The sequence below is a fragment of the Watersipora subatra genome, chromosome 10, assembly GCF_963576615.1.
Source record: "Watersipora subatra chromosome 10, tzWatSuba1.1, whole genome shotgun sequence".
NCBI lineage: Eukaryota > Metazoa > Bryozoa > Gymnolaemata > Cheilostomatida > Watersiporidae > Watersipora > Watersipora subatra.
In genome coordinates, this window is record NC_088717.1 from 24104779 (window position 1) to 24176867 (window position 72089).

A 72089-nucleotide genomic window follows, 5' to 3' on the forward strand; every position below is an offset into this window, starting at 1 on the left:
CATATACCGGTATATATATATATTTAGACATATACCAGTATATATATATATTTAGACATATACCGGTATATATATATATTTAGACATATACCGGTATATATATATATTTAGACATACACCGGTATATATATATATATATATGTAGACGTATACCGGTATATATATATATATATATGTAGACATATACCGGTGTATATATATATATATATTTAGAAATATACCGGCATATATATATATGTAGACATATACCGGTATATATATATATGTAGACATATACCGGTATATATATATATATGTGTCATATATATATATATATATATATATATATATATATATATATATATATATGTATATATATATGACATCTGTGCTGTGTTATATGCACAGCACAGATGTTCAAACCTAAACAGGTATGTCGGAGTATATGCATTTTTTGTTCATCAATACGTATAACTTGCTTACATAGCCAAGTTTAATGCCAAAATGCGTTATTGGTTACACAGATTATTTCGAATGAACTAAAGCCATTTGAATAACCAAAAATCAAAATATTGGCTTTGTTTCTAAAAATATCAACATTGGGAAATATTTAATCAATATTTATGCCATACTTCAAAATTGGCTCTTTAGAGGGAGAAGCCTGGAATAGCAAAAATTTTCTGAGCTACTTATATTTGAAACTCGTGTTTACAACCTACAAGTACGTCATGTGTCATGCAAATCTTTTAATAAAATAAAATAAATTTTACTAAAGAAACTAATAATTTGGAAAACAAAAAATGAGAATGCTATCAAATGGTATATGTTTGCGTCTGGGGAATAGCAATTGGTTAAAATTAGTTAAATGTTAAAATACTATTGGTTATTAGTTTTCTTGCAGTCTGGTGCGCCATGAGATATTGTGATGTGTGATTACTATGTGCACAATTATTCCAAATATGGCAAAGTAGCTGCATGGTTTAATAGCAGTGCACTTGGCTTCAAAGCCATGCACCTAAATGTCTGGATTTGACTACCGTGCAGTGCAATTTCTTTTTAACACTCTTGACTGGCTTTATACAGGTCTGGCTTTCATTACAGTAATGACTAGACTAGCTGAGCGCCCAAAATTTCCCAAGTGATAAACAAATCTGCTCCAAATATTAATCTTTTCTCAACATATACAACATTTATCATTTTAGTTTTAAACTTTATATCATTTGAAAAGTGTTCTGCGCAGCTCAAATGAGTTAAAAAAATAATAAAACAACTATAATAAAAGTGTTTAAATGTAAAATAATCAAGAAGCAATGGCTAGATAAAGTCTGTTTTGTTGAAACAATTGCTAGAAAAAATTATTTGATAGTGATACAATTAATATGAAGAGAGAAAAACAAATAGAAATCATGAATATGTTGAATTAATAATAATGATGAGCCCATAAAATGTGTGTATAAAAAAGGTTACTGTTGCAGCGGAAGCTCTATTGTATTCAAAGTTTTGATTAGCAATAATGATACCTGTCAGTACTAATACAAATATATAGCGGTAAATCACCTGAGGGTACTTTGTTTGACCAAACGGATAAAGAATGGAGAGACAATTCCTACTCAAGATGATACAATTTACAACTGTCTACGGGAAAAGTATTTAGATTTTACAGTTTCGCATTCTTTTTCCCGTATGATTTTCATTTGCACTATATCAACGAGCCTCAAAATCAATCACTAAAAACTGACAGCATTTACCTCGTAACACCTTGATCGTCACATAGACAGTTGTACGCTGCTTTATCTTGAATAGACATTATAAACTGCCTATACATTTCTTTTTCCTCAAACAGTTAAAGGAAGTTGTTTACCCTTGTGCACTTTAGTGATGTATTTAATTCCTATCACTCTTTTTCATGTTTGTACCTGTATCGTTGTAAACAAAATTTTGATGGATAGCTTTTTCTGCAATAGCAACTTTTTCCATACCTACACTTTTATGTACTCACTGTAGTTATTAATTTGACTTATTCTTGATTTTGATGTCATTTTTGCAGTTTTTATCAATTGTACCATTATCAAGGAACTTTTTGTATTTGTAATTTTTGCGGTGGAACAGACTATCTAGCTATTACTTGCTAATTATTCCCTATTTAAGCACCTTTACTGTGGTTTCATTTTCTCTCTTAGTTTATTTCAACTACAATAGACTACAAAAAACACTTTCTTCATGGTATAAAGTTTTAGAAAATTTTTATTTTCATATAATTAACTTTGTGTACAACAATAAAAAAATTTACATACTACATATTGCGTAACATTTCGGTAGTTGATATAACTATTGGAGAACCCACAACCCTAAAAAATGGGCAATGCGCCATTAGTCTACTTCTTAGATAGTGCAGATTGTCAATAGTGGGCTGACAGAGATAGGCAGAGTGTTAATAGTGGGCTGACAGAGAGTGGCAGAGTGTTAATAGTGTCTGTCAGCTAGCCCAAACAAGCCAAGTATAAAAAAATCAAATATGTAAAAAAATAAACACAAATGATAAACACTCTCTTACATTTATATATGTTTAGACTAGCTCTAGTTACTAGCTTAAGTTACTCAAATTCATTAGGTAAAGAAACTTAACCAATGGCAACTACATTACCTCCTGCTGTTTATAAGCTGTTTTAAATATTAAGAGAATGTCTAGCATAAGAAGTAAAAAAAGTTTTTTTACAATCTGTTTTCACTCTACCTCGAGCTTTCAAATATTTAAATTACGCCTTGATAAGTGGGGCACACACATAAACAGACAACATTGTATTTTAAAAGTTAGAATGGTAAATGTTGTATATGTTGATTAGAAAAATATTTTCTGTGTAAAAAATTTTTATTCCTCGCGCATTGCCAAGCATTTAGGTAGTTGGATTAAATTATAATGCATTGTCATAGTTGTTGTCAATTACATTTAGAGTGTAATTGACACCTACTATAGATTATTAGTATTTAACAACGATTAATACACATATATGGCAGTTTGATGTTTAGTAGATAAATCTGATCACGTTAACTACAAACTGCTGGCGTACCATAATGAGTTGTCTGATCATGTTAACTACAAACTGCTGGCGTACCATAATGAGTTGTCTGATCATGTTAACTACAAACTGCTGGCGTACCATAATGAGTTGTCTGATCATGTTAACTACAAACTGCTGGCGTACCATAATGAGTTGTCTGATCATGTTAACTACAAACTGCTGGCATACCTTAATGAGTTGTCTGATCATGTTAACTACAAACTGCTGGTGTACCATAATGAGTTGTCTGATCATGTTAACTACAAACTGCTGGCGTACCATATGAGTTGTCTGATCATGTTAACTACAAACTGCTGATGTACCATAATGAGTTGTCTGATCATGTTAACTACAAACTGCTGGCGTACCATAATGAGTTGTCTGATCATGTTAACTACAAACTGCTGGTATATAATGAGTTGTCTTAGTCAACTTGATCATCCGGTATGCAAATTCCAATTTCTATGAGTGAAAGAAAGTGAGAGAATTATGTTGATTCATTTTGTACAGTTTATTTTTAGCGTGCATGAAAGTTTCACTTGTTCAAACCAAAGCCTTTATGTCACTGAGAACAGACATAGTATTTCTCTTTAAAATGTACTCATATCAGCTCACGCTAAAAGGGTAGTTGTTGTATCAAAATTTATAATACCTTCTGGTCATACAAAATTTATGAAATTGAAACGTGTCTTCAGTTTTAAAAAAGATTGAAATGACATTTCAGAGTTGATAAACAAACAATTTGTTTTAAGTATTAGATTATAACTTCTAAATGATGTTAGTAGAGTTCAGATATTGGAAAGCTGTTGTGTAACATTGACGGCTCCATTGGAATTGGAGGGTTGTTGTCAGGTTCTGGGTCTCTTGCAGGCCTTTTATGAAATGCGTTTAAATCGAAATTGCGGTTATATTCTTCAATGGCTAAATCTGCTGACGTCAAAATTTGCAAGATCTGGCTAAAGTTACAAACATTGCTTATTATAATTCCATTTAAATCACTACGCTTACTGATTAAATATTCTATATTTAGAGTTTGCTATGCCAGTAAAACATTTTATAAAAAACTTTGAGGCTTACTATCAAGGTTTACTACATAAACACATTGAAAATATAATTTAACATGTGTATAACTAGTGTTGACACTATATATAAAATACATAATATACATGTATATTAATAATCCTAATACTATATACTCTGCATAGATTATAATATACATAATATATACATTACTAATATTAATACTATACACTCTGCATAGATTATAATATGCATAATATATATTACTAATCTTAATACTAATAATATACTCTGCATATATTATAATATAAATAATATACATTAAATAATAATGGCATGTTTTTGTCATGTAGTGACAATGCTTGGTAGTGTTCTCTAGTAAAGAAACACCACCAAGACTAGTTTTTTATAAGCTACCTTGGGTGGTCCTAACACTTATCAAGGGCTTCTTCTGGAACTGTCAGATTAACCTGAAGGGATACATTTTTGCAACACATCCAGTCTGACAGAGCCAGGTAGCCATTTCACTTGTCCAATGTGCAAAGGTGGATCTTTAAAATGGCCACATTGTCAGTGTGGTACACGGGGCCTCCAAGTTAAGGTCTAGATCCGAAAGACCCAGCAAATTAGGGTTCAAAGCTTGCTGAGAGCTTTTTGTCAGATTGGAATTAAGCAGGGCTCGAACCACCAACCCCATGGTTAACAATCAAAGATGATACTACTAAGCCACCCTGACACCCTATAATATTAATAATAATATATATTACTAATACTAATACTATATACTCTGCATATATTATACTAGAAATTCCACTGTCATACAGCCCACGACCAAAGAGATATTGGAAAAAAAGAAAGGGTACTGATGGTTGAGAAATGCAATATTAGCAGTCAAATGGCACTGCAGTGCAATAGGATAACTGCAATGGTAGCTGCAATGTACTGGGTATGGGTGTTATTATATACAACAAATAGCAATAATGAAAGGAAAAGATTATATGTTTATATCTCTCCCCCTGCAATAGAAGAAATGCAATATTGGCCAATATTAGAAGTAAAATGCACTGATATTAATAGGATAACCAATATTATTAATATAGTAATAATATAAAACCAATACACAGTTTTGTTTACATTTCAAAACGTCATAGCTAGCAATATCAAGAAGTTGTGATTTTTATATAGATTTTTAGAAAATCTGTACTACGTAGTCATTGTTCTGTAGTCATCCAAACTTATAATTAAATATTGTAATAATCTCATAAGAATCGTTAAAAAAAATATCATCATCATTTCTTTTACTTACACTGGGTTGGACATCAGTTAGAATACCAAAGTACTCAAAAGTTTCCAAAATGTCAGTTACTTTGAAATCGGCAAAAGGAAATGATTTCTGCAGTACTTCTACATTAATTACAGAAACCTTCGGCAATTCGACAATGCTATAGACTGGTGAAATGTGCACGTTATTTTCTCGTAAAATGCGCACAACTTAATGTTTCTATTTTCTGCCGCTCGGTGTTTCGTTTGCCGGTCTTAACTTTTATTAAACTAAGCTTTTCAAGCATTTTGTGACGATCTTTGGCCAAATTAATCTGTCTATTTGTGTATAATCCGATCAGATGGGTAAGTTTTAAAAGACTGTCGATAATTTACAAAGACTTGGTAACATATTTAAATAGGCTTGCATGTGTTTTTTATCGTTATTATACCCTAACGACTCTACAAAATGATGGTTAAATTTGTTAATAAGATTTTGAGACAAGGGTTTGATACGTTGTTGATGAATATTTTTTGTAAGTTGTGTGCACATGCATTTATCATAAAAACTCTCAAACTTCGCTCCGGCTCGTTTGGTCGTGGGAATATACATAATATGTATTACTAATCTTAATACTATATACTCTGCATAGATGATAATATACATAATATATATGATTAATATACTATATTAATATATTATTAATACTAGATGTAATGCAACACAGATGTCCCAAACCTAACGTGATATATAGGAGTGCATACATTTTCTGTTCATTGGTTACATAGCCAAGTTTAACATCATAATACCCTAGTGTTTACACAAATAGACTTAAATGAACAAAAGCCAATATAATACATTTGAAAAAAAATTTAATTTTATCTCTAAAAAAATATCAACATTGTGAAATATTTAATAATTTTGTATGCATTGTTCACTCTTTGTCTCTGAAATGATAAAAGCTTCATTCTGAATAGCTAGCGTTTGTGGAGTTACCTGCACTTGAAAATCATGTTCACTTTTGTACGTCATGTGTCATGCAGTTCTTTTAATAACATAAAATTAGTTTTACTGAAAAACTGTCATTCTTTAGCTCAAACAAAAATAGTGACACAAGTCAGGTTTTTATTAACAAAGTTCTAAAAACCCTGATGCATCGAAAACCTTGATAAATCTTGATACTGAACAGCTGCAGTGGCAATTAGGGTTTGAGATGCTTTTATTTATAACTAATTTAAAGTTGTTGGTCTTATGATATCACACTGTAATTCTTTTACCAGCATTTTGCTGATGACTTTGAATGTCTTTTCAGTTGCTCCAAAAATTGAAAAAAGTTCAACATGACTTAGTGTGATATTTTACCACCTTTGATGAACATGATATTAATATTAACAACATTATATTAATATTAAAACTACTGAATAAAAAGCTGTTTAAAATCAAATGTTCTTATAAAATAATGCGACTAGTTTGTTATAGTTTAGTGTTTCTATTAGGAAAATAACAAAAATGATATTTCAGCTAGCGATATAATGACGCTTACATGTTAATTTATATGTTAATTGTCTCAGAAATAACAGTGTTCATTAGTAGTAGGATTGACTAACTGCAGTACATCTAACCAGACAAATCCGCTACATCGTTTGAAAGTTTTTATTCTATGACAGCTTCCAGAGCGGCTGGTTCTATTTAATTCAAAATTTTAATTAAAATGAGTTAATCAAATGAAATTGACAACGACCATAAAAAAGTTAAAATCCCAATTGTATTTAGTAAAATTCATCAGTCAGAGAATTAATAGTTTACAGAATATTAGATATATAGATTAATTATTCAAACTAGATAAACTGCATTACCCTCACAGTACCACAAGTGACATATATGTGACAGCAGGTTTGTAGAGTTGTCTTACCATAAATATAAGTAAATAAGAGTAAGATCTTTGCTCCAGCGATACCAAATTTGGTTGATTTACATCAATTTATATTACTTGGAGGCTATTTTTATTTAATTTTGTCTAAATTTGCACTTTTTAAGCACACCTGAACTATCAAACTTGAAACATTAGCATAAATAGAGTAATAATGTTCTAGTGTAAACTTTCGTTGTTGTAAAAGTACAGTATTCTTTATATTATAAAATGTAATTACAAATTTATGTAAATATAAGCGAAACATTGATTATATTTTTTAATTTTCACAATCTGATAAAGGCAGAGTTAAAGCTAACCAGCTCTATATAAACTCCTAAAATATACAATATATATGTAATTTAATGTATAGAATATTTAATTAAATTAGGTGAATTTTATTAAAGCTTACCAGTAAGCAGCAGGGACAACATCGAAAGTATCGCCCAAGGTTCTTGTAGACATAACATTTCTATAACAGCTCCTCTCCACAAGGCAGTGACCATCATGATTGCGGGCGCTATTTGTCGCTCCTACAATGGCTCCTGCCCAGTAATCATCTTGCAGAACGTAAAATGAAACCTTTTTAAACTAGAAAAAAACGATAAGGACATACCCATTTATTATATATATGCCAAGTGAATATAATATACTGATATGCTGCATATGCATTACAGCATGAATGTGATATAATCATTTACTATATATGTATATATATATATTATATAATACCATGGCAATAAGCCATCCTTTTTGCTTGTATTTACGTATATTGTCTATGCTTATTGTGATTGCGGGTCACAAGCCAAATGTGTACTTTTATTATTAATTAATATTACATTTAAGGTTTGCTTTTTTTAAATAGTTTTTTTGTAATTTTTTTAATCATTTGATTTTTAATTCGTAATTTTCAAATTTTTTGCTTCAATTTCAAATGTGCAACTGCAATGCCACAATTTCAAACATCTTTTCCAGTTTTTCCAAAAGGCATTTGCTAGAACTTGCAAAACTAAAAAATGTTCACATAGACATTTTGAGTAGGAATTGCCTCTACATTCCCTCTCCATTTAATCAGACAGAGTACCCTCAGGCGCTTTCCTGATGTGTTTAATCTCGATATCCCATTGTTACATTTGTACCAGTGTAAAAAAACAGTAAAAATGTCTTCAAGGTTTTGATGGGTAGCTTCTGCTGCAATAGCAGCCTTTTCAAATACACTTTTATGTACTTATCCTTATTATCAGTTAAATATCTTCATGATTTTTATTTGTTTTTATGCACGTATGTATTGTCTCAGTATCTAATCATTTTTATTGCAAGCAAACAGACTATCTAGTCATTGCTTAATAATTATTTAACATTTAGAGATCTTCACAAATGTTTTATTCATAGATATATATACCTAGATTGGCCAATAGGGAGAAAGCCTGTCAGACCTAAATAGCACAACGTAACGTCACTGTATTGTACCTCACGCTTGACTGCACTGCTGTTTACAATGAATCTAATGGGAAGAAGGTAACAAAATTACATTTATTTTCACATAAAAACCTTCTTGTATACATAATCCAGTAAACTAAAGCAATTCTGTGATAATATCTGATAACCACCATAGATTAAAACTATAAAAGCTATGAATTGTTGCACACAAATCATGAGCCATCATGGCTTTATTTGCAACCCTCTCTTATCCCCATTCTCTCTTTTCCCCTTCTCCAAAGAATAAGTTAGAAGGGGAAAAGAGAGAAGGGGAATGGAGAGGGAAGGGGAAATAGCCCACCCACTCAAAGAGCCAGACCTTGGCTAGGTAAATAGACTAATATGCTGAACTAAACATGACTAAATATGATGAGTATGCAAGTATGTCTGAAGTCAAAAATGAGACAGAATGATTATCTTACAGCTGGCTAGGTCACCAAAGCTGAAGTGTAATGATTGTATCACTAGCATCGTGGATGTTACTAACGTTGATGTAAACCAAGCAACGAATTCCCTAATTACAGTTAAGAATCAGGGTGGCTTGACTTTGTCTTCACCTGTGGTGATTGAGGTTTGCAACCACAGCGAGAAAGCGACAAGAGTGTTGCTTAGTAGTGCTGGATTGGTGAAAAACTTTGCCAGGCTAACACTAATTGCCACCACTAAGAAGCCAGTCACGAAAGGACAATACCAAGTTATTTGTACAATATGCATAAGCAAGTTAAAGGTTGACTTGCAACAAAATTCACATTGCAGTTATTTGGTATCATAAGATTCACCATGCCTTACTCTGTTGTGTTGTAGGTGTGAAATATATGAGAAGGTGATTACAAGCTCTTAAAAGCTAAAAACTTATACAGTCACACTTCAACTTACGAGCTTAATGCGTTCCGAGACTGAGCTCGTATGTTAATATACTCGCATGTTGGTGCAATTTATTTATACATCAAACAATTAATTATATATTGCTTGGTTTCCATACTCTAAAAATGCAAATAAAACACTCAAAACAAGATATTGTAACAGAAAGAACATGTTGGTTATTGTCATAATTTACCACATGCTTTTAAAAAGCAACAATCAAAAAATAATACAAGGAAATGTGATTATTTAAAATGTAAAATTAAATACATACACTAGCAGCTAATGCTAGCATTTGCGAGAGAGGGAGATATAAGTTATCCTTCATTACAACAGTTGTCTTTGATAAATTTGAATTTTATCAATGTCTTAAAAGACAAACTCAGAAGCAAACCTTAAAGCAAACTTTCATTTTTAACTTGACGTAATTAAAATTTCTTCGGCGTTCGTAGTTTGAAGTTTCTCGCTGGTTAGCTAATTTTTCCTTTGTTTCGCTTTCACGACTAGCCGGCTGTCTTAAAATAAATCTATCTAAATACGTTCGCCTTTGTCGCCCTTTCAACATGTTGCGATTAGGACGAGCACAGGTGTCGTCACAAAGGATTAATGCACGACCACTAGCCAACTTGCCCGAATGTCTATTGTTATAGTTTTGATAGATAGCACAGGCCTTTTCACGTAGCATCGTTTCAGTTACGCTGTCACCGAACAATTGTTTATCTTTTATCCAATTAAATGCCTGAGCAGTCTCTCCATCAGCGGTCGTGAAGATCGCTGCGCCGTTTAGAAACTATGGTTAGTCCTTTTGCGAACTAAATGCCCTGAATATAATCCTTCTGTTTGATAATTGTGGATGTATTTCTGTCATATTGCTGAGCTAGCTCAATCACGCATACAAATTTCGCATATTTTTCAATAATTTTCTGTTTAATATCAACTGTTATCATTTGATTTTTTTGTACCATCTTTAATTTTACTGGCAAACTTTCAGTCAACGCAGAGTACTTTTAATTTACATACAGTGTAATTCTGCACTAAAAATCGCGCACAAAAACGCAGTACCAAAGTATAAACCTGAGTAGTTGAAAAATACAGAATGATGTTGTTCTCATAAAACACCTTCGGCATACTTGGCAACTGACTCACGTGCTCGTATCTCAAACATGGCTCGTATGTTAGCACTGAAACTTGCATAAAAGCTGGCTCCTATCTCAAGTTTCTCGTACGTTTGAGCACTCGTAAGTTGAAGTATTACTGTACTTAGTAATGTTTAGTTCAACATGATATTAGTCTTTTACCTAGCCAGGGTCTGGCTCTTTGGGTGGGTTGGCTATTTGCCCCCCCCCTCTCCAATCCCCTTCTCTCTTTTCCCCTTCTAAATTATTCTTTGGAGAAGGAGAAAAGAGAGAATGGGGATAAGAGAGGGTTGCAAATAAAGCCATAATGGCTAATGATTTGTGTGCAACAATTCATAGCTTTTATAGTTTTAATCTATGGTGGTTATCAGATATTATCACAGAATTGCTTTAGTTTACTAGATTATGTATCCATGAAGGTTTTTATGTGAAAGCAAATGTAATTTTGTTACCTTCTTCCCATTAGATTCATTGTAAACAGCAGTGCAGTCAAGCGTGAGGTACAATACAGTGACGTTACGTCGTGCCATTTAAGTCTGACAAGGCAACCGATGGGAATAGCAATTATTGGCCAATCTAGGTATATATATCTATGGTTTTATTGTTCTCTTAATTTATTTCGACTGCAAAAAAAGCCCTTTTCATGGTATAACATTCAAAAGTTACAGTTGTTGGCTAAAGTTTAAAAACCTCTACAGTTCTTTTATTTTTTCTCTTAATTTATTTGAACTGCACCAAACTGCACCAAACTCACCTAGTATATGCATATATATATATATATATATATATATATATATATATATATATATATATATATATATATATATATATATATATATATATATATATATATATATATATATATATATATATATATATATATATATATATATACTAATATATCTAGTGGAAATCTTCTGACTAAAAAGTGCTCAATGCCATAAAGGCAGTGCATATAGAATAATTTAAAATAATTTAAAAGAAGATAAAAATTTTGACTATTATATTTACACTACTAATAGTTTCGTGTTAAAGACCTGATGAGTGTTTTTAACACGAAACTATTAGTAGTGTAAATATAATAGTCAAAATTTTTATCTTCTTTTAAATTATTTTAAATTATTCTATATATATATATATATATATAAACATACGAGGTGTATATATGTAACATATGTATATATATATATATATATACATACTAGGTGAATGAACCAGCTTCGTATATATATATTATATATATACGAAGTTGGTTACAGATTTATAAATATTTTTTGGAACACTGCTCACAGCTTTAGTGCAGCCGTAAATGTAATATGTTTATATATAGTATATACATGTATGTATATAATATATCTATTTAGAGTTTACCAATACAGAGTTCAGGAGCAAAATTTTGGCATTATCATAGACTACTATCTTTGATTACTAAACTTAAAGCATATCTCGTTGTTCATTAAATCAGTTTTAGATAGAATAAAAGTCTATTTAGCAGTCTATTATCAATATTAGCATTTTAGCACACTATGGAAGACAGGCTATGCTTATCTGAATCAACATGTTAGAGTTTTGGAGTATAGAGAGGTCTCACATCATGACGTTCTCCAATGTTTGTTAGGATCCTCATCAACCAAATAGGAAGTTCTGTAGCAGGCTCTTCAATCTTTCTACAGACAATTTTTCGACTAGCGTGAATCACAAAGTTATATTTTAGAGGCTCTGAAAAAGAGAAAACTAGCGGTTTGCATGGATGAATCAGAACAATGATAATAACTCGCAATAAATACTGTTGGTAAAGTTTTTTTCTGACCTAAATGTCTGACCTAACTAAACATTTTAGTTTGACAGCTTAATTGTCAATTCATGAGAATATATAAAAAGATATAAGTTGAGCTATATTTAGTTGAATAATAGAGAAATATGTCTATTAAAAACAAAAAGTTGTAATTTTAGAGCAATATGCCTAGTAACGAGAATATGGCTTGTTTTCATTCGCTGGAGACAATGTCTTGCATCTTAGTGATGCATGCATGGGTCGAGCAGTATGGTAGGGAATAAATGATCCTGCTCTCAGTATCTACTACTTCCGGAACTTTCGACAGTCCGACATAGCCAGGTAGTCATTTCACTTGCACAGTGTGTGAAAGACAGAGGCGGATCCTTAATATGTCAGCGTGGTACACGAGGCCTCAAGTTATGGTCTAGATCCAAAAGACCCAGCAATTTAGAGTGGAAAGCTTGCTGAGAGCTTTTTGTCACATTGGCATTAAGCAGGACTCGAACCACCAAGCTCATTTGTACCACCAACCCTACACCCTGACTACCCTGGCTACCCTGACACCCTATTTACGCCTGATACCCTGACAGACCAATATATTGATAACATAAGTTGTATTTTTAAAGTAATAGGTTTATAAAAAATAAATTAATAATAAAATCAGGTGTAATTTTAATATCAATAATAATAACAATAGCAATAATAATATTAATAATAATATTAGTAGTAATATTAATAATGGCTTTTATAAAGTGAAAGGCATTTGATTGGTGGCAAGGAACAGTTTTCTAGCTTTAACAAATCCTAAATTACTTCTTATTACAATATTTTCAAATAAATAATAAAATTAGATTTTTATATGTGTGAAGTTTTTAAGTTTTGTTGTAATTGCAATCAGTTATAACTGCCCAAAAATATGCTTTTACCTGATTTTCGCCATTCTGAGAACGCCATAAGCCTTATACTGAATCGTCCAGGCTTCAATGTCTTTGCTCTCCACATGGCTGAGTGAATGTCTGCACATTCTGTTGAGCCAATCAGGGTGTCATTTTCATCAAAGATGAATGCTACCGCTAGCACTGGATCGTAGCAGGAAGAAACTCTAAAATATGTTTCAGTCGACTTACCCACTAGCAATATACTGCCCGCATTAGAATTAAAAATGATAATAGTTTGCTCACTAAAGTGTGTCCTTCTTTTATCCGCTAGCTGTTCTCGCTTTAGCAGCAGATCTTGTTAGTTAGCTGTTGATATAATAACGTGCAGGCAGTGAGCTACACATTCTATCAGATTGGCAAAGAAATAATAAAATCAAGGAGCCTATGCTTTCACTATGACAAGTTTTATATGAAACCAGGCAGATTTTTATAGCAAGTTGAGATGTGATGAAAATCATCTCTGGTACAAATAAGTTGCTCACTGTCAGTAACTTTAACTCAAGAGTTTGGATGTGATCATCAAAGTTGTCAAAGGGTTAATGGGTATCAAGGTCTAGAAAAATGTAACTCTTATAGTAGAATTCTACTTGCTTTTTACTCAGAGCATAATCTTGTCATCACCAACAATATCTTTGAACACAAGGATCATTATAAAATAATAGGAACACATTCAGAGGTCAAGAGTTGGACTATGCCGTTATAGAATAAGTGGACAGGGGAGATGTTGTAGACACTTGTGTTTACAGAAGAGCAGATTGCTGTACAGACCGCAACATGATCTGTTCTATGATAGCAGTCAAATACACAAGAAACATGAAAATACTTATCTGAAAACACTAAAAAAGCTAAATGCTGGAATGTTGAAAGACAGCAAGGTTCAAGAAGTACTTGTGGCAAAAATTAATAAAATGTTAGATAAGGAGAAGGTAATAAAAAGATTCTTGCGTGATGGGAAGCTTTAAAAAGTATTTTTTCAATGCAGCGTGGAAGGTACTGGGCAAACCAGCCAGGAGATACCAAGATTGGTTCAAAAAGACTAATTTGAAACTAAACAAACTGTTCAATTATAGCATTGTTGAACGAAGTTAATATTCGTCACGCTGCACCAGAGCAAACAAGATAAAAATTTCTAACACGATAAACCAACTTCAGCCATACACCAAAGAACTGAAGCTGCATTGGTAGAAAGAAATATCAAGACACCGCTGTTAGCTCCTACATCTGACTCAAAAGTGAGAACTACATACAGTGCTGCACATAGTAATGTTACATTTTATTACAGATCATAACCACTGAATAGGTAACTATGGTTACTAAGGTTACTATACTATTTTGTCAGTAATATTTAACATGCACAATGCAAATATAAAATTTTATGTTTTTATTAAGGGTAAGTACTTCATACACAGTGCTGTACATTCTGCAATACACGCTGTTATGATATTTTGCTGTTATGATCTGCAATACATGCTGCAATGTATGTCAGATCATAACTAATAAATAGGTATATATAGCTACCAAGGTTATTATACTAATTTGTTACTAGTTTTTAGTATGTACAGCACATAAATTAAATTTCAATGTTTTCACCCAATGGGGGTTTGCATTAGAAAATTACTGTAGATTCCAATGCTACTACATACAACATTTTTGCCCTACGATTCCAAAACAAGAACGATTTAGTATCGTAAGGCTGGGATCCACTGTAGGTGTCACCTCATGAGTGCGTGCTCCAAACTCTCTGACCATGTGAACATGTGTGCAGTTTGTTTTCCTTATTAGCTTTGTGTTTTTAAGCAAATTTGAGTGAGTGTGTGTGCCTGCGTGTGCAGGAGGGTGTGTGTGTGCATGTGTGCATGTGTGCACGTGCGTGTGTGTTCACACACATACGCACACATGCACATATGTTTGCATGTGCATGTGTATGTGTATGCGGACATGCGCACACATGTGCGTATGCGTGCATGTGTGTGTGTGCGCATGTTTGTGTCTGCGTGTGTGTGTATGTGAGCATGTGTGTGTGCAAATGTGTGTGAATGCGCATATGCGTGCGCACACATGCATACATGCATTTGTGCATTTGTGCGTGCATGCATGTGTGCGTGTGTGCGTGCGTGCGTGTGCGTGCGTGCATGTGTGTGTGTGTGCGTGTGTGCACATGCGTGCGTGCGTGAGTGAGTGCGTGCGTGCGTGTGTGTGTGTGTGTGTGTTTCATTTCGTCAATTAATAAAAACATAATTGTATGCAAAGAAGAAATATAGGTCTATTAATTAAATTTAAAAAAATTAATTAAAGCCAAGTTCCTACCTATAAAAATATGATGAAGACTACGTGTAAAGTAGCACTGTAGCTAGTCGAAGTGATGGGCATACAGAAATTGGCATACCTCAGCAATGGCATCATCTGATGCAGTTTTTTTCATTTTAGCAGCTCAACGAAAACGTGCAGGAAAAAAATGATTCTCACCCAGTAATTCGTGCAAAGCTCAGATCTATGCAAGTTTCTTCTAAAACTTCCACCTCAAAAGTCTCCCATATATAATCTCTAGCTTGTTGAGTTTTTGATCTAATATGGTACTCGTAGTAATTCTCTCGAGTGTAGCAAATTACAAACGAATCAAAATATCTATAAAAAACAGAACATATTTGAAAATTATGCAAATCAAGACTGTATGCAATTTGTTTACACCTATAAACCTATAGAGTTCATTTCAATAGACTGGCACTTTATCTCATTTCGTAAACTTTAAATATGCCTTTTGAATGTTTTTATATTGTAATGTTGAGGTTTCCTCCAGCAGCAATAAATTAATTGATCTGCTGCCGAACAATAATGCACAATTTTTCCTACACCCTACAGAATAATATGATTCGATGGGTTTTGAGACAATTTTGCCAATGATTAAAATACGTGAATATCTAGAGTTGTTGGTTTATTTAAAGGGAGAATAACTACTACCCAAAATTGAAAGCTCGTTGTCAGTAGCCAGTAAACATGATTGAGATTCAAATTATTTTGTAACTTTTGTCAGCGGTTGCACTCATTGCCAATGCATTACAAATCTTTAAAAAATTATTTGAGGTAGACCCAATTTTTTCAGAATTCAGCATGTTGTTGTCATCATCTCAAAAGTCATTTTTTGCAGTAAAATCACTTCCAACAACTTCTTATACAGAACTTGATGAAATTGACAATGATTTTGATTTAGACATTATAGTGTATATATATGATATGCAAATATGATTAAATATAGAATGAAAAAGTCAAATTTACATGTAAAACTATCCGCAAAAAAAATAAAAAATCCGCGAATAAAAGAAAAAAAGGAATCCCCAAAAATACATAAAAAGACAACTTCGGCGAAATGTAACTTCGTGAATAATATTGTCCTGTAGACTATATCATCTGATTACTGGTTGAGACCTTGGTGAGCCTTCCCTAAATTAACAACCCTGCACTGATAAATGTGTTTCATCCTTTATAATTTCCAAAAAGTCCCACTACTATGCCAGCACATAATGAAATTACAAAAGTTGGAAGATTTCTTAGAGTGGCTATGGCATTGTTTCCTAAAATCCTTGAGAGCTTTAGCCATTTGTAACTGTTAGAGTATATGATAGCTGTATAACCAATGTATAGTGCTGTTGCACAATAGTATTAGGTGCATTATTTGTTTTAATTACATTCAAATGTTCCATTGATTAACAAAAGTATTAGAGAGTCTGCATCATGGGTATTCACACACTGGCATTAACGATGAACTTAAGCAAAATTGTATTATAGGTTTTATCAAAAAGTTTCAAAATTTGTTTATTGTTTGCGATTGTTTTTAATGTTTGATCTGATTGCCACAATGTTTATAGATTAAAATTAACAAAACTTGATTGCGGTTAACATGCTCAGCTCAGGCAAAAGTGGGGTTATGAATAAAAACTCTAAATGTTAAATTTTAGATGCCATATGCTAAATTTTATAAGTCAGATGTCAAACATTAAAAAGTTTTACTGAAAAAAATAAATAAATAAAATGCTAAACGCCGAAAAGGTTAAAATTATTGGGAAGTTATAAATCTTACGTTAAACTCAATAAATAAATAATACAATAGTTCACTTAGCAAAGTCTTCAATTGATATCCAGAAGAGTCCGTGGGCTGCACTGCCAAAATGTTTTGGAAGGTTATTCCTGTTTCTTACTGTGCGCCAATCGCGTGAATGCGGACTCCATTTTCCGGTAAAGGCTCTTCTTCCCCATGCATTTCTCAAAAGTAGTAGCTGACTACAATTTCCAACTAAATGATGACAAAGAAATGGATGCAAACAAATGTTTAAAATAATTTTTTTCCTAATATAGGTGAATATCTACCTCGACTAACCAAATATGACACCAGACAACCACACTTAAAATGCTTGTTATGCTAGAAGATGTGAGTCTAGCATCTTTGAGCAATCCTTCGAAAATTATTGTCTGCTTAGCTTGCCGCCAGCAGCGATTGTGTAAGATTTTAAGACTGTACATGTAGTTGCTCAAACAATTGCTCTAGGAATATTATCTGAAAATGTCGGAATCTAGTAGCAGGGAAACCTCAACGATTCTCTGCAATACAGTTGGTGTCTACAGTTACAAAGAGACCATGAAAAACAGTCCTATGATCTCAAGAATTTTGTGTAAAAGATAGGTTTCAGAGAAAAAGTTTCTCTAGACAGAAGTACTCTGTGCAAAACATTTTGAGTTTTGTGTAAATGTGCCTTATTTTTGTTTTCAATTGCAAAAGAATATTATTATTTTTCAATATTCACTCTCTGCAACATGGTAGGTTTGCTATCTGGCAGCCAGTATCAACCATACAAAGCTCTTATCAGCCGCTATGTTTTTTTACTGACCAATAATTATGTATTTTGGTGCAAAAAATGTCTCGATTGCTACAAATTATGGTTAGTGCAGCTGGTCTAAACGCTGGCACAAGCACTTTATTCTAACCGCTACATGTTAGCAAACATCGGGCTTGGGCTTTGCAAAGTAAAAGACAAAATTAATTAATCATAGCTGATTTTTTTAAATAATATACTAAGAACTGAAAAATTTTAATTAATTGTTCCTTTAAAAAAATACTAGATATACGTTTCTCAGTCTTCGCTGTTAAAGAAGACTAATTACAGTATGTTTGCCACTAATTTGAAAACCCGTTACACTGCAACCCTTTCACTATCTATATATATATACATGTGAGTGTCTGTCATCATTCGCCCAGTTACAGCAATAAGGTTTTAGCAAAAAATGATCTGTTGCAAAAAGGTTGTGAGCTCACAACAACCAAATTGCAAGTTCAAAATAAGCAAGTACAACAGCTAGGCTAAGCCGATCTTATTGGTTGCAGCTCTTTATCTATCCTTATCACAATTGCAGATTACAAACTAAATACCAGATATGTACTTTTTATTATTAATACCTTTTGTGTTTGTTTTTCTTTTGGAATAATTTTATAAGCTAATTCTAAATCCATTCCCTATTTTTTAATTTGTAATTTTCAAGTGTGGCATTCCAATTTTGAATGTGTCGTTACACTCCTTATTTTGATTTCTCCAAAAGGTGATAGCTAAATCTACAAAGTACAAAGACTAAGTACCCTCGTGTGCATCACTGCTATGCATTTGTACTCGTATTGAATGGTATCAGCATCGTCCATCAACACTTTGAGTACAACGAGCTTCTTCTGCAACAGTAAAATTTTTATACACACACAATGTATGTAGTCATTTTTCTTATTAATTCAACATATTCACGGCTTTTCTTTTGTGTTCTCAGTTCATATTGATTGTATCATTAGTATTGTTATTAATTGTATAAATATCAAATCATTTTTTCATTGAATTCATTGTAAAAAAACAGACTATTTAGTCATTACTTGCTAACTATTTCATATTTAAACACCTTCACAGTTGATTTACTTTTTTTCTAAATTTACTCGAAGTGCCCAAAACACTTTTCTCATGATATGAAGTTTAAAAGTCAGAATGGTAAATGTTGTATATGTTAAATAAAAACAATTTTTGTGCAAAGACTTGTATTACCTGAGCAATGCTGGGCATTCAGCAGGTCTCATTTATTTATAAAAATAAAATGTATTATTATTCAGCTTACTGTATTTTATCAACAACAAAGGTGTCTAGTACAGTGTATGTGTGCGCTTCCTCAATGTCAACTGCAGTTAGCTCGGGGCTGGCAAGTTTAGAACAGCTGCTCACGAGGATGTCATTTTTTAGATAATGAGAGATATTATTAAAAACTTTAGCTCTCTGTTCCTCAGTTTTCAAAGATGGATCTAAAATAAAGCATGACATCATCAATACTGTCTTCAAGCATGTCTATTGTTGTCATATGAGATTAGCCACTAATATCAGCCTAGTGTTTGTCACCTATCAAAAGCAACCTGAAATTTTTTTTTGTTTCCGCATCGCTGTCATTAAATTTTATTCTATAATATAGAAAGTAAATAAAACATGCTTGATAACTTTTAGCAATAATTTCTATGAATACCTATTTTGTGTATAAAACATTTTTAGCAAAAACTTGTATTGGCTAAAAATGCAACAACAAAGTTTGTCATAAATGATCAAATTATCTGGTTTGTATAAAAAAATACACATATCCAACATAATAAAAAACACCAATGGTGTTTCTATTTATATTAAGTCAATCAAACACAAAGCTATTGTATATCTTTAGGAATTTTGTGGAAAACTGGTTTCATAGAAAAAGCCTTGCTCTAGAGAGAGGTGTTTTGTGCAAGCCATTTAGCGATTTGCATCAATGGGCCTCATTTTGTATTCAATTACAAAATAATATTAGTTTACTTTTTTAGTTTTGTTTCATCGATAAAAAATGTATGTATATTTTTATTTATTTAAAACAGCATTTTTTGTTGCACATAATATGCCTCATTGTGTTTTAATTGCAATAGAATATTAGCATTATTTTGTAATCTAATTTTATTGATGAGAGATGTAAACTTTAATATATTAAAAAATTCAAAAGCAGTTTAGTAGTATTAATACTGTTTCAGTTTTACGTATTCCATCACTAATCAAAAGCAAACTAACGAAATTTTTCCCAGCAGTGCGCTTTAAGTTGGTATGCGCTTCGATGTTCCATGTAACCATGGTAACCGTCTAACTAGCAGCCAAACTTTTATTACATACTGCTGAGTATAGATTCTACTGGAGCTCCTGTGAGAAGCCTTGCAGCCATATTAATAAACCCTCCGCTAAGAGCTCCGTAGCTGCCAAACAACTTTGCTACTGCCTTCTCTAACAGCGGAACCCAGAGTTGCATTTTCTTACCCTAAAATCAGAAACAAGATGCTCAACAGTGATTTCAAACATGAATTAATTAAAGCATTAGGGGATACAGATGCCAGCAGCATCTAAAATTTAACCAAAATCTTTTCCTGTTTTTTCATGTTTTAATTGGGCTACTCAAAGCTCACTAATAAAGCACTATTTTGTCGTCTTACACTTGTTCGGCTGTTTCAAATACTGCAAATTATATATTTCACACTGATTGACCAAAAGAGGTTGTACCTACAATTGTGTGCTTGTCTTTTAGGTTTAAAGCCAGTTTTATCCGGCAGATCTGTCAAGCATAAAAACTAGTTTTATATTATGTTTTCCAATTAGTTGATACCATCGAAACACGCTTTTATGACGTTGTTTGTGTTTTGTTGCTAGATCACAAAAAACAATTTTGTTGCAGCATTGTATGGTTCTGCAAAGTAAGTATTATCTTATTTGGCTCCGAAAATTTATTTTATTGTTCTAAAATATAATCAAAACATTAGGCAACTTAGTTGTTTCTTGGCAGGAAGTCAACTCTCATTGGCAATGGGGTTTCTATCCCTTGCCTTCTCTGAGCTGCACTGATGAGGCTTCAATAGCTGAAACAGTACTGTTTGTAGCATGAGTATTATATTATATAAAAAAAAATTGTTTCTTCCCCCCGGTTAACCCGTATGGGTGGTAGTAATTTCTGCTTTAACTCGGGTCTCTCACCAGTGACCTGGGAGTTTGAGAACTCACTTCAAGATCTTAGCTGTTCTCAATAGCGCACTTTTCTGCAACTCACCTGAGTTGCACAAAAGTATATATATATATATACATATATATTTCTCAACATATGTGTGTAGATCTGTGTGTCATTCCAGCTATAGCGCACGCTGATGATTTTACCAATGCGGCCACACCTTACGATGGCCTTGTTAAGAAGTATTTTTCGTAAGTTTCAATCACTATATTTGGAGTCAAGGCCAATTATTTTCAAGTGAACAATTATATTGTCTCTGTGGGAAAAGCTCAACATTCTCTCTCCGTTTGGTCAGACAATGACTAGAGGATATCTCATTTTTACATTTGTACCAGTATCGAGAGGTACCGGTATAATTTGTCGTATTCATTGTTTTGATGGATAGCGTCTGATAGAACAGTAGCCTTTTTTATACACGTACACTTCTATGTAAGAACGGCTATTATTAATTCTACATATTCAGAATTTTTATTTTGTATTCTCAGTTCATATTAGTTGTATCATTACCGAATCACCTTTGACTGTAATTGTAGCAAAACGGACTTAATTTAGCCATTACTTGCTAATTATTTCACATTTACATCCAAACCTTTTTAAAGCCGTTTTATTTTGTAAAATCTATTTGACCTGCACAAAACATTTTCTCCACGATATGAAGTTTAAAAGTTGTTTGACAAAGTTTGAAAACTTTTACAGTTGTTTTTATTTTCTCTTAAATTATTTCAACTACACAAAACAATTTTCTCATGATATGTAGTTTGAAAGTTAGAATTGCAAATACTGTTATATATGTTAAATACAAATTAATTTTCTGTTCAAAGACTTTTTTATTCTCCGGGCACCACCGGGTATTACAGCTAGCACTAAAGTCATTCTCTGTATCTATAGTTACTAAGGTTAACATAGTATTTTGGTACTATTTTTAATGAAGATGATTTTTACCAAGAGGTAGTTGCATTAAATAATGGCTATGGGTTTCTATACTACTTTATGTACATCTATTATAGCCTATGATATTCTTGCATGACAACACTGAAATGAACTGAAATTATATAATTGTATACCGAATAATTTTTTATTGTAATCATAGGAAAGTAGTAGTGAGCTCGTAGTGAAATAGATTATATTTAGCCATTACTCTCTAATGATTTCACAATTACATTTTAACACCTTTACATTTATATTTTTCTTTCAAATTTATTTCAACGAAATACTTCTTTCAAGTTATAAAATTTTAAACTTACAGTTGTTTAAAAACCTTTACAGTTGTGTTATTTATTTTTAATTTAGTTGTCCTACACAAAACCATTTCCTCGTGGTATGAAGTTAGAAAATTACATTTATTTGACCAAGTTTGAAAACATTGACAGTTGTTTTTCTTTTCTCTCTTAATTTATTTCAATCACACAAAACACTTTTTTATCATATGTAATTTGAAAGTTAGACAGACAAATGTTGTAATATGTTAAATTCAAATCAATTTTCTGTTCAAAGACTTTCTGGACAGAAAATACACTATGTTTATAATGTATAGCATATTTTTTGCTCAAAATATATATTTCTCAAAGTTTGTGTGTCCGTGTCTGTGTATGTCCAGCTATAGCTATTAGAATCTTGAAATAAAAAACCTGTATCGCATAAGATTTGATTTCACATAGATGGTAACAGGAATTTTTAATTCCATGCACTCTACCACTGAGCTATACTAGGCATATTGATAATAGGCATTATCATCTATATATATATTTTTCAAAGTATGTCCATGTGTTGTATGTCTGTCTGTATTCCGGCTATAGCTATTATTAGAATAGCTTAGCTGGGCAACAATGCTGACACAATGTCATTGCCTACCCGCATTTGAAGCTTACTAACTAGGTTAGTGGAATTTTCCGTTAGCAATGTGAAAGGCCACTTGGCAATGGCCTGCCAATTGCGGGAGAGTTGCCTACCAGCAAGCGGTAAGCAAATCTCATCACTTCTCATTGTTTATAGGTAAGCTGATTCTTAATACCCGGGCAACGCTGGGAGGCACAGCTAGTATACTGTATAGTGCATGCACACGATAAATGACGTATTATTTGAGCATTGGGCACACGTGTTACGATGCCCCCGTTATAAAATATTTTTTGTCCAACTCTAGGAAATTTTCTCATGATATGTAGTTTGAAAGTTAGACTGGCAAATGTTATATGTTAAATATAAATAATTTTTCTGCCCAAAGACTTTTTTATTACCCGCCCAATGCCGGGTAGTACAGCTAGTATATATATATTTCTCAAAGTTTGTCTGTATGTGTCTGTGTTTGTCTAGCTATAGCTATTAATATATTGGAATAAATAATCCTTATTGCAGAATATTTGATCTCGGACCCTACCATTCACTAGTCCGATGCTTTACTAATTAAACCTCACGAGCTTGATGGATTCATAAGGTAATATATGTCTTTATATGGGTACAAATACGCTACTACTCTTCATTACGACGCAACTTTATGATGCAACATCATGGAGAGCGGTAGCATAATTTTATGCATGCTCAATCATGAGAGCCAGTAGTTAGCACTTACTAGTAAGCTTACTCAAGTTGGTCATTGGCAATGTGCCAGGCTAATAGCAAGTGGCAGACAACTACATTACCTCTCATCGTTTATAAGCTGATTTTTAATACCTGCGCAACTCTGGCATTCCGCTAGTATATTTATATATATATATATCTATAAACTTATAAGTTCATGTATATTTACATATAAATATATATATAAACTTTAAAAACGTGTGTAAACTATAAAACATAAAGCATATATTATATATTTACGCTTCTTCTAATAACGATGGAGTATAAACACTCCAGTGTAAGCAGACTTCAACGGGAATGAGTTACAAATTAAATTTGAGGACGAATTAATATACAAATTTAAATTCCAATTCATTAGTTAAAAGTTTTGTGAGCCAGTTTGAGAAGCTGTAGAGATTTTACCCAAGCGAAGAGTAACTCTCCATATTGGTTACATGGAAATCTGTCATCAACAATAACATATCTCCATTCTCCATCAACATACAGCTGCACTCCATAAATTCCATATTTATTGCGTTTCTTGTTAGCAAATATTCTACGTAGAAGATGTGGTTTGTCAGCTATAACTGATATTGAAGTGATAAGCCTGTCAAACATGCAACTAAAGTTAATTTCCCTGTCGTTAACAGCAACTAGTTACAGTTCCTAGTTAATAATGAAGAATCAATTCATCTCTATGGCGGCTTGATTGCTTGTAGTCAGTTTTCATGTGGGGATAGCATAGCAACACACATGAATAAAACGCTCTATTTTCATCATAAAAACAGCAGTGTCACTCTTGTTCTGTCATGATTCACCGTGTAGCTGTTTAGAAACGAAACACCATCTTTGGGCCATGGAAATGGCCTTAGCAAACAATGGTGTCACACTTTTTTTTGCGCACATCGGTCTGAATTTTCTTTTGCTTCAAATGCAGATATTTTGTGTTGAAGCGCTTAAATCTGTGTTTTACTTTAAACTTGTTTAAAAATACAACCTTCACATTTAGATTTGCACAACCATTACTCTACTATATAGCCTCCTATGGAAACATGATATGCTTGTCGGCCCAACGTAGTACCTGATGTGAAAACTTAGTCAACGAGTAAAGTCTTATTCAGAATTGAAAGAGGAATGTCGAGATACATAGAATGAGTACCTTAACTATAGAATGGGCACTCTGAGGTGGTATCAGATGGCCACTATTGTGGTGTTATCTTTTACAAATACAAATTTGCCATTTTTCATTTTCTTTATTTCATTTTCATCAGTTTATTCCATTTTGCTTTTTTCATTTTACTCATTCAAATTCTTATACACATTCCTACTCATTTTACTTATTCAAATGCTAAAGAAATGCCTAAAATGATAGTGTATTTTTATTTTGTTATTATGGTAATTTGCAATTTTCCACATTTAGATATTGAAAACAATCAACGTTTTATTCAAAACACTAATTTTAGTACCCATTCACATTTTTATAAGTCGTGCTTCCAAAACAAAAAAGCAAAACCACAAACATACTGCATATGGTACAATTAAAAAGACATTAAAATATATATATATCAGTTAATAAAACTAGAAAATGAAACATAATCTAAGTCGGGCATTTTACTAAAAATTTACGTAGTATTGGAAAAGGTTTTCTCTTGTTAATGTTACTGATTTACACACAGAAAAGTTACTAACAACATTTGTTATAGCAGTCGATTTGTTATCTGACGATATATAGCAGCAGTCAAACTAACTCCTAAAGAAGGCTATATTTAGGTGACTAATCTACAAATTTATTAGCCCTTAAATCAGATAGCCCTAAAATAACTCGCTTCTCAAAGAGATAGTTTTCAAAACACTGAGCACATGGAACAATTCGCATGCAAAACAAAACCAATATTTCATAAAACAAATAGTTTGCTAAATGACTGGCCCATAAAGTAGGTCATACCTATAAAAAATAGTTCACCAAAATGACTGGCTCATGAAACAACAAATCCCCAAAACATATAGTTCTCCAAACAACTGGCCCATAAATTAATTTGCCCAAGTCCTATTTGCTTAAAGTACTACTAACATCAAAAAAATAATAAACTAGAAATTCCACTGTCATACAGCCCACGACCAAAGAGATATTGGAAAACAAGAAAGGCTACTGATGGTTAAGAAATGCAATATAAGCAGTCAAATGGCATTGCAGTGCAATAGGATAACTGCAATGGTAGCTGTAATGTACTGGGTGTGGGTGTTATTATATACAACAAATAGCAATAATGAAAGGAAAAGATTATATGTTTATATCTCTCCCCCTGCAATAGGAGAAGTGGTATATTGGCCAATATTAGAAGTAAACTGCACTGATATTATTAGAATAACCAATATTATTAATATAGTAATAATATAAACCAATACACAATTTGTTTACATTTAAAAACGTTATAGTTTTTATAATCTCATACGTATAATCTCATAATCTTAAAATCTCATAAAAATCGTTAGAAAAAATATCATCGTCATTTCCTTTACATACACTGCATTGTACATCAGTTAGAATACCAAAGTACTCAAGAGTCTAAAATGTCAGTTACTTTGAAATCAGCAAAAATGAAACGATTTCAGTACTCCTACGTTAATTACAGAAACCTTCGACAATGCTATAAACTGGTGAAATGACAAAAATGTGCACGTTATTTTTTCGTGAAATGCTCACGACTTTATCGTTCTATTCTCTGTCACTAGGCGTTTCAATTTCCGGTCTTAACTTTTATTAAACCAAGCTTTTCAAGCGCTTAGTGGCGATTTTCGTCCAAATTAATCTGTCTATTTGTGTATAATCCGATCAGATGGGTAAGTTTTAAGATAATGCCGACGGTTTACAAAGACTTGGTAACATATTTAAATAGGCTTAAATGTGTTTTGTATCGTTATTATACTTTAACGACTCTACAAAACGATGGTGAAATTTGTTGATGAAATTTCTAGACAAGGGTTCATCTCATTGTTGATGATTAATTTTCGTAAGTTATGTGCACATGCATTTATCATAAAAACTCTCATACTTCGCTTCCGCTAGTTTGTTCGTGGGATGAATATAATCATAATTTATTGAAAGGTCAACCGTAAAAAGAAGATAAATGTTTGAAATTTATACCAGAAAAGCAAAAGAAATTGTGTGCATTCATTAACATAACGGAGAGAAGAAAATATTCTACTAGGCATAGTGAAAACTTTAACCGGCTTTCAAAATAAAGATGAAAGTAGTTATAAAAAAGTTGCTGCAAAATTACATGTAGCTAGCAAAAGCAAGCAGCTAAAGTACAATGAATCTATTGATAATAAAGTTATGTAAGTTTAAGTAGAAAATGTCTTTATTTTGCTGTTAGAAGTTTTAAAACATATGTAACATGAAAGCAGTTTAGAAATACTAGAATAAATTAGCGCAGTTTTATAATGCAATCTACATGTATTGTAAAAGACAGCCTTTTATATTGGACTAACCCTTATATTTAACTTAGTTAATTGTGCCTTAACGAAACTAACAATGCTGAGTCAATGCGTGTGAGTGGTGCAGTGCAACTATTTGGCTGGGGTGCGTTTTCGCCGTTGCAATGCGTCCGGTCACGGGGCGGTATCGGCCGATAGTTTTAGTGCCGTTTTCTCAGTTAGTCATGCAGAACGGCTTAGGATTACCTACGCTTTTCATCTAGTGCAGATCAGTTGGTCACACCGGTCTCTGTAGTTTGGTTGAGTTAATATACCGTGTATTGGACAACTATACCACTCTATTCTTAAGTACAAGGTATTTACCATTTAATATTTATCCAATTTCTGATTTTGTCGTTTTTCTTTTTAACCAACTTGAATTATTTGCGTATTAATATTTCTTAAAATCTGTTTTCTTTATTAGTTAGAAACCACTACGGCGAGACAACTCATATATGATTATAAACTAACACAAACCTAGCCGTACCAGAACATTAAAGGGCAAAAGGTAATTACTAATATTTTTTTATAAACGTATTTCCTATCGCATTCTTGCCGATTTTACGTATTTTGCGCTTAACATTACGACTTTTATTTTAGCTTTCACGGTGCATACCAAGAACTGGCACGCAAAATAAAATAACCTATTCAATCTCAAAGAATTGTGTCTAGTCCTATTGCACCCGTAGACGCATACCCTTAGACATAACCTGGTACAGCTACAGTGAAAGCTTTCCTATCGAGACTATCAACCAGACCACCCTGTCCAGGAACCGGAGACGCCGTTGGAAACAAGATACGCAGACGTTGCACACCGTTACGGAACGACGGACAGCTAAGTAAAACACATCTACGAACGTTATCTATCTACACTTAAACCTGAACCTTATCTAGTTACTTTATGCAGCATTTTGTTTAATTTTCCTTTAATCCTTTCTCATTCTATTCCTTAGTTTACTCTACAATCAGATTATTTGTAAACAGAGACTGGGTTGACCAACTCTGCTTTGAAAAGTTACTGCTTTACCGATTTATTCAGTTTCGGGGGATTCACAGTAGTTAAAGCCCTGATATCGTCGGCCCTTACTGGTTCCTGCTGGAGGGCGTGTTGTGATTGCGTTGGGGTTCCGACAGCCTGTGTTGTTTTCCTGTGCCCTCATTCCGCGCATGTCATTGTATTGTTAGCCAAACTTGAGTAAACAATAAGGCAGCCTGATAAATCTAGTGAAATTTCCACATACATGTACTATAACTCCGCTGTATTACTCAACCAAGCATGAGTGTACAGGCCTACAGGCGTAGCTTACGTCATATGAATGAAGATGCATTGAGACCCTTTATCAAAGCTGAGCTATCGGATGCAAACAATGCTGTACTCAACATAAGCACTAAAATACAACAAGCAGCTAACACTGGTGATAGTACTGGTACTGATGTGTCGCTAGAGCCTGAGGAACTGAAAGAGTTTTTGGAGCACACTAAACCATACAATTACACTATGCTGCTGATAGATGAAATTTTTAAGACACTTAAAGGTGTATCACATGATGAGGAAAATGAGCTGAGTGAAGAAATCTCAGAGTTATGTCAAACTATGGCTGAGCTGCATGCTACTGTAGGTACGTTTCGCGACACTATAATTCAATCTTTACAAAACAAATTCTCACAACTGAAATCGAAGGCTTTTAGTACATTCGCTGACTGTCAGAAAGACATTGCTAGCAGCCCCACCCGAACCATAAAGCTGGAGACCTGGATCAGCACCCTAGCGAAAGTGGATCAGGAAATAATCCAAGTATACGAAGATTTACGCAGATGGTCAAATGGAAAGCTGTATGGCAGTACTCAACAGGACATGGACAAGATTAGTCAGAATGTCAGAAGCCTCACTCGAAAAGCAAATCAGCTACTCTTCGCCGCAGAAGAATGTAATGACGAAGGGGCAAACTCTGAAGAAGAGGACAGTGTGGTAGAACAAAAATCCAGTATACACACCACATCATCCGTTCACAATCAATCTGTTAAGTCAGCTGTTTCCAAAACACGAGCTTTGGTTGAGGCAATGAAAAGGGAAACTAGCAGTAAAGAAACAGACCTTCTAAGCTGCTCTAGTCAAGACACGCATGGAGGTATAGCACTAGCAAAGGAGTTCGCACAGGCGATTGCTACAAGTTTTGCGCAGAGCATGGAGCTGCAAAGAGTACCAGTACCCAGCCTGTACGTGTTCAATGGAGATCCTCTGGAGTATGCTGACTGGGAGATGGCATTTTCAGCAGTAGTCGACAAAAGTGGAATATCTGAAGAGGAAAAGATGAGACATCTGCAGAGAAGCGTAGCAGGTCCAGCTAAAAAAACGATACAGCGCTACTTCAGATTAAAGTCACCTAATGCTACCAAACAAGCTCGGCAGGCTTTGAGAGAGAAGTTTGGCGATGGCTTCAAGATATGCGATGCCTACAAGAAAGAATTGGACAGCTGGCCAAAGATTGGTGGTAAAGACCACAATGCACTCACCGACTATTCAGAATTTCTGCATCAGTGCCTAATTACCATGGATGACGTTCCAGCTTTGTGCTCACTAAATGATTGGAGTGAGATACGAAAAGTAGTCGATAAGCTACCAGACTGGCTAGTCAATCAATGGAAGAGAAAAGTCACGTCATACAAACGCAAACACAAAGTATATCCAAAGCTGAAAGACCTGACAGAATTTCTACAAGATGAAGTAGAAGTTAATGGGACAGAGGTGACAACAGAAGGTCGTGGTGCTACTGCAATGGTGAAGCCAGCTATAAACAACAAACCCAAAAAGACAGCTACACTAACTGTCAAATCAACAGAGAAGACACTTACCGAGAAGAAAACTTCAAGTCGGCCTTCCCATAAATTTTGCTACAACTGTGAAATGACCAATCATATGAGTGTTGACTGTGGCCATCTACGCAGGAAGCCTCACGCAGAGGTGATAAAACTGATCAGAGAGAAGCGGCTATGCTTTGGTTGCCTGCAGCCTGGTCACTCGTACAAAATGTGTCAGAATAGAGCGCAGTGTACCAAATGCTCCAGACGCCACCCTGACTGCCTACATACCGAGGAGAAACCTGAAGAAAATAAGAAAGAAAATATTGAAACTGTTCAAACCTGCGGCAAAGTACAGAGCACAACAGACGGATTTACATCAGCAATGATTGTACCTGTTTGGGTGTCACACAAGAATAAACCTCATCAGGAACTACTTACCTATGCCATGCTCGATACCCAGAGCAGCTCTACCTTCATGTTAGACAACCTGTTTGACAAGCTCAAATGCCCAGCAACTAAAACAAACCTGACAATCACTACCCTCACTTCCAAGAAAGAAACAGCAGAAAGTATGAAGATCAGTAACCTTCAAGTAAGAGGATACAGGCAGTCTAAGAAACTGAACCTTCCACCGACATACACAAGACAGTTTATTCCATTTGACAAGGATCATGTTCCTACAAGAAGCAAAACTACTTCCTGGCCTCATCTCCAACAGGTGGAGAATGAGCTAGAAGAACTCTTTGAGTGTGATGCTGGTCTGCTGATAGGATATGATTGCATGAGTGCCTTAGCCCCAATAGAGACCATCAGAGCAGAGGGTAATGTTCCTTACGCTGTCAAGACTGAATTGGGATGGAGCATCGTAGGCACAGTAGACCAGAGAGAAAGTGCAGATAGATTAGGAATCAGTCACAGAGTAATCATGAAAGAGTCAGAGGCTGGAAATCAGCTAGCTTTTGAATGCAAAACAACGATAAAGGAAAAGAGTTTTTCAAACGAGATTACAAAAATCATGCAGACAGATTTCACAGACATTAAAGACCATAGCAAAGCAATCTCTATGGAAGATAGATCATTTCTGCAACAACTGAGCAAGAACATCCACCAGGATTCTGAGGACTTTGTCACCATGGCACTGCCGTTTCGTGAGAGACCTACTGATCTACCAGACAACCAAAAGATGGCCGAGAAACGACTCCATCTACTAGGAAAAAAACTCCAAAGCGAACCTATGTTCAGACAGCAGTACACAGAGTTTATGAACAACTTACTGGATCAGGGTCATGCAGAAGAGGTCACTACACCTGGAAAGAAAGGAGAGTGTTGGTTTTTACCACACTTCGCAGTTTTTCACTCAAAGAAACCTGACAAGATCAGAGTAGTATTTGATGGCAGTGCGAAGTTCAGACAACAGTCCATCAACGACCACTTACTGCAAGGTCCCGATCTCCTGAACGGATTATTAGGAGTGCTTCTGAGATTCAGAGCAAAGAAAATTGCCATCATGTGTGACATCGAGAAAATGTTTCATCAGTTTCGGGTGGCGGAGCATGACAGAGACTACTTCAGATTCCTGTGGTGGGATGACAAAATGGAGACAGTCAAGGTATACAGAATGGTTGTGCACCTTTTCGGCGCTACATCTTCACCTGGTTGCGCCACCTTCGGATTGAGATATCTGGCACAGAAACACCAGAGCACACATCCGAAAGCTGCAGACTTTATTCAACAATCTCTATATGTAGATGACGGATTGATATCAGTCAGTAGTGAGCAAGAAGCAAAGGAGCTTATAGAGTCAGCTAGAGATCTCTGCAAGAAAGGCAACATCAGACTACACAAATTTGTAACAAACTCATCAGAGGTGCTGGAAACTGTTCCCCCTTCAGAAAGATCCCAGAACCTGCAGGAAGCCACTATAACCACGACTACTCCAACACAACCAGAGAGAGCATTAGGAGTACTCTGGTGTGTAGAAACGGACACCTTTCGTTTTACCATGCCGGTCTCTAAGGAGATGCAAACTAGACGAGAAATACTATCCCTGATAGCTTCAATATATGATCCGCTAGGGTTCCTAGCACCTTTCATAATTACGGGAAAACAAATACTACAGGAGCTGTGTAGACGCAAAGCAGATTGGGAAAGTAAACTACCATCTGACCTGACACCAATGTGGCACAAGTGGACAAGAGGACTACGAGATCTTTCAGAACTACGTATAGTAAGATCTAACATGATAGAGGAAGATGCTGCTAAAAGTGAAATACACTGCTTTTCGGATGCAAGCACCACTGGCTATGGTGCATGTGCCTACCTCAGACAAATAACCAAAGAAGGAGAAGTGAAGTGTAGTTACCTGCTTGGAAAAGCAAGAGTGGCACCCCTCAAGATGATCACGATTCCGCGCATGGAACTTCAAGCTGCTGTTGTTGCCACGCAACTAGTGAGCGTACTTGAGAGGGAGCTGAAAGACTTGCTGCCGGCCAACACTGCTACACACTACTGGTGTGATTCTATGATTGTACTAAACTACATTTCAAATGATGCTAAGAAATTCAAAGTCTACGTAGCAAATCGTATCCAGCAAATTCGAGACGTGTCAACACCTACACAATGGCACCACATAGCATCTGGAAATAACCCTGCTGACCACGCATCCAGGGGTTCTGAAGTGAAAGACATAATTCAACATTGGATTAATCCACCAAGTTTCCTTCAGCAGTCAGATATCAAAATACCCACAACGAAACTGGAAAAAACAACGGATAAGCTCCCTGAAGCACGTTGTCTCTCTACTTCTGTAAAAGAAATACCTGGACTTTTAGGGATGATGGAGCGGTACTCTAAATGGGAAACGCTAATCAACACCTTTGCGGTGTTCATCAGGGTTGCCATACATAAGAAAAAACAAAAACTAACACCCCTACAACTGAGAAAAAAGGCTATCAGGCTAATCATCAAAACAGCCCAAAGTCGACTAGAGAACAGACATCTCAAACAGTTAGACCCGTACACAGATGACGATGGTATCGTACGCATAGGAGGGAGGCTAAAATATTCAACCACTCTCACCATCGACTTGAAGCACCCAGCAATTCTGCCAAAGACATGCCACATCACAAATTTGATCGTACAGTACTATCATCGACTGACTGGTCACTCTGGAAGAGGACTGACAACTGCTACAATACGACAGAACGGATATTGGATCACAGGACTATCTACCGCAGTGTCTACGGTAATACACAATTGCGTAATATGCAAAAAACTAAGAGGAAATACGGAGACTCAAAAAATGGCGGACCTACCAGCCGTACGATTGGAACCAGCCACACCATTCCACTACTCCGGAATGGATTGTTTTGGGCCGTTTCACGCCAAAGATGGACGCCGTGAAGTTAAACGCTACGGACTGATGTTCACATGCCTAACATCTCGAGCAGTCCACATAGAAATGCTAGACGATTTGACCACGGATGCGTTTCTGAACTCACTCAGATGCCTAATAGCCATGCGAGGCAATGTGAAGTCACTCTATTCAGACCAAGGCACTAATTTCAGAGGTGCACAGACAGAACTGAAAAAAAACCTGGCTGAAATAAATGAAGAACTGCACAAAAAACTTGCTGAAAAGTTTGAATGTGAATTTCTTTTTAACACCCCATCGTCGAGCCACATGGGAGGCGTTTGGGAAAGACAAATTAGAACAGCGAGACAGGCTCTGGAAGGACTAATCCAAGAAAGACACGCACAGCTCACTAGTTCTTCTCTCCGAACACTCTTCTACGAAGCTACCAACATTATAAACAGCAGACCGCTCACAGTGGAAGATCTAAATGACCCCAACAGCCATCCTCTCACACCAAACCACCTGCTGCACTTCAAATCAGATGTTTGCCTACCACCACCAGGGGACTTCAAAGACGCAGACGCCTACTCCAGAAAACAGTGGCGAAGAATACAACATTTGGCCAATGTCTTCTGGAAGAAATGGAGACTGGGATATCTGCAAACCTTGCAGCATAGACAGAAGTGGACCGATGAAAAAGAGTCGCTAAAAGTCGGCGACATAGTTTTTGTGATGGATGCTAATCCACTACGAAACCAGTGGAAGCTGGCTAAAGTAACAAAGATGATCGAAAGCCATGATGGAAGAGCTAGAAGAGCGAAGTTAACACTAGGCAACACTCAATTAGACCGACAAGGTAGAGCCATCAAACAAGCTACAGAGATAGAAAGACCGCTGAACAAGCTGATCATTCTGACTCGAGTTTGAAATCGGTCCTTCCGGGAAAGATTTCCGGGGGGAGTGTAAAAGACAGCCTTTTATATTGGACTAACCCTTATATTTAACTTAGTTAATTGTGCCTTAACGAAACTAACAATGCTGAGTCAATGCGTGTGAGTGGTGCAGTGCAACTATTTGGCTGGGGTGCGTTTTCGCCGTTGCAATGCGTCCGGTCACGGGGCGGTATCGGCCGATAGTTTTAGTGCCGTTTTCTCAGTTAGTCATGCAGAACGGCTTAGGATTACCTACGCTTTTCATCTAGTGCAGATCAGTTGGTCACACCGGTCTCTGTAGTTTGGTTGAGTTAATATACCGTGTATTGGACAACTATACCACTCTATTCTTAAGTACAAGGTATTTACCATTTAATATTTATCCAATTTCTGATTTTGTCGTTTTTCTTTTTAACCAACTTGAATTATTTGCGTATTAATATTTCTTAAAATCTGTTTTCTTTATTAGTTAGAAACCACTACGGCGAGACAACTCATATATGATTATAAACTAACACAAACCTAGCCGTACCAGAACATTAAAGGGCAAAAGGTAATTACTAATATTTTTTTATAAACGTATTTCCTATCGCATTCTTGCCGATTTTACGTATTTTGCGCTTAACATTACGACTTTTATTTTAGCTTTCACGGTGCATACCAAGAACTGGCACGCAAAATAAAATAACCTATTCAATCTCAAAGAATTGTGTCTAGTCCTATTGCACCCGTAGACGCATACCCTTAGACATAACCTGGTACAGCTACATGTATATATATAAATCTCAAAGTTTGTCCTCCAGTATGTCTGGCTATAGCTGTTAAAATCTTGGAATGTAGAATCTCCGCAATATATGTCGCTATGTGGGTGAAAATTCATTACCGCTTTCCATTACCGCGCAACATCATTCCGCGTATTACTAAAAGCTCACTTATATTAGCCATTGGTGATGCGCCAGGCTAATGCCTGTGGCCTTGTTTATAAGCTGAGTTTATACGTGTGGCATTGTTATCACTGCTTATAAGCTGATTTTAATACACGTACTTGCGTACCTCCGGACATATTGCTAGTCTATATAAATGTCTGTCTGTCTGTCCGGTTGCTTATCCGGTTACAGCAATTAAAGTCTAACAACGAATAATTCTCACCACGCTGGATTTGAACTTGACCATCTAGGGCTGCAGACAGGCGCGCTAACCAGCACAATAACTTGACTTTTCTATGCTATGAGATTATTGCTCACATACTTATTACACTAGCCAGTAATTCATGGCTTCTTGATTAGCTATAATTCAGCGTGAAATCATGAATGATCGGTAGGTGTAAGAAGTATGTCAAGCTTAGCTAGCATTAAGCGTAAGGCTATAACAGCTGATACAGTATGAATTACAAAATACAGTAACCAGAAATAAACACATGTCATGCAAGTGCCAAGTATTACTGGTACTTTGCCAACAAACATTATGCTTTTTAGCTAAAGCTTTATACAAGCTAATATTATATAGTACTGTCTCATTATAGCTATTAATAATGCTTGTAGCTTTTTACAAAGCTCTTCTATGACCAAACATATAAATACTTGGGTTTTCTGTTATCAAATCAGTTGTCTCTGGAGTGTGCAATAAACCATTTCTCTAATTTAATACTCTATTTAATTGCTTCTGTGCAGAAACATAACAGAAGCTAATTGGCGACAAGGATTTCTCTTTTGAACAGTTACAAAGAGTTTGTTCAGATTTTATCATTGATAAAATCGATACAAAGAGTTCTAGTTTATTACAAGAGTAACTGTTCAAAATTGCACCACTACAATGGCAGAAGTAGCAGACCTGATCAAGCTAATGCAGAAGCAGCAGGAGGACCAGAGACAGCAGCAAGAGGAATACAGACGTGAGCAAGAAGAGCATAGACAACAGCAGCATGAGGAGTTCAAGCAGCAACAAGAGGAATACAGACGTCAGCAAGATGAAAGAATGGAGGAGAATAAGAAACTGATGGAGCTACTACTACAAAACCTACAACGGAAACAAGAAACAGCTGCAACCGCTGTTCCAGCCTTCCCAGGTTTTGACCCAACAGCAGAGCTACTAACAGATTACATAGACAGATTCAACACCTTCATTGCAGCAAATTCTATTCATCAAGACAAGATTGCTGGCACTTTTCTCACCAACCAACAGCCTACACTCTACAAGCAGCTTAGTAATATGGCAGCTCAGCTTTCAACACCCAAGCAGATCAACGACCTCAACATGGATGAAATACTGGAATTTCTCAAAGACCAGTATGACCCTAAGCGCTTCATTGTTAGAGAGCGTTACAAGTATTGGAGTGACATGCAGAGGAAACCTGGAGAAACTATTCAAGAGTTAGCTGCCAGAATTCGTCAAGATGCAACTACATGTGCCTTCATAGACATTACAAATCCATTAGATGAGGCTCTCAGAACAAGATTTATCTGCTCTGTAAACAATGAAGCAGTTCTCAAATCTCTCTTCAAGGTCAAGGACAATGAACTCAACTTCAACAAAGCTATACAGGTAGCACAGGAAACAGAAGAAGCAGCTAAAGTTGCCAAAGAGACAGTTTATGGAAACTCGTCTAAAGTCAACAAGGTTGCTCAACAGAAATCAAGATACAAACCAATCCAGAAAAACAACTCTACACCTGACAAGCAGAAGGAAGGAAAGCTATGCTACAGATGTGACCGAACTAACCATACAGCGGATGACTGCAGATTCAAAGCAGCCACCTGCAACTTTTGTTCTAAACAAGGTCACATAGAAAGAGCATGCAAGAAAAAGAAATCATTTGCAGCAGAAAAACCAGTAAAGATGATAGAATGCACATCAACCAAGATGGTGAAACTTGCTGAAAACATCAAACTGGAGGGAGACAACTTCACACTTGAACTGGACACTGGAGCATGTGACAACTTCATCTGTAAATCAATATGGGAGAAGCTAGGAAAGCCAAACCTAAAACCTACTACAGTTAACTACAAATCAGCCTCAGGACATCTCATAGAGACGCTTGGCAGATGTGAGCTAACTGCCCAATTGGATGCACAGAAAGAAGTCAGACTACCATTTGTGATTAGTGCTGTACAAGATCTCAACCTACTAGGAAGAACTGCTATACAGCAACTAGGCATCTCTATTGATGACAAGCTACAACAGAACCTTGTATCAACAATCACAGAGAACCAGCCAGATGGGAGGTTACAAATCAAGTGTAAGGAGATGTGCAAAGAATTTCCAGAAATATTCAAAGACGAGCTAGGATGTCTCAAGAACTTTGAACTAGAGATAAACTTCAAACCTTCAACAAAGCCAGTCTTCTGCCGACCCAGACCAGTTCTTATTGCCTTGACAGAAGAGCTCAACCAAGCATATGAAGCAGGTGTAGCTAAAGGCATATGGGAACCAACTCAATTCAACCAGTATGGAACACCAGTTGTACATGTACGCAAATCTACAACAGGTCAAGCTGCAGGGAAGATCAGAGTATGTGGAAACTACTCCAAGACTATCAATAATCAGCTAGAAACACATAGGAAACCTATCCCACTACCAGAAGATCTAATCAGAAAACTAGGTGGAGGCTATTGCTACACAAAGATTGATTTAGCAGATGCCTACAATCAAATATTGTTGGCACCAGAAAGTCAACGACGACTAGCACTATCAACACACCGAGGAGTACTACTACAGAAGAGGTTGCCCTTTGGCATAAGCTCAGCACCAGGGTATTTTCAAGAAATCATGGAGCAACTGACACAAGACCTCCCAAGAGTAGCAGTATACCTAGATGATATACTAGTGAGTGGAGCCAATGCAGAGAGCCATCTACAAAACTTACGTCGACTTCTTCAAAGATTAGAAGAAAGAGGGCTCAGATGTAGAAAAGACAAGTGCTGTTTTGCTCAACCTACAGTAGAGTATCTGGAACACAAACTCACTTCAAAGGGAATCACTAAAGGAAAGAAGGCAGATGCAGTACAACAGATGCCAGTCCCAACAGACTTAACTCAGCTAAGATCTTTCTTAGGAGCTACACAATTCTACAGCAAGTTCATACCCAATCTGTCACAACTCACAGGACCATTGCACAAACTGACACGCAAAGGAGAGACCTGGAAGTGGGGCACTGAACAAGAAAAGAGCTTCAACAAACTGAAAGATATGCTATCAACTGATAGTGTCTTAGCACACTTCAACCCAGATCTTGACATTAGAATCTCATGTGATGCTTCAGAAACTGGACTGGGAGCTGTACTATTTCATCGTTATCCTGATGGAAGTGAGAGACCAATAGCCAATGTTTCAAAAACACTGACCAGCACACAGAGGAAATATGGACAAATACACTATAGAAGGACACCACTTCCTACAGGATACTCTCCCAGTCAGCTGCTGAATGGAAGACAGATGAGATGCAAGATTGACACCCTATTGCCATCACCCGCACACATAGCACAGTTTCATCAATCCAGAGAAGTCAACCGATCGGCAGAAAAGACAGTTAGCAAGATACACAGCTACAATCTTGGAGCACCATGCTATGCCTTGTATCATGGACCTAGACGCAACAGACAACCTAGATGGGTTCCAGCCATTGTTACTAAGATATATGGAACTCGTAGTCTCAATGTCAAAGTGGTACCAAAGGGACCTACTTGGAGAAGACATGTTGAACAACTCAGACCAAGATACTCAACAGAAGAAGATCAAGACCCTGGAGATAAACCTGATATAACAGAGGAGACAAAACTGCAACTACCAGCCCCTACAACTGTAACAGAGCAACCTCCGTCTAGAAGAAGACCGCGCAACCCTCGTCTACCTGATGGAGATGAGTATAGCAGAGACAAACCCCGAAGGTCTAAGAGAACCAGAAAGAACCTTTAGCTTAGTGAGGAGGTGTCATGCAAGTGCCAAGTATTACTGGTACTTTGCCAACAAACATTATGCTTTTTAGCTAAAGCTTTATACAAGCTAATATTATATAGTACTGTCTCATTATAGCTATTAATAATGCTTGTAGCTTTTTACAAAGCTTTTCTATGACCAAACATATAAATACTTGGGTTTTCTGTTATCAAATCAGTTGTCTCCGGAGTGTGCAATAAACCATTTCTCTAATTTAATACTCTATTTAATTGCTTCTGTGCAGAAACATAACAACACAGTACACAGAAATAAACAAAACACCTTCATTTAAAAGTTAAAATTAATGGTAAATGTTGTATATGTGTATTGAAAATAAACTTACTGTGTAAAAACTTTTTATTACTCGTGCTATGCCAGGAATTTACTTAGTATGAATATAAAACAAACTGGTAAGGGAGCTTTGAAAAAACGTAAGATTGTCAAACAAAAAAATTTGTATCACACAAAATATAATGGTTGATAACAGAAATCTCTTGAAATAACTGAGAATGAGTTTTCTAACAAAAAAGGTTTTAAATTTAAATCAAAAGATATGGTAACAACTTTAGACAGAAAACACTGGACAAAAACATTAGTCTTATATATACAAAAGGTTTTGGATCATTGACTTTTGCAAGATATCATTTTTTTATTGGGGTGATCAATTACTGACAAATATAGCAAATAAACGATTTTTTCCGACTCGTGAAATAAGAGGTATATTCAAGGCTACTATAAGATAGATAGCAATTGAACTTTTAACAGCAAACAATTTACCTAACACACGATAAATTTAAAAGTTTCAGTAATATCATAGACTAGATGAATGTCTAGTGTTGCATGAATAATAAAAATATCTTTCTACAAAAAATTTGTTTAGTCAACATATAAAATATTCATCATTTTAACTATTAAATTAAGGTGTTTGTTTATTTATGTATACTGTGTATATTTATGTGTACTGTGTTTATTTATGTGTACTGTGTATATTTATGTGTACTGTGTATATTTATGTGTACTGTGTATATTTGTATGTTCTGTGTATATTTCTGTGTCCTGTGTATATTTCTGTGTACTGTGTATATTTCTGTGTGCAGTATATATATTCTGTGTACTGTGTTTATGTTTGCATATTTTTACTGTATCTGCTGCAATGCCTACTATAATAGCTCTATAATGATTATAATAGTCTTGTTGGCCAAGTGAGTTTGAGCATTTGTATTCACATTTGTGCTAGTACATGTATTTTTTTCTGATAACGTTAGCTGGTGTTAGACTTGAAACCATGAAAGATTGGCAGGTGTAATAAGTATGTGCCTGACTTATTCCTTAGTATACCTAGTTGGACAGTGCAGTGTATTGAATAGCATGCCTGTCTGCAAAACTAAAGATCCAAAGTTCAAATCCAGGACAGGATCTCAGTGGATTTTTGTTTCTGAAGCTTTAATGCTATACCTGGACACGCAGACAAACAGACAACTTCTGAGATTTATGTGTATAGATTGGCTTCATGATTGCTGACAGAAGCTTGTTTGTTATTATAACAATTAGTGTGTCATAGCAAGAACTCAAAGTTTGCTATTCTCTGTCATAAAGTCATAAAAATCGTATACCAGCATACTGTCTGTAGCCATTTTTACTAAATAAATAATGAATTTGAACAGTATTTAATGGAAGTCTGAACTACTTAACAGAGCTAACAAATAAAACTAATGACTGAAACTTATAACTGGAGCTACTGACAAGAACTAATGACCATAACTAATAGCTGGAGCTACTAATAAGAACTAATAACCATAACTAATAACTGGAGCTACTAACCAGAACTAATAACCATAGCTGCAGAACAAAGCTACTAACTATCACTACTGATCATAAGTGGAAACAATTGAAAAGAACAATTGTAACAGTATATTCTATAGAGAAATCATCTTCACTACTTTCACCATTCTCTGGTAGACTCTCTTTTGAAGCATTTTCCAGTAGCATCTTAAACATAACAGTTGAAGATAAAGCTTTTTGTCTAAATGCTCTAGAAAAATTTGGCTGTTTCACCAATATATACATGTACATCCAAGAAGTTTCATTACATTAAAAATTTTATAGAATAAAAATTCTATTTGCAGGTTTTTGTTTCCAGTGCAGACTTGTAGTTTTGGCATTCTAATCAAAATATATATTATTTACTTGACAAAAACTCGTATGAAAACATTTGATATGTTCAAGTTTTAGCTGTTAAGTTTGGCAGAACTTACCAACAATCACCGATACCACCTTGCGCTACGTCTGAAGGTTCAGGGTCATCAAACAATCTCCACTTTGTTCGACCTTCTGCAGATCTTGGGTTTATGTGCTTTATTCTTCGCCATTCATGAATAGAACTTTTTACTTCAGCACTTTCTTTACTAACATCAGGAAACTCATCATCTGTATATTTGGTACGATTCTGAATACATACATGAGAAATAAGCAGCTATGATAGAGTTATTCATGTGCGTCACGTTCATAAAAGTTTAATTGTATGATGTTCACAACATGCTGTATTATGGTAGTAGAGATAATTACATGATAGCCATAGTTTAAATTTTGTCTGATGTCTGTCAAGTGTTGAGGCTTGTTCTATATTGTATGTCTGTCAAGTGTTGAGGCTTGTTCTATGTTCTATGTCTGTCAAGTGTTAACGTACGTTCTATGATGTACGTCTGTCAAGTTTTAAGACACATTCTATATTGTATGTCTGTCAAGTGTTAAGGTACGTTCTATGCTCTATGTCTGTCAAGTGTTGAGGCAAGTTCTATATTGGACATCTGTCAAGTGTTAAAACACCTTCTATACTGTATGTCTGACAAGTGTTGAGACTAGTTTTATATGGCGTTTTATTAAGGTGTTGCGACTAGTTTCATATGGTTTTTTTGCCTTTTATCATGTGTGTAACCTAATCTTATTCCAAAAACTTAACTTGTGTAAAAGTTTCAGAATCTCATACATTTATATTTACCCAATACCAGGATACTAAGATATATTTTGTAAAATACTTTTACGACACTTCAGAACTTGAGTCAACTGAAGACTTTAAATGATTAGTTGTCTGAAATTGTTATTTTAACAAATAGTTTGCTTTGTTTATCTTTGTTTTTTAAATAGCAAAAGATTAACATTCCTAAATAAAACAACTTTAATTTGCTGAAATGCATTTTATGTTTATCCAAATTTAGCACAAAAGCTGCTGAAAACCTTCCCAAAAGATTTTCGACAGCTCAAAATCAAGTGAAGCAACCAAGTCAATCAGAAGCTGATGTCATAAAATAAACATCAACTAAAAGCGTTAACAACTTGGTTTGTGGTCTATTAAATAAAGCAACTTTAGTGTGCTGTAACTTTTATGCCAAAAGAGTGGCTGAAGAATCTGAATTAATAACAAAAAGCAAGCATCAGCCAATTGGTAGAAGGTATGGTTAATATGTACAGTTAGGTGTTAATTGTTAGTATTGGTAACTTAAATGCATAACAATAGTAAATATGTACAAACAAACACTTTTAACCTTCCTACTAAATGCTATAAGTTATTCTGATAGCAAAATATTTTGTAGTTTATAACTCAGTTTCCGTGTTTCTTTTGACATAATTCTAGTCAAAAATATTCTCTCCCTTGTATAATACCCCCCCCCCTCTAATAGCCAGAATCATTCATCACTTAATGTTTATGAACAAATAAAATAGCAGTATAGAATTTTTCAATGTTGATAAATCATACCTTTTTACATTCAGCAGTTATTTGCTCTACTGTTTGTTGGAGAGCAAACATTTTACCGGAATGATCAGCAGTACCCTCTATTGTTCTGAGTGAACTGTCTTCTTGTTCCCTTATAAAGACAACTCTTATAATATAACATCATGTTTAGTGATGCTGAGTTCAAGCTGATCATACACAAAACTTTTGTATATTTTATCAGAAGTTTTCAGTGTTTTTCTACCATTTGTGATTGTTTTTTATGTTTGAGATGATCTGACTGCCAGGATGTCTCAGCATTAGAATTGATAAAACATGATTGTGATTAAAATGCTCAGGTCAACTGAAAGCGCAGTTATGGCGTCTATAATTGCAAAGAGACCGACAGAATAGAGACGCATAACAATTTCACTTAAGCGCAATAGCCTATCACAACGATAACAACTGATGACATCCTTTTGTGCATATTTTTCTTATGAGCATTTTAACCGCAATCAGGTTTTGTTAATTTTAATCTTAAAACCTTCTGACTGTCAAATGACCTCAAACATCAAAAACAACCTCAAGTAATAGAAACATATTGATACCTTTTAATGAAACCTATTACAATTTTGTGCAGGTTCATCTTTAAACTTGTGTTAACAAAAAATAGGTCAACAATAAACTGAGTTCATGGTTGAAATTTTTAACGCTGATTGCATCTTTGTATTTAGAGCTTTAATTAGCCCATCTCTCAAAACTCAAGGTTTACATAGCTTTTTATCAGAAAAAATAGTGCAAAATATAATCTAAAATAGTTTCTTAATTTATAAACAATATAAAACATGAATATAAACAATATCTGCAACATATTCTTAAGCAGTTAAACTGCCTTTAAAAATTGTCTTCTCCTCACCAAACATGCTTCACAGCATACAATATTATTCTTTGGGTTCATAGGTTGTTCTTCTGCCAAAATGACCATTTTCAAGTCTCTTTGTCATAGCCCGGATTATCTTTAAGGTTAATTCTGCCGGAACGTACACTATCTTGAGGACAGGAATGATCCTGCAACTCCTAGGTGAATTTTTTGGTTAAACAATGCTGTGTAGTTTCGGGGCTCTTATGTGTTGGTAATGACATAACGCGCCAGTCTATAATAAATATGGCTGGAATCCAGGTTAACTTATTTTATTCATGACTCTCTCTGGCCATATCTGCTTCAAGCTCTCTACCAAAATGCTTGATCTTAGAAATCAGTAGTATATTTTTTTACACGCTTTCACTGCCAGCTGTTTCGATAGAATCGTTTCAACAAGAGTGGCGAGAGACACACCTGCCCACTCACCTTAGAGGCCAGGCTTACTGCAGGACCTTGAGGCACAGCCACATGCCCACAATGCACAAAGGCATCTGAGCCAAAAAAGAGTATATGATTTTTCAGGTCTACCAGTATTTTCCCTGATTATTTTGGCCTTCACCTTCCCTTCTTCTAAGAAAACAAATAAGTTTGAATAGAAAACAAAACTTCATTCCTTTCCGCAGCCTATTTACATCAGCAAATAGTCTTCGAAGTAGTATTTTTATTATACATCACAGTCATGAAGAGGATGTAATACTAGTCCGGCAGCAACCATCATGAAGGGAAATATAAATCACTCAATACACGCAGAAATATCAGGAACTTTTGACAGCCACAATTTTTTTCCGGTATATTTGTTTGTGATACAATCGCAGAGAGGACAACTCCAACATACTGCAATATGGTGTGTCCCAGGTTTTATGTACTATTACTTTAAACTTACCTGGTGTTTCAAGTGCAAATCTTGTTGCATACAAAAATTTATAAAAGTGCAACTTGAAATAAACTACAACAGGTTTTGTGATTTGACAGAAATAAAGTTTTGAAAAGCTTCATTGAGCCTTTTAGTGTAACTTTGATCAGCCGAACTTAAGCTACTTGAGAATATAAAAACACAAAGTCTTTAATGTTTATCACTAGTTGAACACATTTGTAAATGGAAAAAGTTTTTCAAAATGTTTCAAAACAATTAAATAAAAATGACATTTTTTTACTGCCAATAATATTATGATAAATTTGTTATATTTTTTTAATACATACATACATGTATGTTATATTCAATGTTAAAGATACTAAATGTGGTTTGTGGTGTAGTCATGGGCCTATCTATCTTTCAGCAAAACATGAAAGGCCGCGGGCTTTTCACCCTAAGAAGTACTGCCAATAAAAAATACATTTGGAAGTTACTTCAACCAGGAAATCTGCAAAAAAACGATATATCAAAATCTGCATGAGGCATACTCTGGTTGTGCTGCAACCAAAGTATGCCTCATGCACTGAAGATCTGGGATGCTTTTAGATTATATAGTATTTGGAGCCTAGAGTCATCAAGTTTCTTACCTTCTGAAGTGTCGTATTAAGCGTTGGACATCCACCATTTTCAATATGAATTCTTAAAACTACAACAGTAATGATTAAAATCGCATTTTACTATAATTTATAGTCAGTTCTTGAGTCTAAATGCAAGTTGCTAATAAATGCAATTAGGCAAAACTACTATATATTTAATTTATTTACTCTGAGTTGCTCATCAGAACAGCTCAAAGCCAGTGTGGGAGAAAACTCTCAATGCCAATAAAAGTTCACTGAAAATTGACTATATATGTATATATATTAATTTATTGGCAATAATTTTATTTTAAACAAAAAATATTTTCATTTTCTAAATCATGCCATACAATAATCATAAAACAAAACGGGGCAACAGCTAGTCAATAAAGTAAATGGTTTGACATATAACATCGAAATACCTTTCTTTGCTAATACAAAAGATATTAGACAAAACAATGCTAAAAGAGCTAGCAATGATATTTTTCAAAATAATTGTTAGAAATTGTATGCTTAATTTAAAAATATTAAAGGAAAGTGTTATCGAAGTGCAACAAGTTCCAATGATGTTGCGAGTAGTCTTTAATCAGTCGACAAACGGCTGAAAACAGTGAATCATAGACTTGTAAAGATTTCTGCCAAATATGAAACTGTACTGTTTCAAAAAGTATTCATACAAAAATAGCATTTGGCATTTTTGAAAGTTGAAAAATGCTTTACTTGCTAGAAAGCTTTTTTTCTTAAGTACAATAAATAATAATATTATTAGTGCACTAAATCATTTATATGAAAATCACACAAAAATTTGTTATTGTATAGTAAATAGGTGAAAATGCAAAGCAAGATATTTACCGATTTTCTTTTGATTGGTACTTGAGCATAGGTCAAAGGTTACCTACATAGCGATATCAGTAACTGTCTAAATTTATAATTCAAGCTTGCTCTTGTGCTTTGGAGTGTGGTATGAAAATTTTTTTCAGTCACGTGAAGTAAAAAAATTAATAATTTTCGAATAAAAATGCTATTGAGATTTGTGAGCAATTATCTTCATGAAATATCTGGGTGGATCTAAAATTATTGTTAACTAGCAGTAAGCCGGACGTTGCCCGGAATTTGTTCTACTTTCAATCAGATAGCTGCAGCACGCGTGTAGACTTTTCACAAAACTTACTACACTGCTTTGTTAGGACAACAATCCTTGCACGCTTTTGCTGCTGTAATTGTCTTTAATGCGAAGGCTTTTTTATAGTTTCTTATCAGATGAATTGTAATACAGTGGTATGCAAATCCAAACTTTCAAACTAGGTATTTTTTGAAGTGGTCGTACCTTGCTATTAAATAATAGGTATTTAGGAGTTTGGTTCTCACGAACCAAACAGAGTTTTGATGCTAAAAATACTTTGTGATCTTGCGGAAGGCATAGAGCATATATGTGGGACGATTAAAAAAGTCAGCCTAAATGTGGTGAGAATCGTAGTCTTACGCAGACTAACAGCCGCTCATATTAACATACAACGACGAAGTAGTATTCATTAATACAGATAGCAGGCTTTATCATATATCTAATTGAGTGCATACTCATGGAGCTGATGTAAGTTTTATAAAATTGTATCATTTGAAAGATACTTTTGTTCTGAGAATCTGTCTATTGCAAGGTCATTGGAATTATTTGGAATTGGAATCAATTATTTGGCTTTTTTTGAACTTTTTTGATTTTGTCATATGACGCATTTTAAAAATTAAATACCGTAATGGTTTTACAGTATTTCATCTATACTTGCCTTGACCTTATATCAGTTCCTTTTCTATAGATAATATAGAAGATGTGTGCCCGCACAGTTTAAGAGTTTATTATGGGTTTGATTCTATCACTTTGCTTTTTACTTGCCTAAAAGGCTGTAAATTCCTCAAAAATTCTTCCAGCATATTTTGTAAATTCTATGACTATTTATGCAATTATGTATATATACTAGCTGTGCTACCCAACGTTGCCCGAGTAATAAAAACGTTTTTGCCCAGAAAATTGATTTGTACTTAGCGTATATAACATTTGCCATTCTAACTTTCAGACTACATATCATGAGAAAAGTGTTTTGTTTAGTTGAAATAATTTAAGAGAAAATAAAAACAACTGTAAAGTTTTTCAAACTTTGTCAAACAACTGAAACTTTCAAACTTCATATCACGAGGAAGATTTTTTGTGCAGGTCAAATAAATTAAAAAAATAAAACAACTGTAAATGGGTTCATATGTAAATGTGAAATAGTTAGCAAGTATAATAGCTAAATTAAGTCAGTTTTGCTATGATTACAATAAAAAAGGATTTGTTAATGATACAATTAATACAAACAGAGGAAACAAAATAAAAACCCTAAATATGTTGAATTAATAATAACAATTTGTGCATAGAAGCGAAGTGTGTGTATGCGCGTGTGTGTGTGCGTGCGTGCGTGCGTGTGTGTGCGTGTGTGAGCGCGTGTGTAAAAAAGGTTACTGTTCGAAAGAAGATATTTATCAAAACTTTGAATACCTTTGAGGTACCTTTCGATACTGGTACAAATGCAAAATTGAGATATCACACTGTCTTTGTCTGACCAATTGGAGAGAGTATGTCGAGACCATTCCTAGTCGAGATATTGCAATTGTCTGCGTGAAAAAATTGGCCTTGACTCTAGATATAGTGATTAAAACTAATGAAAAATATTTTTTAATAAGGAAGTCGTAATACATGTTCATACGCTATACGGAACATGATAACATCAATGATTAAGATGCCTTATGTAGTTCAGGGGTAGAGCGCTTGGATAACAAACTTGCGGAAGCATTTGTCGTGAGTTCAAATCCATCAGAACGCAAAATTATCATACCAAGATTTTAATAACTATAGCTGAACAACACACATAGGACCAACTTTGAGAAGTAGTTATGTATTTATACGAATGAAATGCCAGGTGTTGCATGGGTATTAAAAATCAGCTTATAAACAATGAGAGGTTATGCCATTGCCTGGCACTTGTTATTAGCCCGGCAGCCTAAAATCAGGCTGCCATTCTCTGACATTGCTCCGTACAGAGAGTGGTTGTGTATTTGCACCCATATAATGACATATACTGCCTAATAAATCCATCCAGCTCATGTGGCTTAATTGGTAAAGGAATGGACTGGCCTAATGATAGGGTCCGAGATCGAGTTTTCTGCTATACAGGTTCTTTATTTTGAGACTTTAATTGGTATAGCCGGACATACACGCAGACAGACATGCAAACACACACACAGACAGACACACCAACAGGCACACAGACAGAGACTCACCACAAAGACGCACCACAGACACGCACTACAGAGACGCACTACAGATACTCACTACAGAGACGCACTACAGAGACACACCACAGAGGCGCGCTACAGAGACGCACCACAGAGACGCACCACAGAGAGGCACCACAGAGACGCACCACAAAGACGCAATCAAATTGTTTTTGGCAAAGTTTATGCTTTGGCAGTAAGCGTGCTATCATAATATCTAAATAAAAGCACTATATTTAGTTATAGAGAGTCCAGTCAGTTCATTTTCTATCTTCTTGATATCAAGAAACAAGATTAACTGTATCAGCATCAACAATAAAAGATGCGCCTTGTTGTTTGGTACACTATGTAATATTCATATATACATAAACATTGACTCCTGAGTGTGTTTGTCTGTTGCTTGCTTGTTGCTATGAATTTGCATACAATTAATATATAATATGACATGACATGCCAAAGTCATGCCAAGATCATTGAGCTTTTGTAAGATTTAGTTATTGACTTTTGTAAAAGAAAAGTTACATTTCAAGCAGTGAGAAAAAGCCAGTGACTTGGGCAGTGTGTTTAAAGATTTGTAACAAGCTTTCACTAGGTTACTGACGCCTTCATTATTAAGATTTCACAATGTTTGTTTTAATTAAAATGCAAACTAATAAAACTTTAAAAATACTCACAAACCAAATGGTCGAGTGATGACCAAAATATGTTAATCTTGTACAAATATGACAATTTTATTGTAGAAAGATGATTTTTTTTAAATGAAGAAAGATGGAAAGATTTACAGAAAAAAGCAGGAACGATGAGGAGAGTGTCACTGGTTGATGCAGCGCTTTTTAAATAAAATCATCGTATACCTAATATCTTTTTTTCTTATGGTTTTATGTCCATGAAAAATTTGTGCAATTCATTTAGAAAGAGCTTATAAATAACTTATCAATGAATTAAAATTAACTTATTAGTATATCTATCATCAGATTTATGTCAAAAAAATAGCAAAGAAGTCATGCTGGAACTGCTAGACATGTTCTTGTTAAAAATTTGACAGCGTGAAACAGAAGGAAAAAAAATCTTGTTAAAAGTTGGGCGGTAAAATAAAAGGATTTTACCAGATTCACGAACTATCACTCAAGGAGATGCATCAGCAAGTAGAGTGGTATTTATATAGCTTCTGACATTAACATAAAAAAGCTTGAAGGCCAAATGAAAATTATCTAGGAACTGAATTAAAAGATCGTTATACATAACCGACATAGATTGTAAAAACAATAGGTAGATTGCAAACAACTAAGAAGTATTGTCCGTGATTATATCAATATGTCTATACTTGCTACCAAATGAATAACAAGAAGGTAAATTACAAAGTTTTTCAAATTAGTTTCATCACAAAAAAGCATTCTAAGTCAGCTACAGACAGTTTTCTATAGGTATTCAGCAAATAAACATGCATAATGAAAATATTATTGTTTTTTGGATCATCAAAAGATTCTTCATAACAGAAACTAAAACTTCATACACTAAAATAAAATCTCTTTAATTGTAAGGAAGCTAATAGAATCTGTCTTTGCTATAGACGCAGTTGAATCCATTTTGGTTTACTATTCAGGACTTAGATCGTTGTGGCCAATTTTAGTTCGGCAAATGTAAAACTGTTTTTTCGCTTTAGCCACATAATTAGGATTTAAAACTGCGTAGAGGACAATATTACCGATGCCGAATAAAGACTGTAACGTAACACAGATTTGAGTTGCAACATACATAACAAGCTTTCTATTTGCAACAGGAAACACCTGCAATAAGAGTATAAGGCACACAGGCGCAAGAGTTGCATAAAAGATGAGAAAAGTACCGACAATGAAAAAGAATGTGTTCTTTAACTCGCGATCCCCTTCTTTAGGCGACTGTCTTCGTCTCATCTTTTTCAGTTCTTTGTAAGTAGCAGTCAGACAAACTTTAGAAATTATGAGTGGCAGAACGAAGAAGGAAGGTGATATCACTAATACGGCTATCGTTTGAGTGTTAACCAAGTCGTTTACTATCTGTCCTCTTAGAAGGCAAGTTATCGCAGGAAGTAAGCCGACAGCAGCAACACCATATAAAATGCTAATTATCCAGACAGCCACCGAAATCTTTCCGGAATTCTGCAGCAATCTTGAAAACTCATATTTAAATGGTCTACAAATGGCGTAGTACCTGTCAAAACTAGCTAGAGCAAGCAGGTAATATCGAGAATACGTTGAAGCAATAATCAGTCCGTCTGCTAACATAGAAGTCAAATCAAGATCAGGAAGATTCGACAGAGAAGTTTGTACAAAGTGTGCTATTGCAGCGCAGCTGAAGATGATATCTGCAACAGACAGATGGAAGAGTATCCAGAAGCAGTGTTGCTTTCGCAAGTTGGGTGAATCACTCAGAACTCGTAAATGAAGTATATTCGTAAAGACAGAGATGATGCTGAGCGAAACACTAAAAACTAAATATTCGAGATGAGATTCTGTTGGTGGACATAAACTCGTCGATGTCCCGTTGTCCATGATACGCCAACTTTAGCTTCTTCAGAAATAATGAAACATTGTAGCTACTACATGCTTTATAAAGTGCTTGTAATATTGATTATATTTGAAGAGTTCATTGTAAAAATGTCAAAGCCTGATTTGATGGTGTAACGATGCCTAAATGTGCAAATGGAATTTGTTTTGACACACCCAACAACATTTTTCTACTGTTGTACAATGTAACAATATTTAAATGTAAGCAGATGCTCATTTAAGTCTTTGGTGCTGACAGCATACATGTAGACACACATGTACCCTGGTAATTGGTAAGGGATTGGGCTGGTGAACAGGAGGCTCCAAGAAAAATTGTCTGCGATATGGATTTTTCATTCCAAGATTTTAATAACTATAGACGGCCATATCAAAGGACAGACTGACCAACTTTGAGGTTTATATTTATATAGATTTACAGTTTTACCAGCCTAATCTTTGCACTTCGTATCATAAAAAATGTTTTTGTGCATTTCAAATAAATTAAAAGAAAAATAAGCAATGGGTACATAGAAGTGCGTATGTATAAAAAGGTTACTGTTGTTGCGGAAGCTCGTTGTATTCAGAGTGTTGATGGACATGTGATACAAAGGTTTTTCCGCAAAAGAATTATTTTTATTTAACATATTTAACCTACAACCTTTACCATTCTAACTTTCAAACTTAATATATTGAAAAAACATGTTTTTGTGCATTCCAAATAAATTGAAAAAAAATAAAACAACTATAAAAGAAAACAACAAGCGCATATAGGCAGTTGCATCGTATGTATCAAGTCATATCGCTGTGATACTTTTATTGTGTGCCGTCGTACGTGTCTTAGACTATACCACTTGTCAAAGCTACTAGAATCGTGCTCGCTAAAAAATCTGGTTAGCCAATTAAAAGCGTTTCGTTGACGAATTCGGTGTGCATGCACAGCTCAGATGATTCTGTGATATTCGGCCAAATAAATCTGTGAATTCTGTGAAATTCGTGAATTCGGTTAGATTGAACAAATAATTCGTTACGTGTGGCCGGACCTTTAGGCAGTATGGGGAAGATATAAGGAAGAGTAATAAAAGATGGACGCTCTTCTTCATCTTCACATCAATACATGTTATGACATCAGCTTACACCAGCAACGTTGGAAGCTGTAAGATTAAACTATATTACAGAACAGCTTGGTTGTCTCAAGGATTTGTATGATAATTTCATTTCTGACTTTGAGCACAGAATCAATCCACTGTCTCTTATGGAAATTGCTGTTTTGTCTTTTTGACTTTAGAGACAAGGACCTGTCAATCAAGTTTGTGGAAAAGATTAAGCTGAAGATAAAAGGCCATAAGGAGGCAAGCATCCTGGCAGAAACGGCTCTCGGAAATATCTACATAAGGACTCGTGAGCTCCCTGAACTTAAGAAAATAATTGAGGCAACTCAATTGTGCTTAGACGAGTTCGATGGTGTAACGACAGTTCACAGCAGGTTTTATGAGCTTTCTAGTGATTATTACAAACTGAAAGGTAACCATGCAAGCTACTACCGTGAGACCTTGCCATACCTCGGCTGCATTGACCTCTCTGAGCTGCCTAAAGACAGATAATATGAGAGAGCTTACAGTCTTAGTCTTGCAGCTCTGTCAGTTGAGGGCATTTAGAACTTTGGGGAGCTGCTTGCCTACTCCATCCTTGAGGCTATTAAGAATACAGACAAGCAGTGGATAGTGGATCTCATGTATGCTTTCAATTTTTTAGACAGAAAGTTTGAGAGCAGTCAACCGACTTGCTCAGCAAACAGCCGGACCTAACAAAGGCCTACCAAAAGCTCAAGATGAAGATTTTTTGCTTCGACTTATGGAGATGACATTCAACCGACCTTTAAACAATCATCATATTACACTTGAGAAGATTGCAAAAGAGACGAGGGTGAAGATTAATGACTAGGCCAGAGAATTGTGCAGGATTTAGAAGTTAATGGAATAAATGTGGAATTTTCGTTTGACATTGGGGCTGAGGAGTCAATAGTAACCGAGGCAACAGTCAATAAGTTGAATCTGCGGTTAAAGAAACCGTCGACAGATCTAGAAACTGCTGATGATAGTGAGTTAAAAGTGGTTGGAAGTGTGGTAGTTCATATGTAAAGTAAAAACAGGCACATGGATGCTGAAAATCATGTGGTGAAAGGATTGAAAAGGAATTTTTTGTGAATAACTGAGTTGAAGCAGCTAAAATTATTTGCTGTTGTAAATGCGTTATGCGAAAGCAAGTTTGAGCCTGTTAAGGAGTGTAGAAGTATTAAGCCAGTTAAGCCATTTTTGTTGAGATACCATTATTACTGGGTCAAGTTATGTTTCAGATGATGTCAAGTTGCAAAACCTGACAAATACATCTGACAGAGAGAGCAAAGTTAAAAAAGGTCACACAGGTCAAGATTTGTGGACTGGTGAAACCAAGGAAGTGACGAGTAGCGGATGCGCAGTAATACAAAAGTCTACCGAAAACCAGCTCAAGGACAGTGGTGGAGAAATTGGTAGTCAAGGGGGGACAGCCAAAAGCACCAGAGAGATGAGTGTCTATGGGACATAACAGGAAACACATTCACGCTGACGTAAGTGAAGGTGCTAAGAAAGTAGCTGAACCAGTATCTGTATTGAAAAAGGTTGGCTCTTTTTTAGCTGAGGTATCCAGCAATGGAATGTTAGACAGAGATAGTCATGAGAGAAAGGTAGCAGAGATTGAGCAAGAGGAAAAGGAGGTGCGGAGAAAGTCAAAGGAGAATGTGGCTAAAAGCCATACGCGAGGCAGCAGTCATGGAGTTGGAAAATGTCAAGGTATTCAGAGTAGCTGTCCAAGAGCTAGCCGAGGTTCAGAGGAGAAATGCTGGTGCAGACCTGCGCTGGTGGCAGGTGAGGTCGTGCTAGATAGGTCTGGGCCTATGACAACTCCCAGCTCTGTGGTGCCATTCCCTGTGCAGCCGATTAGGGCCCAGGAAGTGACCTCCTACAGGATGCTTGTCGAGCCCACCTCTTATTGGGGAGAGCGAGGTAAAGATGGAAGAGACAGAGATGAGGTTGAGGAGTCATTACTGACCCAACCAAAAGACTCTGGGCTAGTCAGGGTTAGTGGAAGTAATGTTGGAGATGTTGGTAGAAGTAGTGGCAGTGATCACGGTGAAAGTATTGGTAGCGGTGGAGGTCAGGGTGATAAAAAAGTGAGTACAGACTGGCAGTAGAGCTGTCAGTAACGAAGATAGTATTGTTGACGGTGGCCCAGAGTCAGACAAGCCAGAGGCATAGCCTATGGAGACTGCCCTAACAGAGTCAACAAACGAGCAACACAGGTAAGGTAAGTTACTACGTCTGCTTTTTGGTCATGATGGGGTAGCCCAAAACAACAAGAAAAAAAGAAAGGGCGTGTTGTATTGTGGAATTTGTTAGGCCCAGGCTATGTTGGTGTCCGAGCTCAAGGCAGTACAGGTGGTCTTGGTGATAACGGTGAGTGCATAAAGCTAGATAAAGCTAGTGGGTAAAGCTAGTAGATTAGCTAGTGTAAGGCAGTATGGGGAGGATATAAGAAAGTGTAATGAAATACAGACGCTCTTCTTCATCTTCACCTTAATACATGTAAGTGTACACATTTATACAACATTTAGTGGTTATGATCTGCATAAAATGTAACATTGCAATGTACTATGTGCAGTACGTACCGTGGATAATTCTTACTTTCGAGACAGACGTATAGTATACACGTTGATTTATGTTGCACATCATGTTCATACACGTCATGTTCAGAAGCTTGCATAATGGGGTACTAATATTTATTGCTTTTACTGTTAAATAGTGATTTTTTAAAATATTTCAAATTAAACTCTACCAGTTAAATCTATTAACAGCTACATGTAAATTAGCTGTGAAAGGCACTTATTTGACTGTTTTTGTGAGGAAATTACAAACAAATATAAATCATTGTCACTTGATCAGCATTCAATGTGTAAGACATCAACTTGTCTATTTATGGAACAATTTATTCAAAGTGATATAATGGTGTTGACCTGAGTATTTCTGCCTCAACCAACTAAACATTTATTGAACAACCATTATGTCATTATAACAACAATGCTGTAACATGTCTAAGAAAGTCACTAATTTACACAATTACGCTGTTTTATTAATATTAACATTATCTGCTGACAATCATTGCTAAGATGTCTAAAATTAATAATCTCATTTGTCTGCCTTCAAGATTTATTCTCGTTATATTCTACACAACGTATTTATACGTCTGTCTGTGAACTTGGATTGTAAAACGTTAAATTTTAGCTCATGTTTTGCTTCGCATATACCAAACGGTTTTTGGCAAAGTGTGTGCTTAAAGCCTAAGAAAAGCCCAATATTCAGTTATAGTGAGTTCATTCAGTTCATTTTCTATCATTTTAATGTCAACAACCAAAATTTTTTTTATCTTCATAATATCAACAAGCAAGAATTACTGTATTAACATCAACAGTAAAAGATGCGCCTTGTTGTTTGGTACACTCTGTAGTATTCATATATACACAAATATTGACTCCTGGTTGTGTTTGTTCGTTGCTGGCTTGTTGCTACACGTTTGTATGTAATTAATAATTTACTATGAAACAACATATGTTGTTTTCTTTTAAAAAAATCGATAATTAGTTGTTACAAAGCTCAATGATTTTGACATATGTCAAGATCATTGAACTTTGTAACATCTAATTATCGATTTTTTTAAAGAAAAATTACATTTCAAGCAGTGAGAAGAAGCCAGTGACTTGGGCAGTGAGATTAAAGATTTGTAACAAACTTTCACTAGGTTACTGACGTCTTCTTTATTAAGATTTCACAATGTTTGTTTTAATTAAAATTAAAATTAACAATTGCTTTTGGCAAAGGTTTGCTTTGGCAGTAAACATGTTTTCATAATTTCTATTTTAAAGCAATATATTTAGTTATAGAGAGTCCAGCCAGTTCATTTTTTATCCTTTTAATATCAACAAACAAGAATAACTGTATTAACATCAACGATGAAAGATGCCCTTCGTTGTTTGGTATGCTATATAACATTTATGTATACGTAAACATGAACTCCTTAGCGTGTTTGTCTGTTGCTTGCTTGTTGCTACGCATTTTTATACAATTAATATATACTATGCAACAACATTTCAAAATCCTGCTAAGATCATTGAGCTTTGTAAGATCTAGTTATTGATTTTTTTTAAAGAAAAGTTACATTTCAAGCAGTGAGAAAAAGTCAGTGACTTGGGCAGTGAGATTTAAGATTTGTAACAAGTTTTTACTAGGTTACTGACGTCTTCATTATTAAGATTTTACTATGTTTGTTTTAATTAAAATGCAGACAAACAAAACTTTAAAAAGCCTCACAAACCAAATGGTCGAGTGATGACCAAAATATGTTAATCTTGTATGAATATGGCAAACTTATAGCGGAAAGATGATTTACGCCATTCATGAGATGAGAAGAGCGTGATTGCTGCAGCATCTTTGTAAATGAAGCCATTGTATACCTAGTATCTTTTTTCTTGTGGTTTTATGTCTATGACAACTCCGTGCAAGGTATTTAAAAAGGGTTTATAAATAACTTTTCAATGAATTAAAATTAGCTTATTGTTATATCTATCATCAGACTTATGTCAAAAAATTTGCAAATTAGTCGTACAGGGGAGAACTGCTAGACATTCTTTTCAAAAATTTAACAGTGAGAAATAAAAGGATCTTGCCAGTACCCACGAACTATCGCTCAAGGAAATGTAGCAACAAGCATAGTAATATTTGAGTAGCTTCTCACATTAATTTGAACCTGAAAGAGCCTGAGGTGCAGATGGAAGTTATCTAAAAACTGAATTAAGCGATCGTTATACATAACCGACATAGATTGTAAAAGATAGGTAGTTTTTAAACAATTATGAAGCAGTGTCCGTGATTATATTAATATGTCTATATTTGCTACCAGATGAATAATAAGAACGTAAATGACAAAGTTTTCTGAGAAAATATAGTGAATGCTTTAGGATTCATTCTAGTAACATATTGCAAAACATTTGTCACCAAAAAAACCACTCCAAAACAGCTACACATAGTTTTTTATAGGTATTCACTGAATAAACATACATAATAAAAATACTAATGTGTTTTTGGGTTACCAACACATTCCTTATAAAAGAAACTAAAGGTTCACACACTAAGGTAAGATCTATTTAACTGTAAGGCGGCTAATAGAATCTATATTTGATAAAGAACTAGTTGAATTCATTTTGGTTTACTCTTCAGGACTAAGATCATTGTGGCCAATTTTTGTTTGACAAATGTGAAACTGTTTTTTTGCCTTAGCCACATAATTAGGATTTAAAACTGCGTAGAGGACAATATTACCGATACCAAATAAAGACTGTAACGTAACACAGATTTGAGTTGCAACATACATAACAAGCTTTCTATTTGCAACAGGAAACACTTGCAATAAGAGTATAAGGCACACAGGCGCAAGAGTTGCATAAAAGATGATAAAAGTGCCAACAATAAAAAAGAATGTGTTCCTTAACTCGCGATCCCCTTCTTTAGGCGACTGTCTTCGTCTCATCTTTTTTAGTTCTTTGTATGTAGCAGTCAGACAAACTTTAGAAATTATGAGTGGCAGAATGAAGAAGGAAGGTGATATCACTAATACAGCTATCGTTTGAGTGTTAACCAAGCTGTTTACTATTTGTCCTCTTAGAAGGCAAGTTATCGCAGGAAGTAGGCCGACAGCAGCAACACCATATAAAATGCTAATTATCCAGACAGCGGATGAAATTTTTCCGGAATTCTTTAGCAATCTTGAAAACCCATATTTGAATGGTCTACAGATAGCATAGTACCTGTCAAAACTAGCCAGAGCAAGCAGGTAATATCGGGAATATGTTGAAGCAATAATCAGTCCGTCTGCTAACATGGAGGTCAAATCAAGATCAGGAAGATTCGACAGCGACGTTTGTACAAAGTGCGCTATTGCAGCGCAGCTGAAGATGATATCTGCAACAGACAGATGGAAGAGTATCCAGAAAGAGTGTTGCTTTCTCAGGTTGGGTGTATCACTCAGAACTCGTAAATGAAGTATATTCGTAAAGACAGAGATGATGCTGAGCGCGACACTAAAAACTAAATATTCAAGGTGAGGTTCCCTTGGTGGACATAAACTCGTCGATGTCCTGTTGTCCATGATACTTCAACTTTAGTTTCTTCAGAAATAAAGAAACATTGTAGCTCGTACATGTCTCATGAAGTGTTTGTAATATTGATTATACTTGAAGAGTTCATTGTAAAATGTCATAGCCTGACTCGATGCTGCGAATATTGCTGTCTATTGGGATATGATGCCTAAAAATTGCACATAGAAATTGTTTTGACACACCCAACAACGTGTTTCTACTGTGGTGCAATGTATTAACATGTGAATGCAAATGTAAACCTTTGGTGATGACAGCATACATGTAGACACACACGCACGCACACATACACACACACACACGCACACACACATAAACATATACGCATGTATCTATAGGCTTGCTGGGTTCGTTGTATCCAAAGTTTTGATGGACGTGTAATAAAAAGGTTTTTGCACAAAAAACTTACTTTTATTCAACATATACAACATTTATCGTTTTAACTTTTAAACTTCATATTGTGAAATGAATGTTTTTGTGCATTTAAAATAAATATTAAAAAAATTAAAGTGACTGTAAAGGTTTTTAAACTTTTTCAAACAACTATAACTTTTAAACTTCACATCATGAAAAATGAGTTTTTCGCATTTGAAATTAATTGAGAAAAAAATAATACAACTGTGAAAGCGTTTAAATGTAAACGTGGTACAATTAAAAAGTAATGGCTAAATAATTTTTGTTTGGCTGATTAAAATGAAAAATGATTTGGTAATGATACAATTAATACAACTGAGAAAACAAAATAAAAAGCATATGTTTGTTGAATTAATAATAAAAATTCGTGGGCAAAAATTTGTGTATAAAAAACTTTTACTATGCAGTAACTTTAGTGTATTTAGCGGTTATGATCTACAATAAAATGTAACATTACAATGTATAATGTGCAGTATGTAATGTAGGGAGTTCTTACTTTTGATACAGACGTAGAACATAAACATTAAATTTAACGTAAATGAATTCATTTTACTAAACACATACTTGAAGCTAAAGTTTTAATATGTATTTTACTAAAATAAACTTAAATTTTGTCAACGTCTAAAGTTTCATCATCATCTAAAATTTTCTCACCATTTTCTCACCTGTTTCTCAGCTGTTTCTGGTTTCCCTTTTACTATAATCCATAAAGAATAATGCTGAGTTGAAAGAGAGTAAGCATTGTATCTCTTTTAGGCGTTGTGAGAGGGGTTTCAGCAAATATCATATCAAAATTTTCATTATGTTGACGTAATTGGTACACCAACTGCCAAATTTTAACTTTGACAAAAAAGCCTTTGTTGATATCGCATAGCAAAAAAAATCAAAAAAAAATTGTTGTTTTGTATGGGAACTACAGAAAACATCTATAGAACTATAAATATACTACTGTAGATGAAATAAAGATCTACAAACTATAGAATAATTATGGGCCTACTTGTTACACCTGCAAATCTTCAATGGCGCCCAGGACTGCTAGCATACAAGAAGAAAAAAATTTTATTACTCGCGCCTGGCGTTACGCGGGTAATAAAAATTTGTAAGCAGAACATTTGTTTTTAAACAACATATACAGCAGTTGCCATTTTAACTTTGAAATGATGGTGTTTGTTTACTTTTGTGTGTATTATAAGTTCAATTAACTTTATGCTATATCTATATATTTAAAAATCTAAGGTCACATGTCTATGAGATAAATTAGCAATAAATATCTAATTTTACTGTCTACTGGTACCCTAGCAGTTTCAAGTGAAGTGAGAGATCAGAGATTATGCCGGTATAATAACTATACCTGCATAATTGTTCTTGGATGCAGCAAGGGGGTTGCGCTAGTACAGATAGTAGCGTACCTGGCTGCTAAGCCAAGGGTTTGAGTTCAAATTCCCCGTAATGCAATCTCTTCTCCCAATATCCTATCATTTCTGTGAACAGACTGAAGAACACAGGTCCTATTATAACAAAATTGGCAGTAGATCATTTAAACTTCGACTTTTGCGTTAAGTGTCCTAGGCACTTTTATGCAGTGTATTCGCTTAAAATATGTATGTGATCAATCAATCTACTTTGCTATTGTATTTCGTGTTGTGGAGAGAGCAGCCTTGACATAGTGGTCTATAGCCAATAATCTCAAGCAGCGGGTTGTGGTTAGGCTCCTCAAGCGGCAGGTTGTGGTTAGGCTCCTCAAGCAGCGGGTTGTGGTTAGGCTCCTCAATCAGCAGGTTGTGGTTAGGCTCCTCAATCAGCGGGTTGTGGTTAGGCTCCTCAAGCAGCAGGTTGTGGTTAGGCTCCTCAATCAGCGGGATGTGGTTAGACTCTTCAAGCAGTGGGTTGTGATTAGGCTCCTCAATCAGCGGGATGTGGTTAGACTCTTCAAGCAGTGGGTTGTGGTTAGGCTCCTCAAGCAGCAGGTTGTAGTTAGGTTCCTAAAAAGGGCTTCTGGTAGTGACAGGAAGACCATTTGACCCTAAAATTCTTTCTCTCTATTATATCAGCTCATGCGAATCAGTCAGTCTAGCTTGTGTTTGGTTAGTTTTTAAGTTCTGAAGCAAATTAAACAAAAGAGAATGCATTCTTATAAAAATATTCATTACATTATGTGGAGGTTTCAACAAGCAAACCAAATATTAAAACAGATGCCCCGCAGTACCACAGGTGACATATATGTTGGTAGAGTTGCCCTACTACAAATATACATTCAAATGGAAAACTTTCAGTTTTAGTTTTTGCCACATTTAAATAAACTTGGTAAGCACACCAGAACTATGAAGCTTAAAACATTTTAATATGTAGTGTAATAATTTTATAAGGCAAGCTAGTGTAACAGTATAGTATAAAAATGCTATTTTTGTTTTATTGTTGTAACATATAAGTGCAAATTGATACAAATTGAAGTGAAACCTTGCATATCTTTTTAAATTTTCACAATCTAAGTACTGCGGGGCTAACATCACATGTTGCGGGTTAAATTTGCACTTTTTATAATATACTGTTTTGCAGAGGGCTGTGACTAGGGCTGGCGGTCGACTCTACAATCACCGCATAGCCAAGTTTCTCCATCACAGCAGGAGACTCGGTGAGCCAACTCAGTAGGCCGAGGGAACAATGGAGGAGATCGTGGGAGAAAATAGCATAGGGGTGGAGCCTATCGCAAGAAGATCGATGATAAGGAATGGACTAACATCGTCTGAGCAGAGTATACACCCCTTTAAATGAATCTATATGTATTTGAGGTGAAATATATATATTCTGGTGATTAAACACTCGGTGTGTTTATTTCCTTTGCTTGTTTTGTGGAGAGTAAAGGCTCGGCTGAGTTCTTTACAGTTCTTGACTAAATAAAATGTTGCAGTTTAGCCTTCAACCCAACCTGCATCCTCCGTTAGCCTAGATTTTAGCATTTTAATACCCCAGCAATCGGTGATTAAAATTTAGATAAATTTCAATTAATCCTTGTTATTTGACATGTTGATATCTCTGAGGCTAGGATATCTCTGAGGTTAGCGGTAAAGCTTAAGAAGTTATAACTTGCACTCTTTGGCAGCTCAAACTGAACGCCCGGAAGTTTGTCATTAACTTCAGCTGAGACACTCCAGAAAAATCTATTGCTTGCAACATCATCTGCTTGACTTCACTAGCTTTTACAATACTGTGTCTGTAGGGAATCTATCGAAAGTAGATATAACAGACCTCGCCGGCTATATTATAATGCATAAACAGTTTAGTCAAAGTGAAAATCAATATTGTGTGCATTCATTTGAAAAACTGTTCGCTGAAATATGCATAAAATAATGTGATAAATTACCTCTTCGGCTTGTGGATATTATGTTATCTATTTTTGCACATATAAATATGATGGCTAGTGGAGATGTCTTTGCAAATACAAAGGTGCCATATTGTCTGTAGTGGCTGGCAAATGGATTAGCTAATGTTTTATGAAACACCATTACTGTGCACAAATTTGTGCATAGAGCCCACCTATATGTACACCTCTATGATATTACCACATATTTGTATTTCCTGGCTAACCACTCGGCGTAGCAGGCTAAAGGTGCGTTTACATCAGGCCGATTTATCGAAGTTGCTTCAGCTCCGATAAATAGGCTGGTGTATAAAGCAAATCAGTTGTAAAAACTGCCTTGTCTCAGTCACCGACACAAGATCAGTAAAATGCTGCATACTATGTTTGTCCGATTTTGACGGCCATCCTTGTCGGAGTGCAACAAGAAATTAACCAATCATATCTCGCAATACTGCAAAAATTCGCGATAGCACGAGGAAATGCAAGCTTAGAAAAATGGCTGTGAATTCCGTTTTACCTAAAGACCAGTTAAAACTAGAATTAAAATCTATGAGTACTGAGTAGTTATTTGTAGAGTTGCAACAATGATATTATATATGGAACCATACGCATCGCATCCGGATCATTATTCGAAGAATAGTATGTAGATCTAGCCAAGTTGCTGAACAGTACAGGTTAGTAGTACTAGCACTAGTGAGAAGTGTTATAGTGTAAACAGCTGATCTAGCAATAGTAGTAAACACTTAGTAATTAGACATTATTAATGTTTATGATGTAGGCATAGTTAAATTACAACAAATTTATTAATAATGGCTTTTATTTGAACCCTCATCAAGCTGCAACCTACTTTAATCAATGTTGATGGTGTTCTTACAGATCACCCACTCTCACCTACACAAGAATTTAATCTGTAAATTCTTTACTTGATGTTTTTTGTGTCATTTTAGTTCACATTGTCAAAGCCAAATGCCAAGGGCTACAAACATACTGGCTTAAAGAATACAAAAAGGTGCTCAGTTCCCAGAGGCCAGGCGCTGGGGCTGGAGATACATATCAACCATCGTGGCCGTATTACATCAGCCTATTTCTTTCTGTGATGGCGCATGTCAATCAGGCTGTGTCCAGTATTGTTACGTCTAGTGAAGGTACGTAGTTCATTTACAGAGTTTTACAAAATGTATATGGTACATTGAACAATACCCACGTTACTGTATGACAAATCTACAAATAACTCATGTTCGTCATCTTTTTCAGCCCCCACAAACTCAGCAAGTCAAACTGACATGGAGAGGTCAGTTCTAACTGATTCATCGGTGTTAGCTGAATCAATTGTCATCTCAGCCAGCTTTGAGGAATTTAAGGATGCAAGTGTGCCCAGACCTGAAACCAGAGCCTGACGATGTTAGTAATTAAGTGCTCAAAACTATTACCAATACCACGATTAAGGTGCAAGAGAAAAGCGGACAAACCAAAGTAGAAGAGTTTGATTATGCTGGCAAGATAATTTCTGAGCAGCTCAAACAAATTCCTAACAAGCAATTAGTTTTGACCACATTGTTGAAGATCCAACAAATTCTCCATGAGGCTCGGTTTTAAAAACAACCACCGACACCTATTTATGCTCAATGAACTGAAGCAGACAGTTATTCGAGCTACTCAACAATATAGTAGTAACAAGTTTTATATAATCATAAGCTTATATTTTCTGCAAACTTTATGCAGTTCATGTACATATTACTGACCGAGACACATATGTTTATTTTGTCTGGTAAAATAATCGGCTGTTTTTATTTTATAACAAACAGTTGCACTGTAAAAATGCACACGGTTTCCCTGTTGGTTACTGTGCATTTAGTTCATAGCCAAAAATTAAATATGAAATGTATTCTTTTTTTCTTTATTTTAAATATGTAAATAAAGCAGTTGTGAAATTATGTTTTCAAATTATTATGTAGGCTAAATTCCGAACCTTTCTTTTTTTTCAATCTTCAACATTTCAAAATGTTGATAGAGTCAGAATTTAGCCTACATAGTTATTAAAAGGTATAATTTTACAGCAGCGTTGTTTATATCTTTGAACTAAGGACAAAAAGAAAATTTAATATATAATTTATGGCCATGGACTAAATTTGCAGTATATAACAATGTTGTAAATGAGAATTTTAGGTGCTCAGAAAAGAGGTTCAGTTTATTTTGCTCGCAGCTGTGTTTGTCATAAGTGTGTGAGAATGTTTTTTACACAGATCAATAGGACTCAAATATTCAATAAACATGCACTTTAGACACTGTCTGTACCATTGAGCTAAATGTTTAACTGCTGTATAGTAAATGGTAAACACCATAATTGATGCAATCAAATAAGCCCTTGTAGTGCGGGTTGATGTACATAGAATATAATAATAATTCATCTAACCATGACTGTGTTACCGCTCTTTGACAGATCTAAAACATAGGTAATTTTCATTCACTACTGCAAGAGACAGTCTTAAACATGCTCACCAAACTACATGTCAACCATTTAAAATTTTTATAAATGATTGCAATTATTTGTATTGCCGTACACAACCTATACAGAAATGTCAGAACACAAGAGATGAATTTCAAGCAGCCTAGTTATAAAATGTTTTTAATTAAGCTTACCTGTATCATTGCGACAATGCGTAATCTCTTTGCTGCCAGATTGCTACATCTTTGTTAAGATAATCACACTACTGTTTCCGAACCATCTTAGCAGCTTCAGCTGGTCTAACTGGTCAAGCTTCAGCACTAGGTATAGTGTCTGCTGGATTAAACGGTTCTCGAGGTAATGGTGGCACTGTTTCTTCAGAAGGATGGCAAGAACTGCGAATGAGATTGTGAAGAGGGCAGCAAACCAATAAAATGGTTCTAGTTTTATTCAGTTGAAGGTCAATGCGACGAAGTAAAATTTTCCATGTCGAAAAGACGATTCCAAAAGAGTTTTCGATTAGTCTTCTAACCCGTAACAAACAGTAATTAAAAATCCTCTCATCTGTCAAAACCCTTTTCAGATATGGTTGCATCAAGTGAGATTTTAAACAAAAGGCCTTATTGACTAATATTACATAAGGTAAAGGTTCTTCACATCCTAGCAGAAAGCTGGCAGGCGGTACATTTATATTATTGCTGGTCAATGCTGCCTGCAGCATACTCACTTCAAAAACACCCCCATCTGAAGCTCGACCTTGTGCCCCAACATCAACATACGTTACCCTAGGACACTTATGTATTCGCCTCATCTAACTTTCGCGTTTTCGCGGAGTCATCCTCTCGCGAAAATTTTATGGGCAAAACTAAACTATCATAACGAACGAGCGAAAATGCGGAATTAAATAGCTTTGTTTATTGATACTGTAAAATGGAATTTTATAACGACATTTATTTTAACGTTTTTAACGACCCCTAAGCATCGTTAAAATATAAACCAACAAAATAATTTGACTGTTAAAATTTATTACATTATTATTTTGCAATGAATTAGGGTTATCTTCCCATTAAGAATTTATAATGATAGGAATTTGATGTCAATGCACACACATTAGTAGCGTTACCGTTTGTTGGGGACATCAATCAATGCAGTGAGCACCGCGTGTCGAAAGAAAATAAGACACACTGGCACTCATAGTACTACACAAGCAGCATGGCTCTGGAAAGGTTTGGAATTACCACTGACACCTCTTCAATAACTTTTAATGATTCAGAAGATGAGGCAATAGAGAATGAGTTAGCTCTGATAAATAACACTGATAAAAAAAGAAGAGAAGTTATAATAACTACACACTGTGCTAGTATCTGTAGCATTACTAGCAGCTGTATCATGTATGTATTTGTATACAACTTGTAGTTACTGTAATAAAGATGTTCAGCAATTATTAGCAGCAGTTGAGTGTTTGGTAAAACGTTAAAATTAATACCTATACACAACACCGTTGATCGTTAAAATTAAAATACGTTAATATAAAAACAAGCTAAATTGTGACAAAAACGTTAAAAATTTCAGCGTAATTAAATTCCATTCTACAGTAGTTCAAGAAACAAATGGCAGCAAGCGATCACATTGCATTATCGATCTCGGCCATACAATTCTACCTGCGGTTCACAATTACAAACTAATTTCAAAATGGAACAATTTTCTTACCGGCAAACCGAACCTGAGAAATATAATTATGTTTGTTCCACTGCATTTATTTTCACATCATATTTTCGCACTCATCAGAGTTGCGAAATTAAGTTGCAGCGAAATTTTACTCTATGCTACTCACGAAACTAATTACTAGCGAAATATAAGTGTCCTAGGGTAAATAGTAGTTTGAGTCATACATAGCCAGCAAGATAATAGATTTCTGTCCCTTGTAGTTATGGTACTCAGACCCAGCATGCCAAGGCTTGTTCATCATGACATGTTTGCTGTCAAGGGCACCAAAGGCATTTGGAAAATTCCATTTCTGTTCGAAATCAGTAGAGATGTTGAGCCATTTTTGCACACTAGATGCAGTTTTAATAAAGTGATCTTTTAAAAAATTGTAGATTGCTCTTGAAGTTTCGGAAATTATTTGTGATAGGCTAGCAACTGAGATGTACTTTTCATAATGCTGCTGAGTTCAACTAGCGCCGGTAGCTAAATATCTCAGTGTTACCATCAATCTTTATTTCTGTAGTAATAGCTTCTCTATAGTATCTACATGGAGTTTCTTTATTTGTAGCTCCACTTTTGACAGCCAAGTGAAACTCTTCTTTAGACAATCGGAAGTAACTTTGGAACGTGCCAACTCAGTTGGATAGTTGTTGTCATTGCCAGTGGCATCAATTAGCTTTGACATAGTAAAAAAAACACCATGTATGAAACGTGATCCAGTAATTGAACTGACCCATGGTTTTCCCTTTCGTAAACCTTTTTTACAAATACAAGAAGGTGAAGAAGAACATGCAGTGGTAGAATCATGTGAAAAGTCGGTTTGGGTCACAAGTCAAGGAAATATTTTCCAGAATAATAATGAGCAATATTTCTTCAATGGTTGGTTTAACCGGGTACAGTGGCAATTAATAGAATTATGTGAATTAGAAACATTGATAAAAAATCACAAACAAAATTATTAAATTGAATGTTCACAATATGAATAGCATAAACAATAGACTATATATCCAAATTAAAATATGCGTACATACCTGCTTTTCTTTGACTTCATCTAAAGCTATATTAGCTGCAGCACAACATAGTAGTAAATCGTGGTTATCTTGTTCCATCATTGCAAAAATTATTTTAGACCAACTAAATTATTACTATTATTACTATAGAATTACTTTAAAAAGCAGTGTAGGCTAGCAACTGAGGCTATGCATTAATGGCGAGGCTTTAGTTTTCATTTTTGGCAATAAGTGGTCAACATGGAATAGGTATCAATGTTGTATTCAATTGGTTAAAATAGTGGCCCATTTTGAATAATCGGAGCTCGAGTCGGTCCGATGTAAAATTCTCTGCAAAAACGTATTTCAAAGTGTAGACAGGCTAGAAGCTGCTCCAACTCCGACTCTATCAGAGTTGAAGCAACTCTGGTAAATCGGCCTGGTTTGAACGCACCATAAGACTTCAACTGTGCTAGTTGTATTTTAAACATTGTAAATACCTTTTACTGCATCTCTTGCCGACAGCAGGATGGACTTATTGTCTGGTCACTTAGTAAGTTTGCTCAAATTGGCTGAGGTCCAAATAACCAAAGCTGTCTCACCTGGCTTGCTAATTATTTGAGAAAATAGTACAAGCAAATTTGTATTATATTCGTGCCCGTGTTTCTGGCTCAAGCATTGTAATATCACCATATCATAATAGCATTCACTTCAAGCCACATGTATATATACAGAGATATAAATGTAGAGTAGAGCGATTTGATTGACTATACTTAACCAGTTCATTGTGAAATTTTTTAGCCTGATTTATAGTTAAATGGTAGCTGAAATGGTAGTTATGTTACGGCTACCACTTTATGGTGTTTATTGGGATATGATGACACTGGCAGCCAAGCCATCTGCCTTCATAGTTCTAGATGAGTTCTCCATTAATGGCAAGGAACAACAGTTACGGTTACGCAGTAGGTGAACCCTTGAAGTAAAAACTAGCAGTCTTTGGGGTCAATTATAATAACCTGTGGGTAGGGAAAGGCGAGCCAATACACTGACTCAGCATTTAGTATACCATATATATATATATATAAAAAATTGTTTCCTCACCCCGAATACACCGTACGGGTGGTAAATTCTGCTCTAACTCGGGTCTCCTACCAGAGACCTGGGAGTTTGAGCACTCGCCTCAAGATCTTAGCTGTTCCCAATAGCGCATTTTTCTGCAACTCACCTGAGTTGATTGCTGTTGGTATTTGGGCAAGCTACATTTTATGCGCCAGTTTTATTGCGCCCAGTGCCCCAATGACTGCTGGAATTACAGTTGTTCTTACATTCCAGCATTTTTCAATTTTTTCTCCAAGAGGGAGATATTTCTCTAACTTTTCTTTTTCTTTGCTGACTATATTGTAGTCATTGGGTACTGCTATATCTATTATAGAAGCCCTCTTGTTCTCCTTGTCTACCACCACTATATCTGGTTGGTTTGCTAGGACATGCTTGTCAGTTCGGATGTAGAAGTCCCAGAGGATCTTAGCGTGGTCATTTTCATTGACCTTACCAGGAGCTTCCCACCAGTGTTGTAGTTTATTAAGGCCATACTCATCACATAGACTTCTATACACAACACCTGCGACATGATTATGCCGCTCAGTGTATGCATTTCCTGCTAGCTGCTTGCATCCACTGATGATGTGTTGGATGGTCTCAGGTGCGTCTTTGCACAGTCTGCATCTAGAATCGTCTCTAGTGTGATAGATTTTTGTTTGGAGTTGCTTTGTTGGGAGCACTTGCTCCTGGGCTGCCATGATTAGCGACTCTGTATTGGCCGTTAGGTTTCCTTTGTTCAGCCACATATATGTCTGGAGAAGATCGCCAACCTTAGATATTTGTCGGTGTCAAGCACCATGAAGAGGTTTCGTGTGCCAGTCAATTTCCTCATCATCAGGGCGTAGGTCCGTTGTAAGAGCAGCCGATTGAAATTCAGCTAGCAACTTATCTGAAGTGGCCATGGAGGCTGCATATGCTTTGATGATTTGCTCCTCCTCTTTCACTGTCTGCTGCACACTTTTGAGTCCCCTACCACCATCTTTCCTATCGAGATACAATCTAGTAGTATCAGATTTTGGGTGGAGTGCTCCATGCATGGTCAGCAGTTTACGAGTTGCTATATCTGTCTCTTTGATGGCTTCCTCAGTCCACTTTATTATGCCTGCTGGATATCTTATTACTGGCAGTGCGTAGGTATTTATTGCCATGACTTGGATCTTGGCATTGAGCTGGCTCCGTAAGACCTGCCGAAGGCGTTTCTTGTATTCGGTAATGACTTTGTGACGTACCTCAGCTTCGTGGTTGATGTTGCTTTGCATAATCCCCAAGTACTTGTACCCTTCTTCTATATCTTTGATGGTATCATTTGGCGTTCTTAGGCCATCTGTGAGCATAGAATGGCCTTTCTTAAGAATTAGCCTTCCACATTTCTCAATACCGAAAGCCATTCCGATGTCCTTGTTGTATACCTGAGTGAGGTGTATTAGCGAATCAATGTCCCTTTCTTTGTAAGCGTACAGCTTGATGTCATCCATGTAGAAAAGGTGGTTTATCTTGGTGCCACTATTAAACTGGTACCCATATTGAGTCTTCTCCAGCATATTGCTTAGAGGGTTTAGGCATATGCAGAAGAGCAGCGGTGATAAGGAGTCACCTTGATAGATGCCTCGCTTGATTTTTATACTCGCCAGCTTTTTGCCATTAGCCTCCAGTTCCGTCTTCCATTTGGTCATTGACATCTTGATGAATGCCACAAGAGCAGGGTGAACATTGCACATACTGAGGCACTCAAGTATCCAACTATGGGGAATTGAGTCATAGGCCTTGGTCAGCAGTACATATATGTATATATATACATTGTATATATATATATATATATATATATATATATATATATATATATATATATATATACATTGTATATATATATATATATATATACATGTATATATACATGTATATATACATGTATATATATACATGTATATATACATGTATATATATACATGTATATATATATATACATGCTACAGACAGTACTGTTTTGGCTAGCTATTGAAGCCTCATCAGTGCAGCTCAGAGCTTAGGCAAGGGGCACAAATCCCATTACCAATGAGAGTTGACTTCCTGCCATGAAACAACTAGGTTGCCTCACAGACTTTAATAAAGTCAATGTGCTGGCACCAGAGTGCTCGAATCACAAAAGTGATGAGCTTTGCACGAAGGCTAATAGTGCCGTACCTCTCACAGAGTACTCAACCAAACCGAAGTGAGGGAGCATATACTGTATATATATATAATATATATATAACAAATGCGTCTGATGAGTGCATCGCGCGAAACAAATTGGTAGCGCAATTACTAAAAGTTTACATTCTTCGTAATATTTTTCAAATATTTCATACTCCACTAATTATCTTTTAGGTTTTTAGTGTAGAGTTCTCTTTTTATATGCTTTTGCACCTGCTTTTAGTTACTATATATATATATTTCTCAAAGTATGTCTGTCACTCCGGCTATAGCTATAGTGCACTCTGACTATTTTACCGATGCCGCCACCTGTTACGATGCCCCTGTTAAGAAATATATTTTGTAAGGTTCGATTACTATATCTGGGGTCAAGGTTAATTTAACTCACGCAGACAATTATATCGTCTCCGAGCAAAGAGCCTGACAATCTCTCACCATTCAATCAGACAAAGACAGTCCGATATCTCATCTTTACATTTGTACCAATGTCGAAAGGTACCAGTATTGTCGTATTCAAGGTTTTGATGGATAGCTTCTGGTGGAACAGTAACCTTTTTTATACACACAGACTTCTAGACAAGAATTGTTATTATTAGTTCAGCATATTCAGGATTTTTATTTTGTTTTAACAGTTCGTATTAATTGTATCATTATCGAATCATCTTTTATTGTAATCGTAGCAAAACCGACTTAATTTAATTATTACTGGCTAATTATTTCACATTCACTTCTAAACCTGTTTATAATAGTTTAATTTTTTAATTTATTTGACCTGCACGATACATTTTCCTCATGATATGAAGTTTAAAAGTTATTGACAAAGTTGGAAAGCCTTTACAGTTGTTTTTATTTTCTCTCTTAATTTATTTAAATTACACAAAACACTTTCCCCATGATATGTAGTTTGAAAGCTAGAATGGCAAATGTTGTTGTATGTTAAATACAAATCAATTTTTTGACCAAAGATTTTTTTATTACTCAGGCAACGCCAGGTAGCACAGCTAGTTTATTTATAATGTAGGCTTTGACATGTAACTTTTACATAGTTTTATTTGTTATAAATGCTATACGTAATTGTGAAGTACATGTATGTTTTGTTATTTTTTGGGTATTACGTTAAATTAAGCAAAGTACCATGCATTCCAATA

General features: G+C 35.2%; 1 protein-coding gene and 1 pseudogene across 1 annotated transcript; both read left to right on the forward strand.

Moving 5' to 3' along the window:
• The first annotated feature begins 28801 nt into the window (after positions 1–28801).
• On the forward strand, positions 28802–34609 carry LOC137406901 (uncharacterized). Its single transcript, XM_068093503.1, has one exon. The coding sequence runs from the start codon at positions 28802–28804 to the stop codon at positions 34607–34609; it is 5808 nt and encodes a 1935-aa protein (XP_067949604.1).
• Positions 34610–48834: 14225 nt separating this feature from the next.
• Positions 48835–53437, forward strand: LOC137406902 (26S proteasome non-ATPase regulatory subunit 13-like; annotated as a pseudogene).
• The last annotated feature ends 18652 nt before the right edge of the window (positions 53438–72089 follow it).

Excerpts from the sequence above, each read along its gene's own strand:
- LOC137406901 (XM_068093503.1), top strand. The coding sequence starts at position 28,802 with ATGAGTGTACAGGCCTACAGGCGTAGCTTACGTCATATGAATGAAGAT.